We start from the raw sequence: 72,089 nt of genomic DNA on the forward strand, positions 1-72,089 counted from the left end.
CCAACTTACTAAAATATAAAAAATCATCATTAGATAAAATACTCTTGTGAACTCACTACAGTTGGATTTTGGTTTCTTTTTTTTTCTTATTTACTATCACAACTGTTTGAATACAATCACTAAACTTCTCTAATTCTAAAAATAACAGGGCTTCCCTGTTAGCGCAGTGGTTAAGCAGGGGACATGGGTTTGAGCCCTGCTCCAGGAAGATCCCACATGCCATGGAGCTAAGCCTGTGTGCCACAACTAATGAAGCCTGTGCCTAGAGCCCATGCTCCGCAACAAGAGAAGCCACCACAATGAGAAGCCCGTGCACCACAACGAAAAGTAGACCCCACTCACTGCCTCACTGCAACCAAAGAAAAGCCTGCGTGCAGCAACAAAGACCCAACGCAGCCAAAAATATATTAAATTAAAAATAACAATAAATTAGCCTATATTCCTCAACAGTACATCCATCAATTCATTCAACGTTAAATATGTGATTTTATTATTGTATGTCTGTTTTCCCAATGATGAAATTATTGTACCATCCCTACTTGAATCAATCCATCCATGCATCAATCCACTTAGCAGGCCACCCTGAAACCATCAATGATACCTCTATCCACTTATGCAATCAATCTATCTATATGCATTGATCCCTACATTCATCCATTATTCTAGCCAGACATTCTTGCATCTGACAATCTAAACACGCATATGATCCATGCATCTAACATTCCGTTCTGGAATCCACTCAAATTCTGATGTCTAGATATCTATCTACATCTTCACTGAATATTGAGTCCGTCAATCCATATACACAACTGTTTGTTTCCAAAATATTAACTGATTCTTGCATCCAGCCATCCACTCATATATATTGTAGTTTCCATTTGGTCTTACATTCAGCCAATTTTGCATTCATTCATGCATTACTGTACCCTAAATTCCATAAAGCATCCATCTCTCCCAGCCTTCTTTCTTTCCAAATATCCAACCTTGCATTATTTCACCCACTAATTCTTAAATCCATATAAGCTTGATTATGTAGAAAATCTCATTACATCCTTCCTTCCATCTATCCACTCCTACAACCAAGTTTTAAACCATCAATCCAACTCTCCATTCTATGCATTCATCCATCAATCCTTGAATTCTTGTCTGCATTTTATCCATCTATATTAGTCAAAGTCAAAGCAACTTCGAAGTCTCACTGGATTAACAAAACAATTACTTTTCATGCATGAAAAGACCTCTACTCCATGTTACTGCCTATTGTTCCAGGATATTCTCCTTTTGTGGCATATTCTCCTCTGCTTCAACACTTGATTCTATGATCAACACAGATTAAGAGATGAAGGAGAATCATATGCAACCTATTAAAGTCTTCTGCCCATGACACATTTCAGGCATGCTACATTTCTTTAAACAGTGAATTAGTTTTATTATGGTTGACTGGAAGAGATTCACAAGGCATTGTTGGGTGAGAAGAGCATGATGTAGCATGTGTGTAATATGAACTGATTCTTCTAACAAACAAGTACAGAAATGCTAGTACATATCCACAATTATAGTTGGAGGCTTCCACAGCCCACTCTGAGCAATTGATAGGCTATAATCCTGAAAATCAGCAAGGATATACAAAGCTGAACAACATAATCAACCAACAGGATCTAGCAGACATCCATAGTGTGCTCCATGAAACCGTGGCAGATGTTCCCAAGGAACATCTACCAAGACAGACCACAGCTCAAGCCACAAAACAAGCAAATCTAACCAAATTTAAAGTAACTGAAATCAGAGTATGTTCTCTGACAATGGATTCAAATGAGAAATCAAGGAAGACACAAGGAAAGTATCTAAACACTTGCAAAATAAACAACACTGGCATGTTACATTTTATTTATTTATTTTTTTATGCTACATTTTAGAGTGAGTTATACTTTCTCTCTCAGAGAAAGCTGTGCAGCAACCCTGGAGGGTATTTCTCACATTGCCTATCTTAGAAATAATTAAGCAGGATAACAGGAGTGGAACAATGTGTCAGAGGCCTAGTAGGGCCAGGAAGAACAAAGGACAAGTGAGTATCTCTCAAGACTTACTTAAATATTCTCCAACCCCAAGACCAAGGGTGCTCACAGTATCTTCCAAGTGCAATTTTTAAATTTCTAAGGAACAGTGATTACTATGTCTTACATTCAACACCTTACATTACGCAGTTTTTATTGCAGTTGCGTTGTCCTTGCTCTGTAACTATACACTTGGAAGTGAGTTACTGATAACTTTAAGTTCATGTATCTCTGGCACACATGGAGACCTCACATATCTGTCTGTATACAGGATCAGTGCAAATCATCTCCTTATCCCCATGAACAGTAAGACAGAACATGTTACTGTCTTCAACCTTCAAGCGAAAAAATGTCAAAAATAACACATTCACATATTCTTTGAAAGTTAAATATATATTTAAGACCATGTTAAAGTATATGAGCTAAATGAAGCAAAAACATTGTGCATCTTTCCAAAATGAGATAGTGAAAGTAAGTAAAGGTAACCAAATGGAAACATAACAAAACATTTTGTAAAATAGAGAAAGGAACACAAAAAGGTAAATAAAAAGCATTTAAAAGGTAAATAAAAACCAAGCATTATTTGCTATACATATATGAATAGAATAAAAATAAGTTTTATAAAGGCTGAGAAAAAATATCCTAACTACAAGCTGTACAAGTGAATTCCATAAATTGAATACGAATTTGAATAGTTAGAATTATCCTTTGTCTATATGTACACATGGGTTTCCTAACTGCCATACTAACATTATTATATTAGCAATACAACTGTTAAATACTCAAGTTTATGCAGTTCTGTCTTTAGACTATAGTACATGAATTTATATTAATCATCTTTGGAGACTGATAGGACATCAAATTCATTATCCTATAACTGATAATTAAATGGAAAGAATCAAGGATTCATCCTGTGTTTCCATTTGAATTAAGAATTTTAACAGTTGTAGAAAGTTCCTATTTAAATTAAGAAATTTCTTATCACTTATTTAGAGCAAATGTGTAACTATTAATGAAATAGTGAATAAAGGCCATGATTTTTAAGTGAAAAACTGATGCCAAAATTAAATACTGAGTGATTCTTGACATCGTAGAAAGATATACAAACATTATGATGTGATAATGTCCTTATAATGAATTATGATGTGATGCATTTGGAAACAGTCCTAAAATAAATGATTAAACAATGAATAAAACCAGTCTGATAAGGCATTTAAAATCTAAATACCATATAAAATTGAGGAAAATATCAAATACCACCATAGGTAGCATGCCATCTACCATGTCCAGAATATAGAAATGCAAGTTTTAAAAGGAAAATGGCCTGATTTCCTCCAAAGGGAAATGACATGAAAAAAATTAAAAACCAAGGGATGCTGCAGAACCATAGATTAACAAAGCAAAGGAGACGGAATGCGCAATTCTTCAACTGCTGAGTTGAACACTACAACTATTTTAAAAACACATACAGAAGTTTAAATGAGAATTTTTATCAAGAAATATTTCATAGGCGGGACTAGGTATCCTGCTGTGATATACTATATGGAATGATTACATTTTATATTTTTCAAGAGGCAGCATGATGGTATGTCTTAAAAGGACTGGTGTCCCCAAATCTTGAGGTAACAAAATACATTCAGAAGAAATAAAAGAAAACTAGATCTTAGTTGTTATTTCTTGAATGAGAAGATGGAAAAATGGAAGATGCATTATCAGATTCTATTTGGGACATATTTTAAGACATTCCATGAGCTAAGAGCTCATGGAAGATTGAAAGCATGATCAAATATTCTACATGAAATGAAACAAAAAGAAAATTAAGGTCAGGAAATCAATAGCAAGTCAATTTAGTAAGACTAAAATGATCTCTAATAGAATGATAGAGACACAGATCTCTAACAAGTTTACAGTTAACCATGGTAACAATCACTTATAGAACTCTACACTGGAGAATATGCATCTTTCCTAGCACCCCTAACACAGCTACAAATATGGGCTGTACTTCTGTTATGATCTATATGTGTATATATATATAATTTATAAAGGTATTTACATAGTCTATAAATATATACAAGTATATGTATGTGGGAAAGAGAATATGAGATAGAGACAGATAGAGAGAGAGAAAATCTCAAGGTAGAAATAACCTAAACCAATTAGCTCGCCAAAATGCATTCAATACACTAAAATATAGTGTATATAAGAATATAACAAACATGAAAATTAAATTCCTCCCAAATGAAATAAATTACAAAAGATCAAATCTTAAAAGTTTTTAACACACATATAAAAAAGCAAGGGAAATGTCATATCAAAATAATGAGGTTGAATATTGATAATAAATTAATAAATTTGCCAAAACTAAGATAAAAATGGCCTAGATAAAAATGTATGGTCCCAGCTTGGATTCAGATTTCTTTCAACTACCATAGATATCTGTGGAACAACTAACAAATTTACATAAGGATTTATTTTAAAATATATTAAGGGGTTCTAGTTAATAAAACTAGGGCTATAACATCGTAGTTATTTAAAAATGTGATCTGTACATATACAAATTCAGGACTGAAATATTACTGTATTTCTTAATTTTCAAAATATGGCAAAATATCTAGTTCCTACATACATGAAAGTTTACTATGCTCTCATTTGTCTTTGAAACTTTTCATAACAAAAACTAAGATAGTTCCTCAAAACGCTAAACATGGAATTGCCATCACTCCTAGCAATTTTACTCCTAAGTATATACCCAAAGGATATGAAAACAGAGACTCAGACATTTGTACACCAATGTTCATAGTGTCCCTCTTCAATGTGGATAGCCACTAGCCATATTATTCAAAGTCAAAAACTGGAAACACCCAAGTGTTCATCAACATATAAAATGTGGTATATACATAGAATAGAATATTATTCAGCCATAAAAGAAAACTGAACTTTTGATACATATCTTGCTTCCCAAATACTATTTCCCATAAGGAACCAGGGATCCTAGGAGAAATGGCTAGAGCAAGATAAGAACAAAATGAACCTGGACACTGTTACATGGCCAGAAAGTAAGTGCTCGAGAAAGGATAGGGACACGTTAAAAAGACATAGAGGCCAAATGTGGGATAACTTAAAATTTTTTTTAAAAAACTGAGTAATGTAGTGGATATCCATCTTTATCCATAGGATAAAGAAAATATCCATGAGTCTACATTGAAATGAATAACTGAAAAACTGAATGGAGAAGAATGGACAGTTCCAAATAATTGGACCACTCCAATTAATAAAATGTAGGATTGACAGAATTTTTTTTAAATCATGATTTGACAGGAAACCTCAATAAATGCTAAAATTAGCATATGCAAGTATGATAAGAAACAGTACTTGCAGTATCTTTCCCAAAGGATACTTATTAATTACAACACTAAGTAAGCAAAGTAACATTGCTAGTCATAAGGCACTATCAACATTATGTGATCCCTAGTGATGAACTGAGAACTACAACATTTCTGTAGTATTCTTGCCAAAAGTATATAACCTCAAAGAAAAAAATCAAACAAACCTATACTGAGAGACATTCATAGTTGAAATATTTGTAGATTCTTTGAGTGTCAAAATCATGAAAAGGAGACTTTGACAACTATATGTAATGTTGGATCTCACTTTGGATGTATAAAACAATCAGTTAATAGTAGTACATCAATAGAAGTCTCCTGTTTTAGATAATTGTATCCTGCATAGGTAATATGTTAATATAAGAAGCTGGGAAATATTAAAAACCCAAATGAACAACAACAAAAGAAACCTATGTACTACTTTTGCTACATTTTTGTAGGTATAAGGTTATATCAAAATAGAATTAAAAATGAAATAATGCTAGTATTTAATTGTTTTCAGTCTACTTCATGAAAAAAAGTCAAAACAGTTTTGATATACCCAATAAACCAAATATAAAATTCCAACAAAAACAGAACAAAATAAAGCTCTTTTTTTAGGATTATCTTTTCAGAAAGTGCAATTAAAATTATAATGACTATAATAGGGGAGAATGTAACAGAAAAACAAAATTTAGTTCACATATTCACTGGATAAAAAATGTTCATTTTTAGAAAAATTCAATTTTTAGCCTAATCAATAATTATAATGGCAAATATATCAACTGTAAAACACGAGACATTTTATTAAACCTGTTACCAAATCTGGTGAAAAATCCTTAATTAAAGAGAGGAAAATTCCTGAAATGACCCATAAGTACTTACAAATTGTGAAAAAAAACCATAATTTTGGAATTTCGATGAAACTGCATTTAAAAAGTATACAAATGGCTTTCCTATATCAATATGAAAATAAGCTAGGTGTACAATCCCCATCATTACATTAAGAAAACTATGAAATGTTTGGGAATGAACTTAAAAAAACTAAACTAGCAGTATCCCAACATAACAATTTGATAAAAAAATAGAAAGACATACCTTGCTGTTTGATAGGAAGACTCAATTTTAAAGAGATCTATTCTCTCCTAATTAATCTATTAAATTTGTTGCAAATGAAATAAAAACTGCATTATTTTTTCCAACTTGCAAAGTAATTTTAAGCGTCAATTGAGAGAAAAAAATGCAAGTACAGACAGGGAATATTCTGAAAGAGAAGAGAAATGAGATAGAACTCAATGGAATAGATAAGACTCAACAGTAATTTTAAAGTATCAATAGAAGGTAAGGCAAACCAATAAATAGAAATGCAGTCAATTATATGTCGGAAGTTCTATATGATTATGGTAGAATTAAAAATAAGTAGTAACTACTTAGGTTAAGGTGAGTAATTTGTATATGTAATGCTTTAAAACTACAGTAATGATTAATAGAAAGAGAAATAACATGACAAAATATTTGATGCAAAAAAGAAAATACAGACCAAGAAATGATACTAATACAAACGTGTTTTTTTAAGAAAAACACAAAACTCAAAAGGCATAAAGTACATGATATTTTAATACACAGCCAAAATACAAAACACCATAGTAAATTGAAAGCAATAAAATATGGTACTTCATTTGCACTGCATGACAAATGGTTAACATCCTTAATAAAAAATGAGTTCTTAGAAACCAGTAACAAAGACATTTATATATCAATGGAAAAAAAAAACAGAAGAAAATGAAATAACACAAATGACTAGTAAGGATTAAGCATATATGAAGATGACAGAGCTGAACAGTAACAGAAGAAAAGCAATTTCTTTGTAATACCATATTACTGAAGATTAAAAATGTAACATTTGTACAGTTTTAGGAAATATACCCACATAAACACTGGGGAACAAGATTGATGAGGTCCTGTCTGTATAGTAGGGAAAACTAGTTTGGACTCAAAACTATAAATTTTGGATACCCTTAGTCCAAGCAATTCCAATTCACTGGTATTATTTCAACAAATTAGTTGGATAAATTTACAATTTATATATAAACCATGTTTACTGTGTAGAAAATCTGTAGCTAGTATATAGATCACCCAAAAAATAACTTGCATATTAATTTATCAATACACCCAAAAGGATGTGCACAAAATTTCATTAATAGTAGATAACACAGACAGAGGTGGCAGAATTAGAAGAGGAAAAAAGGCATTTAAGAAGTAAAATATTATACTTCACAAATTTCCATGTCCTTTGAAATCTTGAAAAAGATGATTTTTTATGAGTCAATTTTCAATTTCCCTGTGATAAATTAAAATTTTAAAAATGTGCACCTAATACTTATGGGAGCACTGTAATGAAGCCTTGAAATTATACCATCCTGAGCTTCTCTGTGTAATAATGCCTCCATCATTCAAGCTCCTGAGATTTAGTCCAATGGCAACAATGAAAACAGTCAACATGCCTGGTTACAGTTCTCTCCAATATCACCCTTTAGGTCACTTTGAAACTTCAGCCTTCTCAGACTGTTTTTGTGATCTACAGGGAGTGTCCATTGCAACACATCAATGAGGAATCTCTATACATTATGAAGACTGTCTTTGGTTTTACTGAAGATGGTGGCAGAAGCAATGGCATCAATTTTTCCTATTCAGTCATCACCTGAGAGGACACATTGGGGAAAAAAATGGGAAAAGTTTAGTAGCATACTTCATGATGCAACAGCTATTCTATTATGAAGAAATAACAGGTGGATCAAAATGCATTTTGGAATTTTCTAACAATGAGAAAGCCGGATATTGGGAGTTCTTCTTACATCTTGCTAAATGGACTGATCCTTCAAACTTTCTCTTCATGTTGTCTGTATTTCTTTTTTACTATGTGTGGTTTCTTCTATCTCCAGATCACTCATTCATGATATCATGCAATCTACATACATTTCTGTACAAGAAATATAACAATGCTTAAATACTGCAATGAAAATAACCAAGGAGCTTAGTCCATTTGACAAGAAAAACAGTAACTATATTAAAGATATAGAGACTAAAACGGAACTTAGGAAAAGATTTGGCTCCTGACCCATTCATTATTCCAGGGTCCATCAAAATTCCTGAGTAGGTACCTCCCAAAAAACCATTAATCTTCTATTTAGCTATGATTTATCCTGAGGGAAAAATAAACATTTTATGATTAAAACTTCCACTTTCAAGGTTATCCCATGGACAGGAGGTAGGCAATGAGGGTCTCTGAGAAAGAATGTCTAAGGAATTTGTCAGCATTCACTCTTCACAGCACATCCCATGAATTATTAACCTTCCTGTGGGGTATAGTAAAAAATGAAGGGAAAAACTCCTGGTGTGTTAAGAGCAGGGATTCAGTATGTGTTACAACATTACTGATTTCATCAACAATTGTCCCCACTCATTCTTTTTTTAACAGTTCCATAGCTTTTGTAGTTCTAAGATTGTACCTTTCGGTATCAACATATTGCACCCTGGGCCTTTTCCCTTTTGCATTCCCCAAACTGACTTAATCCAAAAACCATGCACTTTTAACTTATCTTTTGCCTAATTTACTCCCCAAATCACAAAACAATTCAGTAAGACTTTATTTTATGCCAGGCAATGAATAAGACATTTGTTGGAAATTATCTGCAAGGGATTCTGAGTGTGAGAGAAGTGAAATTCTGAAAATCAAGGACCACCCCCCCCAAAAGAAAACAAAACAAAAACTACTGAAGCACCACATTTGTAGCTCTTACCTACTGTGCCTTCTTTCATCTGGTTTTACAAGCTGTCTGGGTCTGCAGTCACCTTGGCACTATCCCACCATGCTATGGAACTTTGGTTGGCCATATGGCACCATTAGCCAACAGAATATGGCATAAAAGATGCTACATGACTTCTGAAACTAGTTCAGAAAGGCCATGCCACTTTCACAAGGCTCTCTTCTTACACTTATTTTTATGATTCATATGGGAACCTGGCTGTGCGAAGGTACTCTAGTTTAAAGCCTCAGCTAAGCCCAACCTTCCAAGTCATCTAAAACCAGTGCCAGACGTGAGTGAAAAAGTATCCAGAAGACTCCAGTGGTCTGAATCACTCTCAATTATTCGATTGGACCTTCCCAATTGATCCCACAGACATTCTAGCACTGTCAGAAATTTTCACTCACAGTATCCATGGAAATAACACAATAACGTATTATCCATAACTAAGTTTTAGGATAATTTGTTACTCATACGTTACCCTGAACAATATCCACTAGCTGCCACCAAAAATCCATCAAGCTTAAGAAAAGCAGAATAATCAATTCCTGTCTAACCAAAGTGTCCCTCCCTAAATCAAATGAGCACTCAAAGTGTCCTTACACAATCATCGCCAAGGGGTTCTCCTGGGCCCAGGGATGGATGGGAGTGATGAACGCTTGAAAAGAGGAATACTGCAACAGGTCTCATGGTACCAATTATTGAGATTAAAAACAAAGATGGCAAAAGTGTCTTTTCTTGGAACTATCATCTCCCTATAGGGAAAAACAAGAGACATTATAAGGTAAAATACATAGCATTCTGACCAAACACTGAAGTAGCAGGTAAATGGGGGCTCATGTTGAACTTTGTTACAATTTCAGTTAAGGCTTAGTAACAGTTCCTCATTAATCAATCCTATAGCTGATTCAACTCTCCAACTTCAACATGACTTTATTACTACTACTCTTCTATATCAGTATCTTTTTTAGGTTGCCATGAACTTCTCTTTTTCACACCACAAAACTACACATGCAAAAATAGTTGGTCTATTCTCTAATTTATAATTATTAAAATATTGATCATTTCCTTTATAATATTAGTCATCTTTCGTCATAAGTAAATTAACTGAAGGAAGGCATAAGTACCTACATTATTCATGGATTCCATCTTTATAAAACTGTACTTTAAAATAACTGGTTTATTTATTCTCAGGAATGTTTGTAACTCACAGGTACTCAAGAACAAAGTCTGCCCCCAGTGTTATTTTCTTGAACCTAGCCAAAATCTCATCCTAATACAGCATTTCTTGATCCAGAACCTTCTTACCTGTGGTTTACAGTTCAGATTTATAAATTAAGGAACTTCACAGGAAGAATGTTCCTGATGATGTCAGACATCCTCAGGTTATCTGCATGTTATGTCTTTCTTTCATCATGTTCACCTGAGAAGCAAATATACAATATTTGACTTTAGAACTGACAGGAATAGTGAATGGAAATAATTAAACTAGCAAATATGACTGCCCAAAGAGACTTGTTTTTTTTACTTTTTCACCTTTTCAGAGTACCTTTAGCACAAACATTGAGACTACTGAAACATTTTTCATGCCAATTCTGAACAATCTAAAAAGCCATAAAGACCTGTTTGAAATCCTTCTGAGAGACTCAACTACCATAAAAGAAAACAATCCGTTCTCCAATTATGCCCATTACTAAGAGTAATTCGAGTTTATCCCAAGAGATTCCTTCCCCTTACAATATGCCACAAATATGGCACTGCCTTATAAAATTACCCTTTGTGTTTGTCAACCCAAATATAATTGTTTTTGTTTTTTGCTGTACACGGGCTCTCACTGTTGTGGCCTCTCCCGTTGTGGAGCACAGGCTCCGGACGCACAGGCTCAGCGGCCATGGCTCACGGGCCTAGCCGCTCCGCGGCATGTGGGATCTTCCCGGACCGGGCCATGAACCCGTGTCCCCTGCATCGGCAGGCGGACTCTCAACCACTGCACCACCAGGGAAGCCCCCAAATATAATTGTTTAGCACCTACCTCAAATGCCATCTTCTCCCTTCTTTCCGTGGATAGTCCAATACTCTGTTTCACTGTGTAAAACTCCTTGCCGCACTAGCACTAGTATCTAAGTCACACGCTCTTCACGATCACTCAAAAACTATTCATAACAGTCACTGGGAATACAAAGCTGGATACAACAGCCCAACACTCCCGAGATGTCAATAGGTAACGATGAAGACAGGCACAAATTGGTTGTATCTTTAAAATTTCCTCTGCTGTTTAAATGTTGCTTCTGAAATACCTTTAAAGTTTTAAAGGCAGAAAGTGGCAGCAGTCCCTTCTTTTCTGATCTTTTTACACAGTAATGTTAAAATTTTGCCATGTTTTTCCAGACAACTTTCTATTCAATAATTCACATTTGTATTTTAGATTTTCATGTAGCAATACACAAATATATAAACAATGTTTTAGTATTTAACTTACACATGTACAAAAAGTTCAAAAAGAATGCTAAAATAATCACTATTGTAGTAACACTAATGAGTAAGCATTACTTAACTCCATTATCATGTCTGAATAATCCCATTCCCAAGGAACAGTAACCATTAATATTTCAAATAGAAAAACCGGAGGCATATGGACACACCTCAGCACACACACTTAGTTGATACTTGTACAAAAATGACAATTTAAAAAATCAACTTAAAACACCCTTCAATATCAGAATACTTTTCCAATGTTTGAATAATAACCATATGAATTAGCTATCATTAGAATCGTTAATGATGTGTATTTCATACATTCAAATTATTTGTTATACTTGATCTATAACATACTTTCTTCTTTATGGATTTGAGTAGGAATATATAAAATTCCGTCAACAGATTATATCATTTCAACAATTTTACACACTCAAATTTCGATTGTCATTGCCAAACTGTTGTTCAAAAACGTGTACTGATTACACTTTGATAATAATGGATAGGATTCTAAGAAATTTCCGTTATTTACATTATAGGCAACTGAGAATACTTTTGACATTGGTTACTGATTATAACATACAAATTAACTGCTCTCCAGAAAATTTTCAAAAGCTCTCAGAAAAATAAAATATTCATAACCATGGAAATTCTGTTCTCATACAGATGTATATATGTAAACATTAAAAAAAACATATCCACAGTATTTTATATAAAATGCTTAAACATTTTTAAGCATTATATAAAATGCTTAAACATTTTATATAAAAATTAACATTCATTTAGATATAACATGAAGTGGGCTTCTACACGTTTAAGCTTACAATTGAAATACTATTTCCATTAAAAAAAAAGTAAAGCTATAATCTAGTAAATGAGAAAGAACACTATCATATCTATACCCCTAAAACTAATTTTACATATGTACATGTATATACATTTATAATATGCATGCATATACATATATAAATTTGCAAACAGTAGGTTTACATAGCATAGCAAAATAACCATTACTTCAGCAATGTTATATAACTATGAATATACCTGCAGTTTAAAACGACAATTCCCTTCTCATGTTTTCCTTTTTCTTCCTAAAGATGAAAATAAATCCCATGGGCATTTTTCTTTGCTTGTTAAAAGTATACAATCTAATCTTTTCTTATAACATGAGAACCTAAAAATCTGAAGATATGGAGACAATCTGTGTACCCCTATCCCCCAAAACCCACTACATAAACACCAAAATGTTACAAAGCCCTAAAAGGCCAATTACTAGTTACCTATTACACTGCTAAAACATTTATAGAAGCCACCTCATGATACTTTACAATGAGATATTTACAAATTTGTACTTCGTGAAATTCCATGCATCTAGAAAAACTAATTTTTAAATGATAAATTTACTGTTATTTACAAGGTTGTCTTGAATGTTGTCATGCAGTCCAATTAAACACAAAACTGTATAATTCAAAGAGAATAAAATCTCCTGATTAAAATATGTAATGCTCTATCAGCAACACAACTACAAATTATGACTTGGCTTTTTTAATGTATAAAAATCCAAGCACTAAACAATGATTAAAATGTAAAATTTTCTTTTAGATGAGAATGCAAAAGTTAAAAAATACCCTTTTAACTTTTGCTTTCCCATAACTCAATAGATCCCAAAATATGTATATAGCTCAAGAAATCCACAGTTCCATCAATTTCACTGCTGAGACATAAGAAAACAATGAAACTTTACAGTGAATTATTTACAAAATTATACTTTGTGAGACTCTATACATCTAGAAATTCTAGATGATAAAAATTAAAAACTGGTATCTGCCTATTTACAAAGTTGTCTTGAATATTGTCATGCAACCAAGGGAACACATACAGAACTGTGTATAGTTCCAGGAGGTAGTATAAAATCTGACCAAGTCATTTATTAATTTGAATATAAAGGGAAAAAAAAAGAAAACAAAGTAAAAAAAAGAAATACAAGGGAAGGGATAAGTAGTTGGAGCAAAGAGGATTTCTAGGGCCATTAAAATATGATGACAATGAATACATGTCATTATATGCTTGCCTAAACCCACAGAATGTACACCACCACGAGTTAACCATAATATAAACTACTGACATTGGGTGACTTATGATGTGTCGATATGGGCTCATGAATTATAACAAATGTACCACTCTGATGGGGGAATGTGATAATAGGGGTGGATTATACACGTGCTGGGTTGATAATGGGGGAGGGATTATGCACGTGTCGGGGCAGGGGACATATGGGAAATCTCTGTGCCTTCCCCTCAATTTTTCTATGACCTTAAAACTGCCCTTAATAAAAAGTCTTAATAAAAAATAATAATATAAATGAACTATATCAGGAATCTCGGTACATCCAGAAATACCAAGTGAATTTACATGGTGTAAGTTTTAAATATACATACTTGATACAATGGCAAATTCTTCTTCTATATGAGAACAGGGTAAATGCATAATCTTGTCAACATTTCCTCTTAACAACCGAACTAATATGATAAATTTTGCATAGCTCCAAGAGCCTGTTTGTCAACTTCATTGCCATGTTGATTTTAAAAGACAACAGTATCAATACTAACACATTTACAATGAAAGTTTTTACAAAATTATACTTTTTGAGACTCTCAGTACATCTAGAAATACCAGATGTTTAAAACTAAATTATTTCTCTTGTCCCTTACTTACAAAATTGTCTTGGTTATTGCCATGTAACAAATGAACACAGAAAGATTTCTATAAAATGTTCTTTAGAAAAGTGAATTTCATCATGAACCTCAGCACATCTGGGAAAATAAGTTATACCTACATGTCCCACAAAGAGGTAAAATTATATGTATATCAGAAATGTCTATATCTAGAAAGAACATGTGTTTGTAATGTAATTACATACACAGAAGTCTAAATGTCACTCAGCTAAGTACCATTTCATTCTACAAGAATAAAAAAGCTTATGTGCTATTAATTTTAGGTAAATATACATTCAAAACTATGACAGAAATTTCTGCACATCTATTGAATTATACGGTATAAAAAACAAACATCTGATCACATGCACACAACTACCTAATAATTCCCCCCCTCCCATACAGACCAAGTATAAACACATAGGGGTCATGTAACACTTCTATTGGTAATAGATAGTTTTCACCATTAGTTCAAAATTAAAATATTATTAATTATTAATATATTGTGTGTATGTGTGTGTATGGAGACAGAGTTCTAAATACCTAGGAAGTTGTTATAGAAGAGCTTGTCTGTTCAACACACAGCAGTCAAATGCTTCCCTGCTCTGTCCCAACATTTAAAACTCAAAAATTTGATTGGAGTAAGAAAAACTGTACAAGTTTACGTATTTAAAAATATGAATGGCAATGATTTCTACACTTTAAACAAAGAATGTCTAATTACAAAACCTCAAGAACATAAAAACAAAAAACCCTCAAAAGTCAAGCCTAATTCATGAAGATGCTCACTCTATCTATGATCAATGATTATAACTTTAACATTTAAGTGAAAAGGTATTTCCAAAATTGACAGATATTATATATCCAAAATTATTTCATGAAATAACATGTATCTTCAATACAGAAAAGAAAGTAATAATACAATCCGGAGCAACCAAATATATCCCAAATAGACATGGTTTAGCAATTCAATTTACCAAAACAGTGTTTTCACCTTTGTCTATCAGTTTGGTACTCACAAAATATATGCCTACTCAGCAAATCCTAGGCAGATGTTATTTAAAAAAAAACAAAACCAACATTTGTTTACCACATATCTAGCAGCCTCACAGTATCCTCCAGCAACTAAATAAAGTTTATAAACTAAAACTTCCTATATCATCTGCCCTCAAGGCCAAATGGTAATTGTTTAGGCCAAAAAATAATTCCATTCTATGACTTTTAATATCACTAGTTTTATAAAACACATATGTGCATGTATTCACGTGTGTATATGTATACATATGTATATGTTAAGAAATCCCTATAAATCAAGAACTAAAAGTTTAAAGCAAAACTATTATACATTCTAACTATTTTATTAACAACCATCTATAAAAACACCCCTTTAGCTGCCCAATTATTTGCTAAGATAAGCTGACAATTAGCAAAAATTTTCACTCTATATAGTTAATATTTTACAAAATATGCAAAAATTATAGCTAATATGCCTAAAAAACATGCAATAATGGTGTCTATTATATTCACATAATACAAAAACATTCCTTTGGTCAGCCCACTATTTAATGAACTCAGGTGTGATATACCATCACTAACATCATCCATAAAAATTTACAAATTGCCTATACAACTAGAAATAAGTACTTTAAAACAACAATTCACTATTTTCATTAAAAGTCAAATTCTACTCACAAATGAAAACATTTTTAACCTATGCTCCCACATGTGGAGCTTTCTTTAAGATATACAAAGAGCTGTGTTCTATTTGTACACAAATATATCTGAAAACTATCAAGGCAGTCCAGTGACGTTTTCACCATGATGAATCCTGTCATAAAACAATGATATATGTATATTAAATACTACACAATGTATTTCTCACAACCTAAAAATTGAGTCTAGTGATCCAATGAACACAATGAGAGGCTAAATGGAACATTTTTTTTTTGGCAAACAAAAATATTTCTATCCTATTAGGTTGGTATGTATTTACAATGATGTTTATACATGTAGAAAATTAGAGGTTAAACAAGAAAACATTATAACACTGTTTATAACAAACTGTTTAACAATTTCTACCAGAAATGAATACTGATAGGCAATTCCACTGGCAAAACGAAAAAAATTCTACCTGTGTTTAATATTAGAATATTCATAAAATATATGTAGATGCCCAACATATCTGAGCATGGAGTAAAGCCTGGATGCTGTTTAAGAACTGTCTCTGTGCATATGCATATAAACACACAACCCTCCAAAAACCCCCAATTCTCTATCTCCTAAATTCAGCTTTTATTTACCTAATACAAAGCCGTCTAGAAATTCCTCAGTAACCAACATTATATTCTAGTAACTGAAGTGCCCAAAATGTCACCCACCTCTATGCCTGATAGGATGGTACAGCACAGTAGTCTTTCTATTATATACAAAGCAATAAAAAACACCCACTGAACCCTGATCATACAAGTGTTCATAGAGGCTCTTCTCCTGTGCAAAAATTCCATCATGATAAGGCAATCTCATACCATACAAATTGTAACATAAAAATCATTTACAGGGTAACATCTACAACCAGATAGAGCACCCTTAATAAAAGTTCTTAGGTAACAACTGTATACAGAACAATCCCCCTCCCCAAAAAAACCCACCACAATAATCCAATCAAATGATTTCAAACGTACATCATTCAGAGTTATTCTAACAATCCTTATTTCTATAATCATGTATTAAAAATAATTCTTCTACATATATTAGCAAACTCTTTGTTAGCATTTGCAATACATTAAGAAATATCACAAAGCAATTATATTTGGTTATTTCATACACAGTATTCTCAAAATGCATATAAATAGTAATTAGTGCCTTCCTTTGCTTTTATGATTGATGTATTAAACATTCCCATGTCCTTCTCTTTTCTGCTATCCATAAATAATACAGAATTGTGTATAACTTACAAAATGTCCTCAGAATCCCTTTCTTAAGTCTTTTCCAGAAGACAATTTTACCAAACATGTTTTTAGAAACTTCCTTAGGAAACAAGCTGTATTATTACAACATTCATCTTAAAAAGTATCTAAAAATAATAGATTTGTTTATAAATGTAGGCCTCTGTACTTGAGTATTAGATTCCAAAAGATTAAGCAAAGAAAGAATAAAATACAATAAACTATTACATGTTGAATTTCATTCTCTTCATCTCCTAACATTCAATGAACAGTTCACACATATTCATCATTCACTGAGTATTTTAATTTCAATACCATTACCCACACACAATTTTTCTAAGTATTTAAATAAATTCATAAGGTACATATATCTAGTTAATTAGTTAATGGGATTAGATTTCAAGTTGTTTTAAAATGCCGTGGGGGAAAATAAGGTTTATCACGTATGCATACAAATGCCACATATATAGGGCTTTTTACTGGTAACTTTCGAAGGCAAGCTGATATTCCATGGCAAGGAAAATATTCCACCCCACCAATCCAAAGACTGCCAATGAAATGCAAATATACAAGAGCCAAGATGAAGTACAGGCCAGTATAAATTTCTATTTTGTCTGTAATTTTAGAGCTGGTGAAGCTTCCAGCTAAACTCAAGATCTGTTGTCCTTCCCTTCCTATCCACATATTCTTACAGGGTTAGCTTATGTTCACTTGAGTTTGTACAGCCTAGCCAATACTTCAAGTTTTACCCAGCTGAAATATTTTCAATTCAGTAGATACCCTTCACACACTTGAATCTTGGGGAGAAACCTGGAATGAGAGATGCTGTCCTGATGCTGTTGGATCAGGCAAATCAATACAGATTAAAAGATCTAGAAAATGTCTCTACAGGAGAGCCCTGGCCAAAAACCCCTTAAAATGGTATGAGGTGTAGACTTCCGTAGCAGTCCATAAGTACAATTGCTCAGGATACTCCAGAAAAATCTGTTCATCTATGTTAACAGAAAAACAGTTTGCAAAACTACCCTAAAATCATCCTGGGTTGCAATCACATTGTATCTTGCTATGCAAATTTCTTGAGATTCTTATGGACCAAAGGGTAAGAGGAAAGGAGTGTCTGAATTTTATGAATCCAAATGTTCAGCCACTAGAACTGGAAAATTTCCAGTTTTGACAGTGGCAAAAGATGCTCTAAATATTATCAGTTTATATAATCTTTGTCCTCTTCTCTGATTATTGCTTATTTCTAACACTTTTAAAACATGTCAACTGCAGATTTATGAAGGACATGATGTGGTTTCGTCATCTTTCCCAAAGACTGCTATGGCAGACAGATCAATTAGAGAATCTGAAGCTAGAAGCAAGGGGGCCAGTTAGAAGTTTCAATATGAAAGGTAGCTCCAAAACAGCCATATATATTGGAGTATCTATTGTGCAAAAAAGATTCTAAGTTTCTGGATGAAATCCTTTGTCCATCTTTCTTAGGCTCCATTCATGTCCATGAATGATAGCCAATCACCTTCTAGTTGACATCATGTTTCAAATCTCTGTAAAATTGATAGTGAAATATATATTACACGATGATTTTAAAAGGATTTATGAATTAATTTGAGATATTTCCCATTTATTTGCCATTACTTTCTTTGAATTATCTGTACATGTGTTTGTCATTTCAAAAACAAGTATTCAGTCTTTTCTTTTACAATGAATTGTAGTACAATGTTTAAGGTGCGTTATAAAAACCAAGAGAATAAATAATCAATATATTTTGCCAACCTAAATAATACCACAGATGAATTTTCACATACTTTTATGTGGTCAAGTACTCTGTTAGCCACTAATAAGTAAACTCTGTTGTATATGCCTCAACAACTATGCCCTCTTGATTTCTAAGAGGTATGCTCTAGAAATAAATTCAAATAAAGACATGCCTTTTGTTTCTGTACATGAAGATTTATTCTCCAGTGAGCTAGACTAAACAGGGAAAGGTGTCTTGTAAGAAGAGGCAACAATTTCTCTTTCCAGCAAAGCCCCAAATCAAAATTTGGCACTCTCACATAAGTGAGTTGAAGGCAGTACCATCCAGGGAATTCCCTGGCGGCCCAGTGATTAGGACTCCACACTTTCACTACTGAGGGCCTGGTTTCAATCCCTGGTCTGGGAACTAAGATCCCATAAGCCACACAGTGCAGGCAGTGGGGCGGGGGAGAAAGTACCACCCAATTCCCTGCTTCCAGGCTGTGGCACAATAAACTTCCTTGTTTCTTGACTCAACCCTTACAAAAAAAAAAAAAAAAAAATCAGAAAATAAAGGTTAAACGGGAAGCCAAATTTTGCCTGTAAGGCAAATTTCTTGTACCTTTTGTTCATTCACATGTTGATTCTACCAGTAATTAAGACAACAATGTAACAAAACTTACTATCCATCAAAAACCTACTAGATGCCAACTTTTATGACAGGCCTTGGAAAAAGAACAGTCATAATGACACCAACTCCTCTAGTGAACCATTAATGTTTCATTCTCCTATCTATGCACATTCTTGTAATCATTTTTCCAAAACTTGTCATGTTATAATCTTAGACAAACAAAAATATTATTCAGTAACTCAAGGCTTTTATAAAAGTTTCTTCTTCATTGTGACTTAAGCGATTTTGGGAGGTGGAATATTTGTATTGTTACTTTGACATCACTTAGGGCCATAATTCACTCTTTTAGTCGAGAAAACACCCTGTCTAAAATTCAAATCCACTGTCTAGCCAAGTTCTCTAGAGAGGGTTACACATTATGCAAAAGATAATTAGAAAAATATAATGCCTGAATTTTCTGCCATCCTACAAAAGAAAAATTGGTATCACTGCAATAACTTATTCTCATAGCAATCATATCACAATTTTTAAAAATCCTCTGTGATTTCTTATTTTATTCAGTCCAAGCCATGGAAATGAAGTCTCCTTGTTTCAAGTCTGGGTTCATTCTTCAGTTGCTATAGCATGGGGAGTGACTCTGTTTTGACTCATATTTTATATTCTTTACCACTTACAAACCTAGAGGAATCCCAAATAAAGTGACTAATTTTCAGATTTCATAAGTAAAGTGGACAGTTCATTATAACACTAACACTACAGAGAACCATCATTAGAAAACAGTACTAGATTCCAATAACCAATATGGCCAGAGTATTTATTTACTGCTAAGCTATAACATATTTGATGAAATTTCCCCAGAAAACAGGACATGTGGAAATCTATTGGTATTGCCAGTTTATGGTCCACTTAAAATGACCCAGAAGTGGATGCTTAAAATAAAATACATATGCCTAAATGCAAAGTAATTCAAGTTATGCATAGTTCAGTGACTAAAACAGAATATAAACTGGATAAACCTTACCCTAAAAGTATAAGTAATAGGTAGAAGTTACCACATCTAGGAAATCAACACACTATTCACTGAGATCATATCTACTCTTAGAAATATTTGTTAAAACATCTACGGCTTCCTAGAAATTTTTGTTTATTGGTCATTTTTATGACTGAAGGGCAGAAGTCATAGAAACAAGGTTTCTTCATCTACCATTTGCGAAGCTGAATGAAGAATCCTGTAGCAAAAACCCAGGAGCTCCCCTGTACTAACTGCTCCTATTCACTGCTGGCAAAGATGGACTGGCCATGTGAACACCTGAAGCTGTATATTAACATTCACATCTAGAACAAACATAACTGGATTTCAAATACTGCTCTTCTAGTAGGCCTTCACCATGTAACTAAACTGAAACAGCACTTTATTTCCACTTTCCAACAAAAGTGACTAAAATGTATCCCTATAAATACATTGTAAACTTCATGACAAAGTATTTAGCTTTTCTGAAACACATCCTGGTAATACACTAAATAGCTATTCCCAGATAAGGGTCAAACTGCCTACTGAGACTACGGAGTATTAAGAGTATGAAATTAGATATCAGACAGCCCTAGATTCTAATTTCAGATATTTCACTAAAAGAAGTAACTGTAAAGTATCTAATAACATTTAAAAAAATCAGTAATGTCATATTTTTTAAATATTTACCCTGTGATAGGCTCTGAACGCACTGACCAACTGCAAGCAACTGAAGAAAAAAAAAAAATTCCTTAAACACCAACATCCCTGTAAGGGCACTTACCACATTCATTGCGTTTCATATGTGTTCCATAAATATTCTTTCTGGACAACGCTTAGACACCTAGAACTCTGTCATTCAATGTCTGATCCAAGAGGTGGCAGCTTCCTTTTTATATGTCTTTGTTTCCATCTCGCCACCTGTGTGCCTTCTGAGATCCAAGGGTGAGCTCCCATTTTTGCTTTGAACAGTGTGTGTGGGCACACACACACACACACACACACATATATGTATATATAAAAAAAAGAAAAAAGAGAAAATAATTAGCTCAGAAAAATCTATGAAAAGAAAATAAGGGATGTTTGAAAAACTGGCGAAGTGTACGACTACACCTGCCATTTCTAGCTATTCAGTTTTCACATGTCAAGCCAACATTTTCTGCCAAGAATAATGTCCTCTGAAAAGTCTATTGAGGCACATTGACTGGATTTCAGAGTGTCCTTTTAAGCTCAAATTTTGAAATCATCATGTTCAGACAAGGTCCTGTGTCATCATAAACCTAGTCAAGGCCTCTGCAATACACTCCTACTTTTTTCTTTAAACAAGGTTATTTTACCTTGTGGTTTGGTCCACAAAAGGAGTGGTTTGTTTCTGTCCTAAAGGCAGCTAATACGACTTTTAGCCTTGTTGCAACACTACTGGGTAGGATCCACAATGACATTTCAGAAAATTCAGTGACCAGATTCTCTCTTCCTTTGGCACTGCATATGACTGAAAAAGTTTCAAGACCAAAAAAAAAAAAAAAAAAAAGATAACATGCATTGCTTTATTTTAAGAAAATACAAATACTGAAAATTATTATATTTATGGCCAGTCCCAAGGGAATTAGAATGCAAAGATGAGTACAACAGAATCTGGCAATGTATTATAAACTGAAAACCATGTATCTGAAAATTTCATGATACAGCAGAGGCTTATAACAGACTATGTGCTGTAATCAGTAAAAGTTTTATTTGAAATTAATACAATAAAGTGTTTCTGATCTTTGTAAGATTTTGAAAATGCTAGACAAGTACTACCATTTTCACATAATTCCATAAATTACCTCTACCAGTAAAGACCTATAAAACAAAACATCAGTTTTGTTTACAAAAATTAAAGACTTCTGATCTCACTTATAATGTGGAATCTAAAAAAATCTGAAGAACAGAATGGTGATTGCTTCCAGGGGCTTAGGGGGTGGGGGAAATAGGGAGATGCTGATCAAAGGCAATAAACTTTCAATTATAAGATGAATAAGTTCTAGGGACCTAATGAACAGCATGTTGACTAGTTAACAATATTACATTGTATACTAAAAATCTGCTAAGATGGTAGATCTTAAATATTCTCACACACACAAAAAAAGAAATGGTAACTATGTAAGGTAACAGACGTGCTAACTAAACTTACTGCGGTAATCTTCTCACTATATATACACATTACAAGACATCATGCTGCGTACCTTAAAATTATACAATGTTATTTATCACTTAGATATCAATGAAGTTGGAAAAAATTACAGGATTTTAAAATTTGACAGGATTACATGATTAACAATGAGTCTATGAAGGCAGGGAACTATGTCACATCTGACATGCTTTTACACCAAGTCCAGTTTACCTATCACATAAGCACAGAATACCACAAATAACTCAGAAACATGAAGGTTATTTAAGGTAGTATAACTATTATATCCCAGAATTCTTACTTCAGTTTTAAAACGTCCCAGAATTCTAATTGAAACTGTAAACCACACTGAAAATATGTATTGCTATGCAATGTGTATATATTTATGGAGTCGGTTAATAAATGTGAACAGGAAATCAGTAAGTTGTTGTCCAACCATGTTTTAGATGAAACATGTATTCATTTAAATGCAGGAATGCAGGAAAAATTCTTAGGGACATCACGTATTTACTTCCATGAATGTTTGCAAACTGAGTATACTGGTACATGACCCCAACGGAACTCTGCAGAAGCTTTGAATTAGCAATCCATAACAAAATACCCACACTTACCTTATACCCAACATGCAATTACATGCATATCTGTGTCCCAAGTTTTCTTAGTATATTTTCCACAATTAAGATCTCTTAAAAAAAAATTCAAGGAAGCTCTAGGCAGAGAAGACTATTATCACCAAACAAAAACAGCCATTAGAAATAAGCATCTTGCAGAATATAGAGCTCTCATCACTCACCTCTCACTTGCAAAAGAGGCCATCTTTAGTTAAGAATATTAGAGAACACGTCTTCTTCAAATATGCCGTGTGACCCATGTCAAAATCTAAAGGCCATGCATGCCAGCAGATGTATACAAGGATGAATGTCTTCCCTCCAAAAACAGAAAAAGAGTACCACAAATTATTTGAAGTTGATCCAGTGAGGAGACCGCTCAGAAAATAAGGCTCTTTACATACTCTTGCTCTAAAAACTGAAGGTTTTATCTGTCATATATATCAGGGTCAATTTTATCCTAAGAGAATGGTTGGTTTTGTCTACAGTGATCCAGATGCCTGGGGCTCTGATAACCACAGTTCCTTTGTAACATTCACAAACTCTGAAAAAAGTATCACATATGTATTATAAAAATCTCCTAAATGAAGGAAGGCTTGGCTTCTTTTGTTCCTTACCTCATAGTGGCCATTGATCTTAAAAACTACTTTGGGATAGACCACATAAAGTTGGTGCCAGCAACTGTAGTCATCTTGAAGGCCCCTTTTCTTCCAGAGACTATTACTTGAAAGGTTATGATTTAAAAGCTAGAAAAGGAAACACAAATACAACCACTGCTGATAAACATCGAAGGAGAAGACACAATCAGTCAACCAGTCTTAAATTATTAAGGAGTTACTACCAATATCTAACTGTGCTATTTTACAAGCTAATTCCTACAATCAATAAGGACTCATTTATTGTCTAGTTGAAACCTTAGCCGTAGAGCTTAAAACCTCCTACCTCTTCCTTTTAAAAGTGATTTCATTGTTCCCTAACCAATTCTAACTGTATCTAGATATCTGGCCATTCCTTAACTATAACTGGAAGATAATGTCTACTTCTCTGAACACTTCCCGTACATCACTAACTGATGCAGCTGGATATAATCATAATTTGTACTTAGGAGTGTCAACTGTCCCTGGCGGTCCAGTGGTTAAGACTCCATGCTTTCAATGCAGGGGGCGCTGGTTCAATCCCTGGTCAGGGAACTAAGATCCTACATGCTGCGTGGCACGGCCAAAAAGTAAAATTAAAAAGAAAAAAGTGTCAACTGTATTTCAGAGTGTAAGTTATCTTTAAGTAACACAACTTGTCTCAAATATGCAGTCTCCCCAGCTCCCAAGACCCACGCTCTGCCATTCATTTAAAAATTTGTAAGTAAATACTCACTAGTAGGGAATGATGATTACTCCAGGATAGTGTCATCTCTCTGACCGCACAGGCACAGGGCACAGTAAAAAGCTCATCAACTGAGGTAAACTTGCAAGCAAAAGGAGTACCCTCCTATTCCAAATGCTTTGATTGAATGAACAAAGTCTAATTCAACACCACAGTTTCCTTCTATAGATGGCCTTACAAGGCCTTTCATCACATCCCTACTTTCCTTCAAGTATGTATGGCATAGTAAAGCAGAGAGGGCTATGTGTGAATCTTACATGAACCACTTAACCCCCTGGATCCTTACGTATAAAGGTTATTACCTGACACCAGTCAGTGCACAAAGTCAAAGTTATGAAGCTGAAAAAAGTATCACGACCATTTTATCATAAGAATTAAAGAGAAAATTATTTAAATGAGTTGGTTAACAGGATTTACCTAATCCAAAATAACTTCAAGACCAGAAAAATCCCAGTCTTCACCCTGACCTCAAAAATAAAAACAAAAGGCAAAAAAATGTACAACAGTTGCTCACAGTTTAATTTATGCATTTATTAGCTAATATTAATGCAGCAGAGAAGACAAAAGCTCACAAACACTCCACACATTTCACAAGACACATTGCAGGAAAAAAAAGTGACTAAGAAGGATCAATAGTATCCTAGGGTCTTGGTGGACGCATTCCTGGGGGAGGTGGACCTTGAAAAGAAAAAGCAAAATTCCATGAGATCATAAAATAATAGAAAAACATATAAATATTCAGGGGCCTGGATAGCACCACTGAGAATATGAATACCCACTAACCTCTTATTCCTGGTGGAGGGGGTCTCATTCCTGGAGGGGGCATGCCTATTGGCGTCCCTCGAGTAGGAGGAAGCCCAATTGGTGGGCCCATGGGTGGTCTCATACCAGGTGGAGGAGCCATAATTCCTAGAATGAAAAATGGCAGAAATAAAGGCCTCATAAATCAGCTAAGATGGGAGCATTAAACACAAGATAATATTTAAAGAAATAAGCCTGGTACTAAGTAGAGTTGAACAATTTCTCCTTGACCACTGCCATGCTGGCCATCCCAACTCAAAAGAGTCCATAGCCTTTCATTTAAAATCAGTGTCCAAAAGTGGAAAACATATTCCAAGTTCCTAGTTAGGTAGTTAGGCTGGGCCTTAATTCAGTATCTTCTTATTTTTCATCATCACTCCTCAAGATGATACAATTTTTTCACAGATCCACACCTATATCTAAGAATCAAATTCTTTTAGTTCTTGTCCATCAATTCCTTACCTGGAGGTGGAGTTGCTCGACCAACAGGTGTAGGTGCAGTCCCACGCCCTGGTGGATACTGAGTTGGGGCTCCAGCAATGCTCGCAGTAGCAGCAACTGCAGCAGCTGCGACAGTGCCTCTTCCCTGTGGGGTCATTACCTGAGAAGGAATGGTTAGAAAGACAGTAAAGGTAAGGCACTTCCTTGCATCATTCAAATACAGAAAATAAGCAGTTGATCACGGACTATTAAACAAAAAATTAAGGCAATTCTGCACTTCTCTTATTCTCATTTAAAAAAATCTTGGCACACTATCACATTCTCCTTTAAACTGAACATGCCCCCTTTTAACCTAATCAGTCCTTTTGCATTTTCTCAACTCCGGTTTATCCACCCATATTCCTCTTCACTCACCCACAGTGGTGAGTTACTGTTATCATGGTGGCTTTAATCTACTGCCTTCCTAATGTACATCTGTACCTTTCTTCCTTCTACAGTATACGCTGCTTACATAGTATAGTATGTACGCTCAGATTTTTCAATCTCCTCAGCCTCAGGTTCTAGGCACTTTCTCCCAATAATATAAAAACTTGTGGTTCCTCACCTGTTGGGATGGCCCCCCAACCCCTCGGACAGGGCCTGCTAATCCAGCAGGAGCCTGGGGAATTGGAACACCAGCTGGAACACCTCTGCCGGCTGCCCTACCAACCCCAGGGCCTCCTGCAGCTCCAGCAAGTGGTACCCGAGCAATGCCAGTCTGAAACAAAAAAATTATAGCTTGAAATCAAATGATTTATGAAAGTTATCAATAATCTTATTCCTAAAAAACTACCCCTTTCCCACCATTTTCCCATTATTACCTATCTCATATTAGTTCTGTATTCAAAATAGCATCACGGAAGGCATCCTACAGATTAAACTGTACATTTGTCAAATTGTGAGTCCATATATTTTCATGACCCTACCAAGAGGAACTAAATCACCAACTCCTACCCTTGCCTAGGTTGCAGCCAGCAGGCAGACTAACCCATCAGAAAACCCTTAATCTCCCAGAATAGACAAGCAAGAACTTACATCAAGTGCCAGGCACGTGTTACTTGACAAAGGCACACTATACTGTGCCTCTGCTGTACCCTGATTTAGCAAATATTTCAAATAACGTGATGTCCTTCCACATTAATGTTCTGTCCTGTCCTACATCTTCCTTACATCTTTGGGGGGTGGTCCCTCCACAGTCATGGAAACCAAGTTCTCCCCACGCAGCAACACCAGGCCCAAAACCCGCTTTTCTTCACGCTCTGGCTGCTTAGCATTCTTTGGCCTGTAAATCAGAAGAAAATTTTAGTATGATAAGTTATGGGTCACTCACTAACATTTTTATAGATAAGTATCAATGAAGACAGTTAATGAGTTATGACAAACAAAACTAGACTCAACTGATGTATAAGGGTGAATGGCTCTTTTCCTATCATACTTCAATCTTCCAGAGTGTTCCCTCAATGTTATACTACAGCAAAACTAATTTCTTCTTTGTGAAACACAGATGCAAGTAACGCAGCTAGGACTGTTTTTTTAATAGTACTGATTGCAAAACTTGGAATTTTACTTTTTTCTTTCAGTTTTACTGAAATATAATTGATATACAGCACTGTGTAACTTTAAGGTGTACAGCATAATGACTTACATACATCATGAAATGATTACCACAATACGTTTAGTGGACATCCAACACGTCTTATAGATAAAAAAGAAAAAATGTTCTTCCCTGTGATGAAAACTCTTAGGATTTACTCTCATAACAACTTTCATATATAACATACAACAGTGTTAATCATACTCATCATGTTGTACATTACATCCCTTGTACCTCATTATCTTAAAACTGGAAGTTTGTACCTTTTGACCACTTTCATCCAACTCACCCTCCCCCATCCCCTACTCTGGTAGCCACAAATCTGATCTCTTTTTCTATGAGTTTGTTCTTGAAGTATATTTGACCTACAACACTATGTTAGTTTCTGATGCACAACACAGTAATTCAATATTTCTATACATTATAAAATGATCGCCACTGGCTAAGACTTTAAAGACAGGCAAAACTGAAACCTCAAGTTTTCATGTTAAGATGGGATTGAAATCATTTTTTAACTAAATTAGTAAATATTGATGACAGACAACTGAAATAAGAGATGGGAACAGCAAGAGGCAATGACAGCATACCAAAAAGTTTTTAATAACAGACACCTGTTTATTCCTGGACTTACCACATACTATATAACCATGGGAAATTTTTTTGAAAACTTTCTTCTAACCTCTGTGATTCTAATTTCTTCATCTGTCAGCAGCAAAAATCATACATGCATGAGGCTTATACCATATACTACAGGTAATGCATTATTTAGGTGAGATTATCCCTGTAACTTACTGAAGGGTAAAACAGAAATTAAGAATACACCTAAAGCATTCATCAAATGTCTGTAGTATTCATCAACACTGTATTTTTAAAAATTCTTTTCAGTGAAAAGGCAGATTATTTAAACAAAAAATTAACATTGAAGCATTCACCATCCTAAAATTTCTGAAATGATCCAACTTTGTATGCAGGAAGACGACTAAGAATGAATAAAAAGGGAAGGACAGGAATATGTTACTAATTCTATTCAGATTTGAGAAGAACAGACTTATAGCAGTCAGGCAAAGGTCATCATCACCTTTCTCTTCATATCTGAAATCCCTAAATGAAGCAGTCAAATTAAATTTTTGGACAGTATATCGTTAACTGTGGAAACAGAAGAAATAAAGCCAATGGTCAAGGGTGATGCCTTGTAAATTCTGCCAAGAGCGTGAAACAAAGCCATCTTGAACATCTGGAGATATTACAAGCACTGCCCCAAATACTCTGAATGAAAAGTCAACTGAATGGAAGTAGAATGTCCCTGGGATCTAGCAAGTGGCATGCTCTTATTGTTAAAGGAAGCTCCCCAATCACAGGTGCAAAGAGGGTGACCTCCTATGGTAAGGCACAAACATACAGACATTATTTCTGAAGAAACAGCATGGGCAAATCACAAAGATAAATAAGCAAGGGGATTAGGGATTGAGACCAAATCAACACTGACCATGAGGATTCAGACAAAACAAGGGGCATGCAAAGAGGCTGGCCAAACAATTGCTAGACACAGCCTGAATTATTCTATTCACATCTCAACTCCTCAACCATGAAGAGTAATTGTTATTCTTAAGATTCCCTCAATCTGAAGGAATGTTGCAGATTAATGTTACTGATCATTTCTCAATTTTCTAAATAAATATAACTTGTTATTTTGATCATACCATACAGTCTTATTCTCAGTTTAGTTCATAATTGTATTTCCAAAATTAAAACAGTAGTGTGGATACAGCTGACTCTTAATACTGGGAGATTCATCCAATTCATAGATGAGGCCAGGACATTAGACAAGAGACCAGTCCTGCCTTTACCCTACCTCCTTCATTTACCCTCCCTACTGTTCAGCTTCTCCCTCAGTATCCCACTGCCCAAACCCAAATGGCCTTACTTGATCTTCCTGAACTCATCACAATCACAGAGGATCAAGTTCATATGTTTGTCAAAGGCCTTAAAGGTGCCAATGAAGATCCGGCCATCTTGCAAGATACATCTCATCCTATAGTCAATGTGCTGCAGCATCTTGCTGCTCTTTCCCACAGTCTGGAAGGAGTAAGAGAAGAGTTAGTCATCAGCTTGTCTGCAGCTACTTTCTAACCCTTTCCTGTTTCTTCCCCACTCCTATACCAATCCAAACCTGGCTTTCTTAACAAAAATATCATGCCTCCATTTCTTTTCTCCATACCTTTAAGATACTAGACCAAATTTGGACGCAGGACCATTTATACTCCCCTATGGAACGCTCTGCTTCTCAGAATCCCTCCCTATGCAGTTTTCCAGTACCCTAAATATATTTCCTCCCCAATAGAGACTCCCAAACCCAGCTCTCCCTTCTAGTATTCCATCATTTTAATCCCTGTCCTTTCCCCAATTCTAATCCCAAGCTCCACCCTCATACAGAATACTTTACGCTGTTAGCTATTTCTTTTCCTCTAGACACCTAGCGAAATGGTGGGAAACTCCTATCTCCATCACATCTTTGCAACTCCCATCGACCCACTGCAAATACGATGTATCATTTTTCAGTTCCCTTTTAAAGATCTCTGTCCTAGTTCCACCACACCCCACATCCCATATAATTCAGAACTTTGATCAGTGTTCCTCAAACTCTTTTTCTTTCATTTTTGTCCCGCTAAGGCACCTTTTTAAAAGATTATCATCCTTATTGCCCACTCCAATGAAACTTTAATATGCAGAAATACTGTATCTACATACTGTGGCCCTTTTGAAGACCACAAACCACGGTCAAATCTAACATTCTTCCCATTCCTCAAAACCTAATTTTCAGTCCCTTTGGATATCTTTCCAGTTAAGAATATATGTTCTTGATTAGCTAAACTTAAACAGAAACACAAAATGGATTAGGATGCTGTATTTCTCTCTACAGACAGCCTTCCTTTGTACCAAGCAAGCCTCAAAGCCCCAAACCCCTCCATTTTTCTTTCCCTGCTGATTCTGCCAAGGCCTTTCCCCTGGCTGTGGTTTTGTTGGACCCTTCATTTTTAAAGTAGTCTTGTTATCTATTGAAATCTGACCTCAGAGTCCCCCATCTGCAGGACAGTCCCTTACCACTGTAATTATGACCAAAAACTCTCTTTTGTATTTCCTCACAATGCAAGATTCCTCTTAAGATGTTTCCCAAACCATTATACCACTGTAACAGGACAACAGACATAGGTCTTCACCAGTTGTTATTCCATGAAATGAAGCGTCATCTCTATAGATTAATTCCATATTAAGAACCCCCAAACACCCCACACTCTGGAAATCTATTATATTGGGCATTTACATTAGCTTCTCACCCCTCTGCCCTAATATACATCTTACCATGATTGCTGTTCCACCAAATCCAATGTCCACAGGCAAGTTTCAGGATCCTTAAGACCTAAGGGAAGGCTACAGATAAAGGTATGACGCACGTTCTCCTACAAACAATGCAAGCTGGGGCGGAAGCTTCGAATAGTAGATGGAGCCTGCAGAGGAAAGCATGATCTAGCTGCACTGCAATCTACCATGTTTTAAAACAGGTAGACAATTTTGTATGAAAAGCACTATAAAAGACATTCAAAAGCATCCCCTCATACTCTCATACCCACCAAGTAAACACCAAATTTCACTATTCCATCACCTTAACTTCCACACTGTACACACCCAGAGTTAACAGGTGGTTAAATTTAATTTTACACAGAAATTTTTAAACGTTTCAAAAATAAGCTTCATTTTCCATTCCCAAAATGCATTATTTTCTCTTTCCATCCTTATTTAAGGTAATGTTTCATTCTCTGGTCACAAATTAACACCAAGTCATCTCAACTTCAACATTTTGGTATCTTTAAGTTTCTCGATCTGAGTTAGTCCAAACTTTTGCTCCTTCACTGAACTACCTAAATGTTTTCTACCTCAGTGTTCCCTTTCCCCAAGCCAAAGTCCCTTCAAAATAAGCTAGGAAATCTCCCTTCACCAAGAAGCTAATATATTATCATATACCTGCTTAAGGTGTCCTTTGTTAAAAGGGGACGTAAAACTACTAAATGTTTACACGGATATACGGTCAACTTTCTTAGTAATCAAAGAAACAGGCATTGGAACAATACTCTCATTTCCCCCCAATATACTTAAGAAAATGCTTTGAATAAGTATGAGAACCAAACCTAGCCAAAACTGGTAAAGGGTCTCAAACTGCTAATTATACTCATTTAAAAGGAAACACACAAATTGTTGTCTCCACTATGTCTCTATATTCAATAGAGAAAATTTGCAAACAGTAAACTGCTTAAGTACATTTAAAATCTATTTTAGGATGTGAAAATGAAATCATTTAAATAATGGTTATGAACTATGGCAACATCAAAACAAGTAAAAGAATGGTGAGGATACCATTATACATGTGGAAATATAACACTAGATTAGAAGAGATCATAATGATATAAAATAAATAATTCAGTAAGGATGGTAAAATGTAGAGGGGATGTTTCGCTATAATTACCAAAATTTGATGGCAGTTCAATACATTTTTATGAGAACTTGGAGGGTATCAGGTTTTCTAATAAAATAAACTGATCATTACTCAGAATATCTCCCAAGCTTTGTTCTCCACATGTAAACCACCATGCATCCTTTGTGCAGCTTTTCCTGAAAGTCAATCCTCCCCCCAATAAATGTAGTTTCTAATCCAAATTCACATGAGAAGTTTAAGGCCTATAATTCAGATGTTCTGAATTCTGACAGGATTCTCTATAAAGCAGACTATAAATTCAGGAATACTTCGTATATGTTTGAATCACTAGCAACTTCCACTTTTATGATAGCATATCTAAGATTTAAGATCTTCATCAACCTATGGAGACAGGAAGTAAATCAAGTGGTTATCTGAACTAGGGGTGGAAATGGGGAATGAATTAAATGGGCACGAGGGGATTTTACTTGGGTAATGGAAAATACTAAGAGTATATGTGGCAGTGACTGCAAAATTCTGTAAATTTATTAAAAAGCACTTGTTTATAACTGGATAAATTCTATGGTATAGGAACTATACACCAAGAAAGCTGTTTTTAAAAAGTAAACTGTCTGGACTTTCAAATAATGGTCAAAGTTCATAGTAAGATTACTTTTTACACTGCCATTGGTGCCCTCAAAGAAAAATACAGCTAAACGTTGAACAAGACACTACTACTGGAGCTCACTCCCTTACCAACAATGGAGACATGCTACCAGACAATGAGCCACAAGACAGTGATTATTAGGGGAAAAAAAAGATGTAGCTGGATGTAGCTTTTCAAAACTTCATTTAAAGGAAAGAAATGTAATCACAAAAAAGTTTCAGATGTAAAGATTAATATAATGGAAACCAGTATCAAATGTGCATTTAAGGTGGGAATTTGTAGTCACCTCTCCAATAAAAGTTTAAAATTCAGAGACAGGGCTTTTACCTTCAAGTGCCAAACAGATTTTAGAGTTGAGATTTCCCAATCCGACCTGTTTCAAATGTTTTATCCCGCTTGGCCTTTCAGTAAACACATACGTCATCAGCCCTAGTTCATAGAGTTTAGCTATTAAGAGATGAACAAATGCAAACAAGATTTCCTGGTATACTGGATCAGAACAAAAAAGGAAGGCCAGTCAGGCATGTGTCTGTCCATCTAACCTGTTTGAGGTTCCAAACCCCTCCCATACCCACTATCTTGTTACCTAGTTATCAAGTATAAAAATGCATCTGGTGATTTGAGTCATGGACTAAAGAACTGGAGACCTCAGAACTGGGGATGTAATATGTATAAAATAATTTGCATAATAGGATATACATTTCACTCAGAATAGGGGTTGACTGACTAGGGAGGTTAAGAACGGCTTCCCTTAATAAGAGGGACTTGAAATTTAGGAACACTTATCTCTCGTCCCTAAATTTAGCACACCATAATCATGAACCCTTGTAAGGGAAAGGAGATATATCACTTTGTAGAATGATCAAATGTATCTCTACAGTAAAGGAGAACAAAATGCTTTATGAGGAAGAAGATAAGAGCAGCAATATCACACTGCATTAAGGAATTAGCAGTTACGGTAAATCTCCTGATGAAAGTGCACATAAGCAAATAAATGGCCCAGAGAGCCTGACCAAAAATATCCTGGGATTCCTCAGAGGAGGAAGTTCTCAAACTTTTGAAAAGTGTGGAGTTTGAAATGATTAAACTACGTAAATATGTAAAGCTTCCTTAAATCAAAGGATATGATGGTCAGACTTGGCCAAGCAACATGTAAGAAATGAGAAGTCACAGAATAATGGTAATGTATTAGTGTTCATTCTCTTGGTTAAATAACAGACCCTTCACAGAAAAAAAAATGCAAAATGTCTAACATGAGAAAACACAAATAAGTGGAAACTATTAATCCACAAAGCAATGCCATTTAAACCAGAGGAAAATAATGTTTCCCTTTTTGAAACTGTTTATTTATCAAAGGGAAAAAAAAAAGACAACTAAGGTGGTACTGAGAAATTATCACTCTAGTAAGTATTCTTGATGGCAAATCAACACTGCTTATGATGCTGTTAGAAAGCAACATAACAAAACATTTAAGAATCATACTAGTAATTATACCCTAAGCCCAAAATTGGATCCTTACCCTAATAAATTAAAAATACCAAATATATCTTAAAAATATAGCACTAATATTTATAACAGCATAGCAAACTAGGGAAAAAAACACAGGTACAAAGGAAAAGTAAATCATGAATGGACCATCATTTATTCATTACAAATGATAACTGTGAGGACTATGTAATAAAATGAAGGAACATTAATGATATACATATAAGCGGAATAGTTTAAAAGCATGATTACAATTAACTACATTTTCAAAAGAAAAGCAAAAGGGCAAAATGAAAGAAAATTCAACCTCATGCTGCTGTGGTTGAAACATGGGTATTTAAAGTCTGTGGTTTACTTTCCCTTTTTTCTTGGCTATCACTCACATGATTGAGATTTTTATAACGAACAAGAAAACATATCAATTGTTAAAATGCCTTTACCCATTTACAAGTATAGTAGACTTTAGCACTAGTCTTAGACCTGACCCTTATCCCAGAAATTCATCTGGTTCTCTACCCTGGGATATTTACTTCATATACTCTCCTTCTACAACCCCTTTCCCTTCACCACACTGTATATTATCACCACTTCCCTACTGGCCCCATCTTAGTGTTTTCATCTTTGAAAGTGGTTCTCTGAGAGAGATTAGCCAACTTTTTCTTTTAAAAGGAAAGATAATAAATATTGTAGGCTTTGCCTGCCATTCAATGTGTCACAAATACTCCCATCTGCCACTGTACTGCCAATAACAGCCACAGGCCATACGTAAATAAATAGACATGGCTGTGTGTCAATAAATTTACAAAAACAGGCAATAAATGGGCCAGATACTTTACCAACTCCTGCTCTATAACAATCCTAGTACCTAGTACTGTTTAGATAAAACGAGCACTTGAAACTCAGAAAACTGGATGGCCCTACTTACAGATCATAATGTATAATTTAAATAATACTTTACTCAGGAACTTACAAGAGTATGTAAACTGCACTGAGAAGCCAAAAAATTCTTGGTTAAAAATAGACAATTATGCACACTTACTTATTCAAAAACGCCCTTACTCTGGGGAACAGCTGAGGACAATCATCAGATTCTACCCCGCCCCCTGAAATCAATTCCACTGTCTTGCAATCAAATCCAATCAATTACTGGAGAATGCTGGGTAAAGGATTCAGCTGGGGAGGGTTTTCCCTTTGCTTTAAAATTTGAAATGATGGCCATAAACAGGCCTAATTAATTTGAGTTGAGGGGTTATATTTCAAAATAGAAATAAAGAAAATCTAGAAGAAAACTCATCTATAAACCCCTTTTCTCTAGTAGTTTCTAAAAAGTATATATTAAACCCTTTGGATTGAGATTTTAATTTTTTAAAAGTCGGGAAGGAAAAATAAAGTATTAAATCAAAATTAATAGCGTTTTCCTAAAAATCTAAGCAACCAACACAAGACACACTGTAAATAAACCTACGTAACATTGAAAAATCATAGATTAATAGCTTTATTACATTGTCAGCTGATTCAAACACATTGGTAAAAAAAGGTAAGAAAAAGATAAAACAAAAAAATTAGTAAATAAGCATGGGAAATACTTAGCTTCTCATTTGCTAATGGATGTGATATGTATTTATAATTCAATAGAAACAAATTATATATAATTAACATAAACAATGAAGATGAAAGTGTAACTGGCACTATATTTTTTCATGACAACAGACTAATGTAATAATTCATAATACAATTCAGAAAATGTACCTTAATTTCAAATTCCTTGACTCAATTTATTTTTACATCTGCATATCCAAGGAAATGATCCTATCTAAAGTTTTATGCAAAGCAATTCACTGAAGCTTTATTTCAAACTACCAGCAGAAAAAAAATGAAGTCTCTCACAAAAAGAAATTATAAAACATATTAGCAGGATATTCAGCAGCTATTTATAATGAAACATTTTTCATATGTTAAGGTGAAAATCAGTACAAGTTAAATATGAATAAAACTACCTAGGGCTTCCCTGGTGGCGCAGTGGTTGAGAGCCCATCTGGCGATGCAGGGGACATGGGTTCGTGCCCCGGTCCGGGAAGACCCCACACGCCGCAGAGCAGCTAGGCCCGTGAGCCATGGCCGCTGAGAGGCCCACGTACCACAAAAAAAAAAAAAAAAAAAAAAAAGAACTACCTAAAAAAGCAAGGACTATACAATGTCTGAAAAGTAATACATGACAAGTATCAGGGTAAAAGCATTAAGACCCTGCTTTTACTTTTTTAAACTTTCTGCTATGTGTTTATTTGTATGAAGCCTTTAAGAAAAAAAACTTCTTTGGACATATCCCAAATAATTAAATGACCTCCAAACACCCTACCCTTTAATTAGTTCTTTATTCTTGATCATAACTGCATCAGCTCTAACCTGTTTTGTTTTGTTTTCTCTCTTGGAATCAGCTACCTGGGTGTTCCAATACTTCTTTAACCACCTCTTGGTGTCTCAGCTAAGAATGCCTGTCTCAGTTCCGCCTGGAAATCCACCACAGGTACTTGCTGCTGCTGCTGAGATCGCCTTGGATACAGGTGACACCTATGACAAGAACACAATACATATAAATGAAAAGACATTTTCGTATATAGATAACAATGTGAAAGAAAACACAGAGACCCTTACATTTAAGGAGATCCTCATTTAGGGTCACAGCATGCCATTACCTTATGAAGAAAGTATAAAACTGGAGACTCCACACAGAGTTACTGGGACTGAGGGATACTTACCCTCTTGGGGGATACTAGCAAGGAACTTAAAAAAAAAAAAAAAAGCTCTTTTTGTTTAAAATGCCCTGTGAAAGTACCATCAGTATAATATCCATCACTTACTTTCCAATCTGGAAACAATTCTTTAACCCCCAAGGAGGGAGGTGGGCATTTGTTAAGGCATTTCCAGTGAGACATTAAGGCTGTCATTCATGCTGACAAGAAGTCATTACCTGAAACAAAGAACTTCCAGGGCCCAGGCTATTTAAGCTCTTAAACTATGTAAACAACCATCTATTAGTCATCAGAGAATTCTGGAAAAAACGCTCAATATATTCCTACCTATCAGTCATCTGGCTGTGAATCTGATCCTGAGGATAAGAGATGCAGGAGGTTACACAGTTGCTGGCTAATAATACAAGCACGAAAAAAAAAAAATCACCAGCCATTTCTGCCCTTGTTGATAAGTATATATATATGAAAATATTCAAAAGCAGCTGGATTTGAAAATGGGACTATGATAAAAGGTTTTCCGCTATTTTCTGTAGTTTTTAAATAACATTTTTAACATTCTGTTATATAATAAAGAATTAGGCTGGAGGTAACCTCTAATCCTTTGAGTTTAACAAGTGATAGCAGTATCTTTGTTATTCATGGTGGGCCTCTGGGATCACACCAAAGTTAATGCTAACTAGATGACTCAGGATTAAAGCTGGGCTTAGAGAATATCAATACTGTTTACCTGTTCCTATAATCCACTCACAAAGTGGATAAAGGTAGCTGGGGAAATTATACTATTTTCCTAACTCAAAACTCCCCTCAGATTCTTTCCCTAGTGCAGCACCCTCTAGTATTTTTACATAATATACATAACAGACATCAGGAAAATGAAGTTATTTCTTCTTCAAAAGCAACAAAATATTTCCATAGATATTGACAAACTAATGACACCTAAAGCAGTCTTTTACAAGATTAGGATATGATAATCTGTTATACTGGTCCACATTGATGCTGCACTGGATAAAGGCTCTAATAAAATATAACAAATATGATCGAACCTTCACCCACTAACAAAGATCCTCCCCCAAGAAATCCCCTCCACCCATACCTCCACCAATCTCTAAACTACCTCAAGATATTTCTAGAGACGCTGGGGAGGAAAAAATGGCACTTTTAAAAACTCTGAAGTTACAAGAGACTGAAGGGGAAAAATTACATTACTATATAAAAGAAAATAGGCAAATGCCTATTATAAAGGACAAACTATAAACTATTCACTCTTAAATGTTCCTTTTCAAAGTAATTTCCAAAACGAAAATGTAACAAAGAATAATGAACTATGAAGAATAAGTAAAATAAACATGGGAAAATGGAGAAATCTTTCGCCTCACCAATAATTTTAAACGTGCAAATATACTGAAGTTTTTCCACATATAAAATGAACAAATAACAAAAATAAGACGCAAAATGTTATCTACTTTTTACAACAATTTCTGTAAAAAGCTTTACAATTGAAGTGAAATAAAATACAAATAAATATTAATAACTACAGCTGACCCTTGAACATGGGTTTGAATTGCGTGGGTCTACTTATATGTTGAGTTTTTTTCCAATAAATATATTGGAAAAGTTTTTGGAGATTTGTGACAATTTGAAAAAACTTGCAGACAAACCACAGAGGATAAAAATATCGAAAAAAGAAAAAGGTATGTCATGAATGCATAAAATATATGTAGATATACATTTAACATAAAAATATGTGTTAATCAACTCTTTATGTTATCAGTAAGGCTTCTGGTCAACAGCAGGCTATTAGCAGTTAAATTCGGGGGAACTCAAAAGATATATGGGGATTTTTGCCTATGTGGGGGGTTGCGCCCCAACTCCCTTGTTATTCAAGGGACAACTGCAATATTAATTTTCAGATTGACTGCTCTTACCTTCATTGTAATAACTAAGAAAAGCAAGCAACCTAAATATCCATCAGTAAGCTAATGATAAATATAACTATGTTATTACAACACCCATACTCTGCAATTTGTAAAATAAGGTAGATTTATATGCACTGACATGGAAAGATCCCCAAGGCACATTGTTACAGAATAAATCTCATGTATGTAAACAAACAAATCACAAAGATGCCTCCCCTCACCCCATGTGTGTACGCATGAATGCATAGGAAAAAGTTTGAAACAATAGAGATCGAAGTACCTGAGGATTATATCTGGAGAGAGAAGGGGAATGGAGTAGTGGTATACTGAAGGAGGCACTCACTTTTTATCTCAAAATTATGTGTTTTAAGAAGAGATTATATTCATATATTACTAATACTTATAATTTTGAAAAATAACAGCTTTAGGAAAGAAAAATGATGTTACCCACAGATACTGTCAAGATTTGTGGTAATGACAAAATGCACATAACTGTAGACTCAATATATACCATGTCATTAGAAATGTTAATATATTTTTAATTGAAATGTCCCTTCTAGAAATACGTATGCATATCCTAAATAAAGGGAAAAAATGTATACAAGTTTTTAACTGGGTAAATGTACTAAAAATAAAATTCTAAATATTGCAGAGAAAGCATGAATACATAAATTAACATCTCTTCAAAGCACAGAACATTTTGCAAGCACAGAAAAAGTGACTTAGTAACAATATAAATACAGCAGAAATAATTTTAATATAAATATGTTGAAGGATGTAGAATTTTATCAAGATACCACTCACCCACACATATATGGAAAAAAGGGAAATACTTATTGCTAAAATTTTAACAAAAGTTGAGTTAAGTTAGGATGGCATGGTTAAGGATGATTTAACTGCTTTTTTGCTATATCGATATAACATGCGCAAGCTTCTTTCATTAATTAAATTCATTTCAAGCCCCTGATCACAGGATACTTTGTTCCAATTTGAAAATGCCCTAAATTGGTTCTCAACGCTGACTGTACTCACTCCTGGTTGCTCAGTGAGGCTGTTCTTCTCCGTTTGACTTGTACTTCTACCTCTGGTACGTGCTGTTCTGTGGTCCGTCTCAGGTGTAAACGGTCCCTGAAGCAGAAAGAGGATTTGTTTTATCCACTTCATCAATTTTTGAAATAACCATTTCTTTAAAGATTATAGGGACTTCCCTGGTGGTCCAGTGGTTAAGAATTTGCCTTCCAATGGAGGGGACATGGGTTCAATCCCTGGTCGGGGAACTAAGATCCCACATGCCACAGGGCAACTAAGCCCGTTCACCACAACTACTGAGCCCACGCCACAACTAGAGAGCCTGCGTGCTGTGACAAAAGACGCCACATGCCACAATGAAGATCCCATGTGCCGCAACTAAGACCCAAGGCAGCCAAATAAATAAGTAAAGATTATAGTTAGAACTATATTTAGTATGATGGAGTTTTTAAACTCCATCTAATTAACCTAATTAAATCTAATTAAAACACGGTAGAGTGATGTATGTCAATTATATCTCAGTAAAACTGAAAAGAAAAAAAAGTAAAATTGAAATCTTAGAATATCTTTATCCACCAATAGTCAAAATCTATCCTAAAACCACTTTCTCCCTTTATATAGATATAAAACTATACACTTACAGAGATACATTTATATACAGGCATACTACCCATACCTACATATCCCTGAAAAATAACGTTGATTCTAAAAATGGTTTGAAAAATATTTTACTATGATAGATCATTTTGTATAGTGGAATAAAGAATAAAATTTAAATTTCAAAATGTCTAAGCAACCTCTTGTGCAAATGCTTCTTAGGATTTGCAAAATAAGAAATTTTAAAACTGTATAAAAAAAAGAAACAGCCACTGACATTATAATCTTCAGAACAGTGCACAAAATGTCTGCTCAAAGGATCTGAACATGAAATCTACTTGGGTCAACCAGATTAGAAACTACAGGAACCACTCATGAAATTGAAATTCTAAAATGTCAAATCAGAAAGGAGAGAAAGGCATTTTACACAAGTCATGCAATGTAATATATCAAAGGCAGAATTCAAAGGACACATACCAAAAGATAATTCCCTAAACCTGTGCTTTTAGAATTCACGTTTAGATTATGCAAAGTAACCAAAATAGCTTACCAATAACCCCAAATTGTTTTCTTGCTTCAAAAACTTCAATGTTCTAATCAGGCAGTAGAAAAGACCATTTTTTAAGAAATCACATATCAGATTTTTAAATGGTAAAAGTACTGAATATACTTTGCTAATCTCCTTGACCGTTGATTAGACAATGTGACAACACCTAAAGTACCTAATGAGAAAGAAATCCATAAATAGGATTTCATCAAAAGTGAACATTTCAGAAAATTAGCACTTAAGGAAATAAAATGTTATATGTACATAATGTTAATTTTTTGCTCCAAAATCACTTTCATTAAAAAAATACTAATCTGGAAATGCACTGAAAAGAAAATGTGATGAGATCACACAATATTTTTCCTAACGGCCTAATATTCTATCAAATATTTAGGATGCCTTACACCTCTCCCCTCAAAAAAAACTCAATTATAAACACAATGACTAGGACCTCAAGAATGAGAAATAAAAAAACACAAAGATAATGTGAGGTAATCCCAGTCTGTGATCTTCCAACAAACGTAAGACGATCAGGGCCTCCAAAAAAAACGCTATAGAATCATCAAGAATTCTGAGCCACCCAGCATTCAGGAACCAGAAAATAAACTTCTCTGCCAAACCTTTATTAGTGAAGGATGCGGCCTTAACCATCAACAACTCTTGCTCAACGTACCTTGCTTTAGAAAACACCACAGAGTCCTTCGACTAAGTGTCCTTGCTCTAAACTTCAGAAAGCGTTCGCACTCCCTCCCCATTCTCAAAAAGACATGGTACTATACCAAATATTCACAAGGCAGGAGAGGGACCTTCAAACTTCACCTCTTTCCACAGGGTCCGCCATATTGAGGTCCTGAGCCCGAGGGCAAGACTACAAAATGGCGGACCAGGAATGATGCAAACTCATCTTGCAAAGGGCCAAATGATCAGAAGTTCATATTTGAAGCACTATCTTCCTACAAGCAGAAAAAAATAGGTGCAAATCATATAAGTATCGCAAAATACCAGACTCCTGCTATTTTTCAAACTACTGGAAAATAATTCCAGAACAAAGCTTCCCAGGCTTCTGAATTTGTATTTTCCTTAATTACATTCTAACTCAGCACACAACCAGGCGTACTGTTTATGATGCACGAGAAAAAAAAGAAAAAAGGCAAGCATATCAAAATCCTGCAAAGAAAGTCCTTAAAAATATCCCCCCAAAAGTCAAAGTAGTGGAATACATAATACAGGAATAGTTACTTTGTTAATTATCCTTTCTCAGCAAATATTCACAGCCGCTCCAACTTCAAAAATGATGGAACGAAACCATTAATTTAAAAATTCGATTAAGGGCAAGAATTCACTAATCCCACATACACCCACATTCTACTTTTCTCTCTCCAGTTCTCCTTGAACAAGCACAACTCAGCCCTCAGTTCCTAGGAGCTCTGGAGGAGCTGCGACCCCCTGATTTAAGGAAAGTATCTATAAAGATGACATCACCAATGGAATATCCAGCGATTAAGAAATACGACAGACACTTAAAAGAGATGCAGTTGTGGAATTATATAACCTGGAAAGTTGAAATCAGAGGTTATAGAAACGGGAATTGTCTAAAGGGATACTGAAGCCACCTGAATGTGGCGAACAATTAACACTGTTCACAATACAACCTAGGGAGAATCTACAAAAATGGAAAAGCTCCTGCACCGGTGATGGAGGCTGTCTTAAGTAGCACAGTAAATCCCGGAATGCCCTCACCTCTCTTGGCCTCCAGGCCCTTAAGCGTAACAGAAAACCAGGGGCACAGTGCGGCTGCCCTGCCATTCCAGGCAGGCAAAGAATGTACAAATTGCCCCCTGTATAAATCTCTGATCTCCCCACCTTCCTCACTCCGCTGCGGCACTGCAAGGAAATGGTGGAACGCCAGGCAGTGGCTGAGCAAACCTGTCTCCTTCCTCCCCTCCCCCTACCCCCACTGCAGCACAGTAGGGAAGAAAACAGGGATTGGGCACACAGGTGAAGAAGGTGGCTGGCCACCCCACACAGCAAAGACTGCGCAAACCCCTTCCCCCGAAGCATGCCCCACCGCAGGGGGGAAGTGGTGTCGTCACTGCTGCGCCTGCGCACCCTAAACCCACACCTTCCCTACTGCGGCATTAGGACGCGGCAACCGCCCACCCAGGCCCGCCTCCTCTACCTAGGACGTCGCTTTGCAGAGGGTGCGGCTGACACCCCTGTCAGGCAGAAGTGGCACAGCTGCCCCTCCCACACTGCGGCACTGGGGGGAGGGGCAGCACCCCCCCCACACACATACCCCTCGCGCCTGCGCAGACCCATACAGCTGCGGCAGCAGCCATCTTCGCGGAGCTGCACAATGGCAGTGACGCGACACCGACCCCCGCACACTCCCGGGCCGGCCTTAGAAATTCTCATTCCAAACGCAGGGAAAACCTATACGAACGAGAGACACCCCTACGTGTCACATCCCAGAACCTGGCAGGTCCCCCGCAAGATGCACTAAACAGGCTGTGGACATCATATCCCTCATCTTACACCAAACCCACAAATGTGAGAAATATAAAGGACTTAAGTATATAAGGACCGGACATTTCTGCAGCCACCCCTTCAGCTGAGGCGCAGGGTAGGAGTTTCGCCACAGTATTCAAATTCTAAGAGCACCACTAGTCACAGAAAATTGAACGTTTTCTTTTCTTCAAACGAATGGCCTCCTCCAACTGCCCGCCCCCGCCCCTGCCCCTCCCCCTCAACCGCCTCTACCACTGCCCAGAGAGCGACTCCGCGAGATCCCCAGCCCTGTCACGGCCCCACCGCCACCCTGCGGCCCCCGTCATCGCTGTCATCCCGCCGTCCCCACACACCGTGGCAACACAGGCCACCCCGCCACACTCCTGCCACCCCCTCCAATCACCCCCGCCACAGGCACCGCGGTCACCCCGCCGCCTCCTCCAATCATCCCCGCCACAGCCACTGCGGTCACCCCGCCGCCCCCTTCATATCAGTGCCACGGGAACCACCCCAACCACCCCCTCCCACTACTGCCACACACCAGTGCCTCCGCGGACACAGCACCTGCTGCCCCCTGGCCAGTACTGCGGCCCCACTGACCCCACCCTTTGTACCCTCCCCCACTTAACACACCGCAGTGGCCACCGCGATGTACCCTCGCCACCCGCGGTCATGGCCTTGGACCTCAAGGACAAAGGGCCACCCTAGAGAGGGTCTGAGGGGACGCGACAGGATGGTGTAGACACGCCAAGACCTGACAAGACGCGGAGAGAATACCCCCGAGGAGGGTCAGCCCAGCCCCAAATCTCCAGAAGGTGCCCTATCCGGCCTCCGGACAAAGAACTTGAGGGCCCAGATCCCCAGTAAATACTGAAATACTTCTAGTTCTGGAAGCCTGGGATATCATGCAAACAAAAATGTTTCCCATGCTGCCTCTGAGGGAAGACACCACACGGCTGACCTGGCCCGCTCCATCGCGCCTCTGGCCGCTCCTCAGAACACAACGTTAGGCATCTCCGGCAGCAGCTCTACTGTACGCGGCCTTTGCCGGGGCGGCACCAAGAAATACGCCGGCTTTGCCTGCGCGTGCGCGGCAACCCCCTCACCACCGGGCCTTGGGCACGCATGCGCGTCTGTTTGCCGCAGTAGCGGTGCCGCAGCCCTGCAGGTGCCCCGGTGCCCTACCTGACAGGAAAAACTGGGGGATGGTATCTTCCGGACCCCAGGTGATCAAAGCACGGGGGCCTTAGGGGTGGGGGGAATCCAGGAGCCACCACCAGCCTGCAGTTAATGGCTCTCAGAGTCGCACTAAATGTTACAGTGGTACTTCCACCCAGGGGAGTGGGAATTGAGTATTTATTTTTTGTGAACATTATAAAGTCCGTACCTTTTTCAGATTTCCTTAGGTTTTTCCCCAGTGTCCTTTTCCTGTTGAAAGGTAACATAAATATTATGTTCAGTAGTCATGTTTCTTTAAAACTCCTCTTGGTTGTGACAGTTTAGATTTTTTTTTGGTTTTGTTTTTTAACTTTCACCATGTTTATATTTTTACAGTGATCATTAATTACTTTCACAATTAAAAATTATTATTAAGGTAAAACAAAATTAAACTTCACTCTAAGATCTAATGTACTTGACTGTCAGTTTCCTGACTCTTCTTCACCCTTTTCTAGCCTGCTCTTTCTGACAAGTCTGACTACTCTATTAATTTCTTGACTGCTCTATAGTATTCAGAAGCTGCCTTTGGATGCCGGGGAAGGCATGATAGGATCCCTGACCTTACAGACGATCTAGAGACAGCAGCCATTTTGGCTCACTCATTTATTGAAAGCGGATATTTTAAATCAGTTTATAGGCCTGGTGAGCATATCCTGCAATTTGGTAATGAATATACAGAAAAGGAAACTTCCCAGCAAGCTATAAGGACTGTGCAGCTAGAACCTGATGTCTCCCAACCATTCCTTTTTGTAAAAAAAAAAAAAAAGTCGAGACATCCCAGTTCAAACACTCAAAGATATGAGCTTAAAGAACATAAAATCTGGACTAAAACTATTCTGTATACAACTGAAGCTGAAGTCTGCAAAAACCAATCTGAACTACATTACACCGTATTCAAAAATTAACTCAAAATGGATCAAAGACTTAAATGTAAGAGTAAAATGTAAATCTCTTAGAGGAAACATAAATGTACATTTGTGTGACCTCGACTTAAGCAATGCTTTCTTAGATATGACATCAAATTTACAAGCAACCACACAAAAAAAAGATAAATTGGACTTCATCCCAAGTACATTAAAGTTTTTGCTTCAAAAATCACTATTAAGAAAATGAAAAGACAACCAGCATAATAGTAAAACAAATATTTGCAAATCATATACTAGCTGATAAAAGAAGACTTACAATTCAACACTAAAAAGACAAAACAAAATTTTAATGGGCAAAGGATTTGAATTAGATAATTCACCCAAAACTGGCAAACAAATAGCCAATCAGCACATGAAAAGATGCTCAGCATCATCAGTCTTTAGCGAAATGCAAATGAATAGCTCGTTGAGATACTACTTCACACTCACTAGGAGGGCTATAATCAAAAAGACAATAACACATGTTAAGGAGGATATGGAGAAATTGGAACCTTCTAACACTGCTCATAGGAATGTAAAGTAGTGTAGTTCGGGAAAAGAGTTTGGGAGTACCTAAAAATTTAACCATAAAGTTACCCTATGACCCCCCACAGTTCTACTCCTAAGTATATAACACAAAATAAATGCATACATCTGTGCAAAAACTTGTAAATGAATTTTCATAGCAACCATGCTATAACAGTCAAAAGTGGAAACAACTGAAATGTCTATCAACTGATGAATGGATAAACAAAATATGTGGTATGGCATAAATGTACAATGGAATAGCATTTGTCCATTAAAAGGAATGAAGTATTGATTCACGCTACAAAATGGATGAACCCTGAATATGCTAAGTGAAAGGCCATATTTTTTATGAGCCCATTAAATGAATTGTTCAAAATAGGCAAATCCATAGAGTCAGAAAGCTGATTAGCGATTGTCAGGAAATGCGAGAAGGGCAAATGGAGATTGACTGCTAATGCTTACAATGTTTCTTTACAGAATGATGAAATGTTCTGGAATTAGATAGTAGGGATGGTTGTAAAACATTGGGAATATATTAAAAGCACTGAATTGTGCAATTTTTAAAAAGTAGGTTTTCTGGTATGTGCATTATAAATCAATTTTTTTTTAATCCCAATTGAGGGACATTCTACAAAATACCTGACTAGTAATCCCCATAACTGTCAAGGGCATCAAAAACAAAGGCTGAGAAACTTTCTGAGTCTTGTCACAACCAAGAAGAGCCTTGAGACAGAAGTACTAAATGTATTATCCTGAATGAGATCCTGGACATTATGGAGAAACTGAGGACATGAATAAAGTATGAACTTCTGTTAATAATAATGTACCAATATTGGTTCATTATTGTAACAAATGTACGATACTAATGTAAGAAAGACATTGATAATAGGGGAATATATGTATGAGGTACAGGGGAACTCTCTGTACTACCTTCAAAATAATTATGTAAATATAAAACTACTCTGAAATTAACATTGATTAAGGTAATAAAACTGATCAGAAAATGATACACAAAAATATCCTAACATGGCCGCCTATAAAGGAGAAGAAGGCGCACAGACAAGAGTAGAAGGGAGACATCCCACTGAAAAATTCTCTAATTCTAATTTAAAAGATTTTTTTCTGTAATTCAAATTTATGAACTGTATGAAATAAAAAGTAAAGGGTACAGAAAAAGTTGTTCAAGGAAACTTGTCTGGCAAAAGACACAATAAACAAAGTTAAAAGAAAAAAAGACAAGAGAACTCATTTGCTATATACTTAGATAATGATTTAATTATCTACCCACTACATTAACTTATAGAAATCAATAAGGAAAAGAGAACCTCAAAGAAAAAAAGTGCAAGGATGCCCAGTCATTATGAAGTACTTTAACACTAGTCCAAATAACAACCATATAAGTTATTTCCAATCTCCAACCCTTTTACAGATTAGGAAGCAGACCCAGAGCAGTGAAGAACCACACTCAAAAGTCACACAGTTCACAGGTGGTTGAACCCAGAGTCAAGCCCAGCACCCTGGTTCCTGTGCCTCTGCTCTTAACCACTACTGTATGCTGTAATGACTGTCTCGTAGGGGTAATGGCTCTCTTCCCTATAATTTTTATTCCACAGAGGATGTGACAAATCCACATATATGAACCTCAAGCCCAAGCAGAGAGCTGGGCGAAAAAAGAAAACAGCACAAAAGCCCAAAAACTGCCCCCTTAGGCTCCTTGCTTAAGGCACTGGGTGGCAGTCTTTCACTACATGCACAATTGGTTCACAAGAAAGCTGAATAGGAGAGAGAAATCTTTGCTGCAGGATCCCTCCCTGACCCTGGGAACTGCAGGAGGAAGATTATCCTATTAGCAGCCTTCTTGCAAAGTTCCAGAACCAACTCAGGAAGAGGCTGAACAGAGGAAGAAAGTACCTACTCCTCTAGAAAATGGTCAAACAGGACACAGGCAATAAAAAGACACTCTTCCACCCACAGATTTTGCACACATTCTCACTGTGTCTCCAGGCTTTGGGACAAGAATTCTCCAGACTGTCAGATAACTACATCAAACCCCACCTACAGCCTACGCATTTTTTAAACAGTTGGGAGGGAATCAAAAGAAAGACTATTTTGTGACACATGAAAATTATATGAAGTTCAAATTTCAGTATCCAGGAATAAAGTGCATGCAGAACATGCCTGAATAGAAAAACCCAGGCATGGGATTCCCTGGTGGCACAGTGGTTAAGAACTGCCTGGCAAAAAAAAAAAAAAAAAAAAAAAAAAATCGCCTGGCAATGCAGGAGACATGGGTTCGAGCCCTGGTACAGGAAGATCCCACATGCCGCGGAGCAACTAAGCCCCTGTGCCACAGCTACCGAGCCTGCGCTCTAGAGCCCGCGAACCACAACTACTGAGCCCGTGTGCCACAACTACTGAAGCCCGCGCGCCTAGAGCCCGTGCTCCACAACAAGAGAAGCCACCACAATAAGTCTGCGCACCGCTAAGAAGAGTAGCCCCCGCTCGCCGCAACTAGAGAAAGCCCGCGCGCAGCAACAAAGACCAATGCAGCCAAAAATAAATAAATAAATAAATAAATTTATTTAAAAAAAGAAAAACCCAGGCTTTCCCTGAGTAGGGATAAATCCAGGTCCCTAACTCCTGTGTGTTTCTCCTTTAGCCTTACACAATTACCAGACTCACATACAATACTTCACTTCTGACACTTTTGTCACCAAACGTGTGTGGGGTTTTCTCTACAACAAGCAGTTATCCATTACGCCAGCTGGGTGTCTTACAATTTAGCTCAATTCTAACACTAACCACCTCGATATAGTGTGATCCCACAGGTCAGATCTCACAGTTCAGTCCCACAAGACTGCTCCCACCCCACATCAGATTCCAAATGCAAGGAACATGTCCCCAGGTTACCCATAACTTCTGTGGACAGAGAATGTAGACTGCCATATTAGTAAACAAAGGATGTTGCCACCATGAAGCCATCAGCCACAGCAGCCGCCCCCAACTGTGCACCCTGAGGGGATTCAGGATGGAGAAAAACAGGATGCCATCCCCTAGATGGTTAAGGTGCATATCAAAAGAATGATTTCAAAGAGCCCAGACTCTTGCATCTTCCCAAAGAAAAGTGTTAAATTCATTAACTTGAGATAGCTGTTTTTTCTTTAATTAACAGTAATCTTTTAATGTTCCCACTACCTAGTTTTGGGGGAGTTTTTGTTTGTTTGTTTTTTGCAAAAATTTCTATATATCCTGGCTCCTCCTTTACCTCTGGGGAACAGTCCTTCAGAACTATCTGAGGGGCTGTCTTCTGGGCTTAAGTCCTCAGAAAATCTGCTGAATAAAACATAATTCTCAACTTTTAGGTTGTGCTTTTTTTTTTTTTTTTTCAGTTGACGCTTCTGTCTGGCTTGGCTACAAATTGGAGGTTCCTATAACCTCCTCCCACTTCAGGTTCAATTAATTTGCTAGAGCAACTCACAGAACTTAGGGAAAATTTTACTTACATTTCATGGTTTATTAGAGGATATGATAAATGATACAGCTGAATAGCCTGATGAAGAGATACTTACGGTGAGGTCTGGGAGGGTCCCAAGCATAGGAGGTTTTGTCCCATGAACCTGGGGTGCATTACCCTCCCAGTACATTGATATGCTCACCAACCTAGAAGCTCTTGGAACACTGTACTTTGGGGATTTTTATGGTAGCTTCCTCACGTAGGCATGGTCAATTATTAAGGAGAGGTGCAGGGTGGGTCTGAACAATTCCAAGCTTCTAAGCATGGCTTTGTCTTTCTGGTGACCAGGAGCCACCCAGGAGCCCACCCAGAGTCACCTCATTAGAATAGAAGATGCTCCAAGTGTTCTTATCATGTAGGAACTTACAAGAGATTTAGGAGCCCTGTGACAAGGATGAGGTCGAAGACCAAATATTAGAAAAAGAGATGCTCCTAGTGTTCTTATTACTTAGGAAATTTAAAAGGTTTTAGGAGGCCTATGCCAGGAACTGGGAGCAGAGACTGATATATATTTTTTTCTATTATCCCCCAGCAGCTTTGTACATTTGTTTGCATATTAGCTATGGCTACAGCTGCACAGTTGAGTAGTTACAACCGATGGGGTTAAGGGCATACCTACCCCAACATACGGCACCTTGGCATATTGAATATTTTAAGCTCAAGGTGTTTGAGAAAATGGCAGAAGCAGGAAGGTCACTTTGATCTCCCAACCCTCTTCCTCTGAGACAAGTCATAAAAGCCTCATGTGAGATGTGCCTTCCCTATACCCTGGGGGAAGGATCATCCTTATTTCCAAAGACAAAAGGATGCCAAGAAGAATCAGAACAAACAGGTTTTAATAAATTTTCCCCAGTTTTCTACACTAACCTCATCCTCTCTGACTTATATTTCTATACAACTGCCTATTCCTCATCAAACCTAGCATAAAAATACTCAAGGTCTGTTTCTACAGGTATTAATTTCCTTAGAAATGAAGGCTCCCGTGTCACACAAAACTCACATTAAATAAATTTGCATGGGGAATTCCCTAGCAGTCCAGTAGTTAGGACTCCATGCTTTCACCGCCAAGGATCCGGGGTTCCATCCCGGGTCAGGGCACTAGGATCCTGCAAGCCCCGCAGTGCTGCCAAAAAAATTTTTTTAAGTCATAAATAAATTTGCATGCCTTTTTCAGTTTAATTTTCAGACCTAGCCAGGGGGAAGACTGAGGAAAGCTTTTTCCTCCCCTACACAGCAGAAACTATTTTGTCCACAAAGCCAAAAATATTTACTATCTGACTGTGTGGGTAATTTTATGTGTCAAATTGACTAGGACACAGTACCCAGATATTTGGTCAAACACTACCTGTATACATACACTACCTGTATGTTGCTGTGAAAATATTCTTCAGATGGGATTAACATTTAAATCAGTAGACTTAGAGTAAAGCTGATTATTCTCCATAATGTAGATAAGTCTCATTAAATCAGCTGAAGGTCTTAAGCAAAAGCAGACTGAGGTACCCTAAGAAAGACAGAATTCTGCCAGCAGATGGCCTTTGGACTCAAGCTGTAACATCAACCCTTCCCTGGGTCTCCAACCTGCTAGTTTACCCTGCAGATTTTGGATTTGCCAGCCTCCACAATCACATGAGTCAATTTCTTAAAATAAATCTCTGTCTCTCCAATAAATTGGCCCTTTAGAGAAAAAGTTTGCTGATCTCTGTTAGTCACCTGACTTACATCACAAAAGTTGTCAGGGATTCCTAGTCAGAATAGTGTAATTAACAATCTTCCTTTCAGGGACTTCTCTGGTGGTCCAGTAGTTAACACTCCATGCTCCCAATGCAGAGGGTCCAGGTTCATCCCTGATCAGGGAGCTAGATCCCGCATGCCGCAACTAAGATCCCACATGCTGCAACAAATATCCCGCATGCTGCAACTAAGACCCAGAACAGCCAAATAAATAAATAAATATTTTTTTAAATCTTCGTTTCACAATATATGTAAATGAAACCATCGTGCTATAACATCTTAAACTTATAAAGAGATGTCTGGCAATTATTTCTGAATAAAACTTGAAAAAATCTTTCCCGCTGTATTTATTCCTATATGCTGTACTAGGAATGCTGATTTTGAAATGTAAAGCCAAAAAAATATTTTTAAAGAAGAATGCAAACCATATAGACCAATGGAATAGAGAGCCAAGAAATAAACCTTTGCATATAGGTCAAATTATTTCAACAAGGGTGTAAAGTCCATTCAATAGGAAAAGGACAGTCTTTTCAACACATGGTGCAGGGAAAATTGGAAATCCACATGCAAAAACAAAAAAAATGAATTTGGGCCCTTACCTTACATCATACACAAAAATTAACTCATTATGGATCAAAGACCTAAACTTAGAAGCTAAAACTATAAATCTCTTAGAAAGCATTGAGAAATGCTTTGTAATATTAGATTTGACAACAATTTCTTGAATATGACACCAAAAGCACAGGAAACAAAAGAAAAATAAATTAACTTGAGTATATCAAAATTAAAAACTTCTGTGTGCCAAATCAACAGAGTGAAAAAAGCAACCTACAGAAGAAAATATTTGCAATCTTATAAACTGATATCCAAAATATATAAAGAACTCCTACAACTCAACAAAGCAACCTGATTAAGAAATGGGGAAATAACTTGAACAGACATTTCTCCAAAGAAGATATACCAATCAGTAAAAATCAGTATACAACAAGATACCACTTTACACCCATTAGGATAACTATTGTATTAAAAATAATAATAATAAAAATGGGCTTCCCTGGTGGCACAGTGGTTGGGAGTCAGCCTGCCGATGCAGGGGACGCGGGTTCGTGCCCCGGTCCGGGAAGATCCCACATGCCACAGAGTGGCTGGGCCCGTGAGCCGTGGCCACTGAGCCTGCGCGTCCGGAGCCTGTGCTCCGCAACGGGAGAGGCCGCAGCAGTGAGAGGCCCGCGTACCGCAAAAAAAAAAAAAAAAAAAAAAAAAGTGTTGGCAAGGATGTAGAGAAACTGGAACTCTTGTGCCTTGCCCTTGGGAAGGTAAAATGGTGCATCTGTTATGGATTCATCTCTATGTTATTTCTGGGGGAAAAAAACAAAAGAAAACAGAAATACCATATGTGGTATGTACATGTGGTATGTACATACCAGGGAATATTATTCAACCTTGGAAAGGAAGAAAATTCTGACACATAGCTACAACATGGATGAAATGTCAGGCCATTATGTGAGTGAAATATGCCAGACAGCAAAGAACAAATATTGTGTGATTCTACTTATATGAGATACCTAGAGTAGTCAGATTCATAGAGACAGAAAGCAGGATGGTCATTGCTAGGGGCTGGGAATAGGGAGTAATGGGGAATTGTGTTTAGTGGGTACCATTTCAGTTTTGCAAGAGTTCTGGAGATGTATGGTTGATGATTGCAGAACAAGGTGACACACAATGCCACTGAGCTGTACATTTAAATGGTAAATTTTATGTAACATGAATTTTACCACAATAAAAAATAATAGTGCCTAGCATTATGATGAGTAAGCAAATTATTAGATTCATGAAAAGCAAGACCAGATGCAAATTTTTTAAAAACACAAAAAAAGTCAGTATTATACCTTTAGAGGGAAATTGTTTCGGTTCTATCAATTGCTTTATAAGTTATTGGTAAAATATATTTAATTAACATTTGTATCAACAATAAATTCTGTTGATAATTTAAAATAAGTAAAATATTTCTTTGGTCCCCACTACCCTGGCCCCAACCATCATTAGTCCGTTGGTCCAAACGTGCACTATGATCAAAATCCGTCTCCCCTCCACTGAGACTCTGATTCCCAACACCTTCACATTTCAGTACCACCCTTCTTACCAGATATCAGGAATCTGGGTTCCCTGAAAGTTTATAAGACACCAAACTTGGCCTCCCAGATCTTGATGCCAAAGGGCATGTTAAGCTGTCCCTGACTCTTAAAGACAAGTTTTACACAAAATCATGGAATATAAGTAAGTGTATATTTCAGCAAGAGGTTCATTAATTACAGAATTCAGAGGCCACTCATGGGAATCTTCAGTGGGAAGGAGCAGGAAGAGTGCAAAAAGGAGAAAGAATATAAGCCACACAATTTATAATACTTCTCTGCCATAGTCCCAAAGAGTGAATGCCCAAAGTTCACTTTTCTCAAAAGCAGGAAGAGCTTTCTAATACCTAACCTTATTTGAGGGCAACTTTTCAGATACCATTGCACTGAAAGCTCTCCTGTTTAGAACCTCCCTTGATTGTGTTTACTCCAAATAGGTCACGCATGCTAGAAATGACATGTTTAGAGCAAAGCGATCTCCAATCTAGAGGACATGGCATGGATCATTCTCCTTGGGATCCTTCAATGTCTCCTCTCCCTTCCCTACCCTGTTCCAAAAATGCTTTCCACTTCACAAACAAGACAAGAAATATTACCAAGGCTGTTGCCCAAGAATCATACCCCTGCCACTCTCTCAAATGGAAACCAATTACACTTAATCTAAGTTTCAGGAGGAAGCTGCATAGACAAAAAATGACAAGAACTGGTTGGAACCAACTAGGCCCAAGATGGCAGAAGATTCAACCTCCAGTAGACCTTGAGCCTCATAATACACTCACAGTAACACATTAGCTAAATGACACACCCACCAGCGCCAGAACAGCTGATGATTGCCACGACAACAACCAGAAAATTCCACACAAGGACTAAAAAGGAGAGTTGCATCAGTTTTGGGTCCAAACCACTCATCTGTCTCAGAAAACTCATGAATATCCCTCCCACTCCTTCCAAAACCCTCCCTTTTATTTCGACTCTCCTATATATTTGGTGTCTCTGCCTGAATTGGGTTGAGAAGTTGAGTTGTGAACTAGGTTCCTGCTTCTCCATTCTTTGGCCACTGTTGTTCCAGTCTCAGCATCTCATTACTGACTGCATGGATCCAATCAGAAAAAGAACCTCCCTGGCTGAGACAAGGGGTCTCAGCCAGGCTAGGACCCCAGCATGGGTTCAGTCGACGAACCTGGTAACAGAAACACTCCCCATTCCTCCATGGTCCTTTCACATCCGAATTTCAGCTCAGACTCTTGCCTCTGGCCTCTAACCTCTCTCCATCCTTGTCTCAGTTTGGACAGCATTACCTTCAGGAAGTCTCTCAGGAGGTTTTCAGAGGCAGAGATGCCATAACATAATTCACATTCCATATGCCAGTATTTCTATCTAGATTTCAAATAAACCCACCTATTAAGTAAAATTTAACTTCCACCAAAATGGAAGCTCTAAAATGAAAGGGGTCTTGTATTCTTAACTTGTGATCCCCTACAACATATACATGAATAACTGATAGCCTGCCTTGACATGGGCATTCAACAAAAATAGTTTAATTCTGTAAATTACAGGTTAGTAATCCTTTTCTGTAAAGAGCTGTAAATATTTTAAGCCTTAAGAGATATAGGTCTCTGTAGCAACTACTCAACTTTGCTGTTGTAGTGTGAAAGCAGCCATAGACAATGTGTAAACAAATTTGCACGACTGTATTCCAATAAAACTTTACTATGGACACTGAAATTTGAAGAAATAGTACTCTGATTTTTCTCAACTACTTAAAAATATAAAATCCAATTTTATTTCACAAGCCTTATACATACAAGGCAGAGGTCTGGATTTGACTACGGGTTGTACTTTGCTGACCCTCAGTATAAATGAATACAGTTTGAATCAGTCCCAAATGTATCTCTATGATCCCATTCTTTCTGTTTCTCCAATTATCCTGTAGACTTATCCATATCTCACCAGAGAACAACACTGATAAAAATCCTTCAATGAATGCCATGTTCCCTCTGCTCTGTGGGGCCCATATACATGTTAAATCCCAAACTTTTGCTCTCCTTTCTCTCTCCATATGTTTGTGAGGCAGGTCTTTTGCTTTTTGGCAATGCCTCTGATGTGTTCAGTTTCCTTGTCTGTGAACTTCCATCAAATCCCTCTATTTCCAAACCATGTGCTTACCCCTGAGCCCCAACCCAATTATTGACTTTCCTAAGAATCTCTTCCTGATCACCCTCCACTAGGCTCCTAAACACCAGGCACTTAGCTCATTGTCCTCTTGTAGACAGCAAGTTGTCTGATTGTTTGCCCTGTCTCTTTTCCAAACTAGCTCCCCACAAGAGTCATAGCTGTTTTGTCAACAATTCCACAAATGGGCTGACAAATAGTAAACATTCAATCAACATTACGGAATCAATGACTCTCACTGCTGGGAGGCACAGTATAATTAACAAAGAAGACTGAAATAAGCTAGAAACCATTTAGTATATCTGGCATCATTGCTAGTATAAACAGGGGCTTAGTAGAGGAGGGCCAACAGGCAAAACTAAAAAACAGAAGCAGTGGCTCTGTGGTGGTAAGTGATGGGCTGAGGAGAGTGCCATAATGGTTGCAACTTGCCACTGGGGCTGCCTGGCATTTCACAGGATATGGAGCCCCAGCCCTGAAGGAGAGACCCCTTACTGCTGGTAAGATAGGAAGGGGGCAAGGTACAACCTTTAAAAGAATGATAGCCATTGGGGACATGACATAAACTGGTTAGAACCAACTAGGTCAAAGATGGTGGATGATTGACTTCCACTAGACCTTGAGTCTCAGTATATGCTCATTGTAATATATCAGCTAAAGGACACACCCACAGGCACCAAGACAGTTCTGAGGCCAATGACTATAAAAGGCCAAAACGCAGGTGGTAGCCCAATTCCTAGAAATCCCCGCCCCTTCCCCAAAATAGTTGGAATAATCCTCCCATTCATTAGCCTATGAAATTACCCACCCCTGTAAAAACTGACAACCCTGTATCCTAGTGCCCCTCCCCTTCTGAGATGGCCCACACTCTATGGAGTATGTATCTCCCTAAATAAACCTTCTTTCACCTTACTATGGCTCGCTCTTGAATTCTTTCCTGTGTGAAGCCAAGAACCCACACTTGGTGGCTATCCCGGGGACTTGGATGTGACCTGGGATGTTACCATTCTCTCTGGCCCCACTTTCTTTCCTGCAACACTTGGGAGCTGGATACCTGTGATACTGCAACTTAGAATAAGAAATATATATTTGGTCCCCCTTTCTGGCACAGAGCTCCTAAAACCCTTGGAATTTCTGGTGCTGAGATTGAAAAATGTATCTTTTGTTATGTTAATACGGTGACTTTGGAAGGTCGGAAAGGGTGAGGGCTGGCTTGGTTGCCAAGATAACCAATTGATAAGAGAGCTGGAACTTTCAGTCCCATCCCCAGACCTCTGAGGAGGGGAGAGGGGCTGAAATTAAAATCAATCTCCAGTGGCCAATGATTTAATCAACCATGCCTATATAATGAAGACTCCATAAAAAAACAAAAGGATGGGGTTTCTAAAACTTCTAGGTTTGTGAACTAGAACACTTCCATTCGCCACAGTGCTGGACCCAAACTCCACGGGGACAGAAGTTCCTTTGTTCAGGACCTTACTCTAGGTATCTGTTCCTATCGCTGCTGATTCCTAACTTTTAATATCGTTTGTAATAAACTGAAAATCTAGTGAGTAAATAGGTTTTCTAAGTCTTGTGAGCCATTCTAGCAAATTAATTGAACCCAAGGAGGGGATCGTAGGAACCTCTGATTTTTAGCCAGTTGATCAGAGACACAGGTGACAACCTAAACTTGTGATTGATATCTGAAGCAGAACGGGGCAGTCTTGTGGGACTGAGTCCTTAACCTGTGGAATCTGATGCTATCACTGGATAGATAATGTCAGAATTGAGTTGAATTGCAGGACACCTAGAGAATTGCTTGGTGGTGTGGGGGAAAACTTCCCACGTGCTGGAATTGGGAATTGCCCAAAGTCCAGCCAGGCCTCAAGTGCCACTCTTATCTAGCTCCTGCACCAATGACAGCTCCAAAAACCCACCTGTTAGGAGGGAAAGACAAAGTGGTAGGGAACTGAGGAACTGATTAACTTGAGGGCTTCCCTTCAAGTACTCCTTTATTCTCTAGCACATTCTCTGAATAGAGTGATAAGGAAACTCATGCACAGATAGTATAAGGCAGGGGTCCCCAATCCCTGGGCTGTGGACTGGTACCGGTCCGCGGCGTGTTCGGAACTGGGCCACACAGCAGGACGAGAGTGGCGGGTGAGCCAGCAAAGCTTCATCTGCTGCTCCCCATCTCTCACATTACCGCCTGAACCATCCTCCCCACCACCCTGGTCTGTGGAAAAACTGTCTTCCATGAAACCAGTCCCTGGTGCCAAAATGTTGGGGACCACTGGTTTAAGGGATTGCCTAAGGTCCCAAAACTTTTTAAATTATCATAAGGCTAAGAAAATTATAAGCGCGAGTCACTGAATCAGCAAGATACAGAGTGTACTACAGATGTGGAAGACACTAGAGATGCTGAAGAAGAACTTACCAAAGAAGGTGAAGAAATATGAAATGATGTGGAAGAATGTCAGAATAAAACATTGCTTGCTGGAACGGAGACATTCACTGATTCAAATGCTCAGTTATCATTAATTACGTCAGTGAAATGTTTAACCACCACTGGAATTAGTCAATGGCAGAAAGAAACTCCTAAATTAATCCCACTGAATGAAGATGTTCTGGTAACATTAGGAAAAGAAGAGTTCCAAAAATTAAGACATGATCTACAAATGGTACTGTCTAGAATGGTAATGTCAAAGAATGAAAAGATAAAGAAAAAATAGTGGCTGGATGAACAGCAACAGATACTGGAATCTCTTAATATAGTAAACAATGAAACATCACATAGTGACATTTTTTTCTGAATTGAGAACCTTTAATAAGCTGAAAACAAAAATGCTTAATATAAAAGAATTAAGGGTGTGGAGAAAAGGGAACCCTCTCGCACTGTTTGTTGGAATGTAAATTGATAGAGCCACTACGGAGAACAGTATGCAGGTTCCTTAAAAAACTAAAAATAGAACTATCATATGACCCAGCAATCCCACTACTGGGCATATACCCTGAGAAAACCATAATTCAAAATGAGTCATGTATCACAATGTTCACTGCAGTTCTATTTACAGTAGCCAGGACATGGAAGCAACCTAAGTGTCCATCGACAGATGAATGGGTAAAGAAGATGTGGCACATATATACAATGGAATATTACTCAGCCATAAAAAGAAACGAAACTGAGATATTTGTAGTGAGGAGGATGGACCTAGAGTCTGTCATACAGAGTGAAGTAAGTCAGAAAGAGAAAAAAGATACCATATGCTAACACATATATATAGAATCTTTAAAAAAAAAAAAAGGTTCTGATGAACCTAGGGGCAGGACAGGAATAAAGATGCAGACGTAGAGAATGGACTTGAGGACATGGGGAGGGGGAACGGTAAGCTGGGATGAAGTGAGAGAGTAGCACTGACATATATACACTACCAAATGTAAAATAGATAGCTAGTGGGAAGCAGCCGCATAGCACAGGGAGATCAGCTCAGTGCTTTGTGACCACTTAGAGGGGTGGGATAGGAAGGGTGGGAGGGAGACACAAGAGGGAGGGGATATGGGGATATATGTATATATATAGCTGATTCACTTTATTATACAGCAGAAACTAACACAACATTGTAAAGCAATTATACTTCAATAAAGATGTTTAAAAAAAAAGAATTTAAGGAGAAACTCTTGATTACCTTGGGTGAGTTTTGAGAAGACCATTTTCCTGTAACTGATAGAAAATTGAAAAAGAAAAACATTGTCTATTCTTGCCTCCTTAGTTGTAGATTAATTGAGCATAAGCACCTGGGTTTAGTTCTGGGCTTTCTATTCTGTTCCATTGACCTGTGTGTCTGTTTTTATGCCAGTACCATACCGTTTTGATTACCGTAGCTTTGTGTATAGCCTGAAGTCAGGGAGCCTGATTCTTCCAAAAGTGTCCTTTCTCAAGATTGTTTTGGCTATTTGGGGCCTTTTGCATTTCCATATAAATTTTAAAATTATTTGTTCTAGTTCTGTGAAAATTATCCATGGCATTTTTTTTTTTTTTTTTTTTTTTTTTTTTGCGGTACATGGGCCTCTCACTGTGTGGCCTCTCCCATTGTGGAGCACAGGCTCTGGATGCTCAGGCTCAGCAGCCATGGCTCACAGGCACAGCTGCTCCGTGGCATGTGGGATCTTCCTGGACAGGGACACAAACCCATGTCCCCTGCATCAGCAGGTGGACTCTCAACCACTGCGCCACCAGGGAAGCCCCCATGGCATTTAAAAAAATATATTTATTAATTTATTTATTTGGCTATGCCAGGCCTTAGTTGCAGCAGGAAGAATCTTCACTGTGGCGTGCTGGATTCTTAGTTGTGGCATGCAGGATCATTTTAGTTGCAGCATGCAGGCCCTTAATTGTGGCATGTGGGATCTAGTTCCCTGACCAGGGATCGAACCTGGGCCCCCTGCATTGAAAGCATGGAGTCTTAACTGCTGGACCACCAGGGAAGTCCCACCCATGGTATTTTGATAGAGATTTCATTGAATCTGTAGATTTCCTTGGGTAATATGGTCATTTTAACAATATTGATTCTTCCACTCCAGTCACACAGTATATCTTTCCATCTGTTTGTGTTGTCTTCAATTTCTTTCAGCAGAGTCTTATAGTTTTCCAAGTACAGGTATTTTGATCCCTTAGGTAGGCTTATTTTTAGGTATTTTATTCTTTTTGATGTGATGGTAAATGGGATTGCTTCCTTAATTTCTCCTTCTGATTAAAAAATGGGCAGAAGACCTGAATAGACATTTTTCCAAAGAGGACATACAGATGGCCAACAGGCACGTGAAGAGACATGGCTAATCATTAGGGAACATGGCTAATCATTAGGGAAATGCAAGTCAAAAGTACAATGAGGTATCACCTCATATCTGTCAGAATGGCTGTCATCAAAAATAGCACAAATAAGGGAGTTCCCTGGTGGCCTAGTGGATAGGATTTGGCACTTTCACTGCAGAGGTCTGGGTTCAATCCCTTGTTGGGGAACCATCCTGCATGCCGTGTGGTGCAGCCAAAATACAAAAAAAAAAAAAAAAAAAAAAAAACCCACAAATAATAAATGTTAGCCAGGACTTGAAAAAGAGAACCCTCATACAATGCCAGTATGAATGTAAATTGGTACAGCCACTGTGAAAAACAGTTTGGAGGTTTCTCAAAAAAAACTAAAAATAGTGCTAACATATGTCCCAGCAATTTCACTCCAGGGTATATATCCATAAAAAACAAAAACACTAATTAAAAAAGATACATGCACTGCAATGTTCATAGCAGCATTACTTAAAACAGTCAAGATATAGAAGCAACCTAAGTGTCCATCAACAAATGAATGGATAAAGAGGCTGAGTAACATTCCATTGTATGTATATATGGAACATATATTTTGCTCCATATATACATGGACAAGAACAAAAATTTGCCATTTGCAGCAACATGGATAGACTTGGAAGGTATTATGATAAGTGAAACTAGTCAGAGAAAGACAAATACTGTATGATATCACTTATATGTGGAACCTAAAAATACAATAAGTTAGTGAATATAACAACAACAAAAAAAAGCAGCAGACTCACAGCTATAGAGAACAAACTAGTGGTTACCAGTGGGGATAATGAAGGGCAGAGGGGCAATATAGGGGTATCAGATTAAGAGGCACAAACTATTATTGATAAAATAAGCTACAAGGATATATTGCACAACACAGGGAATATAGCCAATATTTTATAACCATAAATAAGGCATAACATTTAAAAACTGTGAATCACTATATTGTACACCTGTAACATACAGTTTTATACAGCAAATATACTTCAAAAATTTTTTTGAAAATAAATTAATTAAAAAGAAATTTTAAAATGATAACAAAAATATAGAGGAAAAAAGAAAAACATTAAAAAATCAACTGCATAACTGATAGCATTACATGAAATGTTAGAGATTCATATAAATAGATTTTTTGATGTCCCACATGATCCATATGTCAAAATTAGTGATTACTTTTGGCCACCTTATAATGAACTGCTATTACTTAAAGGAATTGCCTTGAGACATCTAGAAGATTCAATCCAAATAAGATTAGAATTCTTCTATGAGTAAAAAGGTGGTCTTTTTTTCCCCACACAGTACTTAAAGAATCCTTTTTGTTATTCAAAGATAACAGAAACACTGAAGACTACTTGAACGGAGAACATAAAATCAAAGCACTTAGTCCATCTTTCTTTTATTCTTAAAATGGCATATGCTGCAATCTTATTCATTTTAATATAGTCCTCTTTCATTCAAGTCAGTGCTTTAGTGTTTTAAACTATATGAACAAGAATGCAAGTAAAAAATATTCTAGGCCTAATCATTACAAAACATTTAATGTACCTTACTTCATGCAATACTCTTTAAAAATTCTTTGTTAATTTATGATATTGCTAATGCAATATTTTCCATTAAAATTTTATGACAGTTTCTTCTACGTATTTTGATGTCCATTTGATGCTTAACTCATTCATTTAGGAATTATAATGGACAGACTATTTTATTTGAAGATGGTTCTAAAATTAAAGTAGTATCTGATACAGAAGATAGCAAGATTTTAAAATATTTATCAAATCTGTTTCATGTATGCTGCCTTAGTTTTAGATTTGTTTAAAAAAAGGAATATAAAATACTAATGGATAGAGTTAGCATGAAAACTAATGGATAAACTTATAAACTTTCATAAAACAAAAACTATTTTAATGTGTATTATATACCAAATGATATTATATATTAAACTACTCTTGATTCTGTTAATTATTACCAACAAAATTGTGTTCATAAAATTGTATTAATCCTTTTCTGGACTTTTCTGTAATCCTTTTCTGTGACTTTTCTGTAAATAAAACACTTTAATTTAAAAACAAAAGCAGGGAATTCCCTGGCAGTCCAGTGGTTAGGACTCAGTGCTTTCACCACAGGGGCCTGGGTTCAATCCCCAGTCGGGGAACTAAGATCCCACAAGCCACGTGGCACAGCCAATAGATAGACAGATAAATTAATTAATTAATTTAAAAACTAAGCAAAAAAGTGGAAGCAAAACTAATTGTGAAGTTCCTGGTAATCAAAGACTATGCAATTGTAATTAAAATAACTAAAAATAAATTTAAAAAAATTAGCTTGTAGCAATGTACTTTCAATTACAAAACAGCTTTTAAAATTGTTAAAACTCAGTTCCAATAATGTATAGCTATAACAGGACATAGATTCATAGATTTATGAAGATAGTAATCTATCTTCTAAGAATTTAAACTAAGGACATGGGCAGAATAAAAGAAAAATATTTATGCATAAAATATCCTTCCCTCTCTTTCATAAAGCAATATAATTGTCCATTCCACCAAGGAAACTTTAAAAACCAATAAATCACCTACTCAACATTTACTCAGAGACCTCCTTACTCAGAACCCCAAAGTTCAATCTTAAAGAAGTAGGTTTTTCATTCTCTTCTTTAGGCAAACTTGAAATTTGTTTGCTTAACTTTACTTGAAAAATATGATTTTTCTCCTGTTGCAGAGTCTGATACTGACAGAAGAATCACTGCTTGAACCCAGACCTCGTGTTCACTATCCAACAGAAAAAGAAATGTTGGACATAGCTTGGAAGAAAATGTCAATATGACTTTCATAGGAAACTGTGTGGCAGCATCAAGGAAGGTTGGCTGGGACTCAGCCCAGGGTCTGAAGCTTCTTCTGCCACGCAAGGCTCAGACAAATACAAGGGTGGTACAGGGTCCCTGCAGCTGCCCCTGAGCCAAGGTCACTTGAGGCTCTGAGTGCCTACAATTAGTCCTCTTCCTCTTGGATCAAGCCCTTCTCACTTTCCAGAAGCCTGTTTTCATTTTCTGTGACATTTTCTAAAGTTTGATATTAAATCTTTGATGCCTGCATTGTGCTCCTCCAGCCTGACAACCAATGGGAGGGAAGGGGAATGGAGAAGAGGGAAGGGGAATGGAGAAGAGGAAAGGAAGGGGAGAAAGAGGAGGAGAGAAGACAACATTGGGGGAGAGGGTTGTCAACGTGGAAGGAAGTGATACAAATAGGGAATGGAAGAAGGCAAGGAAAAATCCTGTGTGACTGAATTGGGATTGAACACATCATAAATACTTGAAAAAAATACACAACCCCATACAGAGTTTTATATGTCTATATATACTTATATACAACTACATATAGTTATATATACTATATATAGTTATAGTTATATACATAGCTATGTATATATATCTGAAAGGACCTAAAAGCAATAATCTATTAGTAGCACTGAGACTTTAGCTTCTAAATACCTTTCCACATTGTAAGAAATGAGTGGGGGGCAAGATGGGAGGATGGGGGAGAAAAGTCCTTTCTTATAGAATGTCAACTACAAAATACTGAAGGAATGATGTAGTTATAAAACATCATTTTGGACTATGATAGTAAAAAATTGTTTCTTGCAAACCAAAAAGGCATCATGATTGCAACCTAAATAAAGCTTGGCAACTTTTTTTTTTTTAATCATTACAAGGCAAAAATTTAATGAAAATTAGTCAGTGGGTATGTAATAATCCAAAGGGCTAAACAGTTACATGGAACTGTATTCGAAATTTAAAATAGAAGTAAATGAAGTAACTGTTACATGTTATCATCATCTGATTCATCTCTTCCTTCAAAGATTCCTTGGCATATTTCTCTGCTAAGATGACACAGTCTTGAAGACATTTCAGACAGACCTACACAGAGGGCATTCTATAAAATACCTGGCTTGTATGCTTCAAAAATAATAACCACATGAAAATCAAAGAAGGCTAAGGAACCATTCCAGATTAAAAATAATCTTAAAAAGCCATGGCAGCTTGATTGGATCTATAGTCCTGAACTAGATTTGTAACAGAAAAAAAAAATGCTATAAAGAAAATTATTGGGATAGCTGAAGAAACTGGAATATAGACTGTAGATTAAAGAATTGCATAAATGTTAAAGTTCCTGAATTAATAACTGTACTGTGGGTATCTAAGTGTACATCCCTGTTCTTAGGAAGTATATATGCATACGTGGCACGATGTCTGCAACAGTCTCTCAAATTGGCCAGAACAAACAAAAAAGTTTACACATAGTGGGAAAGGGGGACATGACAAACAAAATGTGGCAAAATATTTAAAATTAGTGAATCTGGGTAAAGGGTAAATTAGAGTTCTTAATAATATTCTTGTAATTTCTATAATTTTAAGGTTGTTTCCAAATAAAAGTAAAATAAAAATAGTACGGTTAGAGTATACCCATGTATCTAACACATGTGTTGCCCAAGTGAACACCGACACCCATTTGTTTAAAAAATTTAAAATACATAGAATATGTATGTATTAGTTATGTAAGTATAAAAGTATTTGTATTGTATAAAAAGTTTTTCTATTTTGAGAAAATGTTAGGTTCTGAAACAAGTATAGATATTTAGATTTATACTTTTTGAGTACTCATAGAACAGATCTACCTAATTTTCTTAACTCTAAAGATATTCCAATAATTCGGTCAGTTCCTGATGCTTATTATTTTTATGAATATTTAAGTGGGTCCTTATCTAATTATGTTATTTTTATGTATTTGAATAGCTAATATGTTCACATAGTTTAAAAAGATCAAATGTGAGACTTCCCTGGTGGTCCAGTGGGTAAGACTCCATGCTCCCAATGCAGGGGGCCCAGGTTCAATCCCTGGTTGGGGAACTAGATCCCTCATGCATGAGCAACTAAGAAGTCTGCATGCCTACAACAAGACCCATTGCAGCCAAAGTAAATAAATTTTTTTTTAAAAAATCAAATGCACAAAACGACATACAGTGATAAGTCTGCTTTTAACCTCTGTTGACCATATATCTCTATCTGCCTCGTAAAGGCTCAGTTCACAACCGTTTTCCTGGAATGATTATGAATAGCCCCTTCTTTCAGAAGTATGTTAGTTTGAATGATACTTAGATCCCTGTTCCCTTATCAGACTGCCACACCAACTTACATCAACACCTGTGTTAACAGTGTCTGTGTATACTCCTGGAGGAATTTTACTCATATATAAGTTTACATAAATTTTATCTTTTAAAATTTTAAACAAATGGGTATACCCATGCTATTATTTAACTTTCATTTTGAAACAATCTTAAACACATGGAAATTGCAAGAATATTAAAAAGAATTCTCATTTACTCTTTACCCAGATTCACTAATTTTAAATATTTTGCCACATTTGGTTTATCATGCTGAGGCACCATTACTTTCACATGGATTACAGTTTCTAGCCCCACTCCTCTCTCAAATGTCCTTCTAAATGATTTGGAAAAATTAATACAGAAAGGAAGACTCCAAGAGTACAATATTGAAAGCTTCATAGAGTACATTTGCAGAAATGGTAGCAGAGGAAAGGGGGTGTGCAGCCAGTAGAGCGTGGAAGGTACACAAGGGGAGCTAGCAATGCTAATTTTGAGAATCGAAGAATTACAAAATCTGTAGGCATACAGATACTTCTTCTGTGATTTACATAAAACACTGGAAACTGTCTTTCCCCCAAGAGCCCTTTATAGACAAATAACATGTGTACCATATGCTTGGAGGCATAGATGAAAAGAAAAAAGAGGTTGAAATTTTAGCTTTTCCTGCCTCAATCCTGAATAACTTCAGTATTTCACACACACAATCCTGTTTAAGTCAACAAAGAAAATAATCATATGGATTTTGCCATTATTGTTTTCACAGTCTAATAAAGAGATAGATGGAACTAATGGAATTTGTATTTAAGTAGCCAGAAAATCACCATAACTAAACCAGAGGCCTCAATCCTCACCAAAACCTCCTGCTGGACATATAGGTATCTATTAACAATCATCATTTGTCAGTTTTCACATTGCTAAGTGAACGTGTCTGGTCTACTCTTACATTTAAGTGCTAGGGTCTAAGGATACACATACTTAGATATTCATGGCAGCAGCGTTGGTGAAAACTGCAGACTTCATATGACCTAAACAATAGTCAGGTATAGAAGGGGCACATCTACTGTGGGATATAGATATAATGGTATCATTCATACATATATACATATATTTAACATTACTATGTACACACAAATATTCATAAGTATATATGTATATATACACATCTATACATATATAGTGGTATGAGATATAGATATAGAGGTGATAAATACAGATGGATAATGATAGAATACTATCTGGAGATGAAAACGAACAACTCTAGTTACAAGTAAATGGATGAATACTGAAAACATAATATTAAGTGAAAAAAGACAAAATATATACAGTTAAGAGCAGGCAAAACTATATCGACTGTATTCCTATAGCTTAAATATGTAATCACAAGGGATAAAATTATAAAGAACAGCATGGAGGATTTATCTCTGTTGGAAGAGGAGGTCAAGATTGGGAAGGGATACCCAGTAGTTTTAGGAGAGCCATGCATCTTCTATTTCTTCAGTTGCGTGTAGGCCTGAATAAGGCACTTAGCCTCTTTGTATGACTTTTTTTTTTTCTTTTTTGGCCGCACTGGGCGGCTTGTGGGATCTTAGTTCCCCAACCAGGGATTGAACCCAGGCCCCCTGCAGTGGAAGCATGGAGTCCCAACCACTGGACCGCCAGGGAATTCCCTGTATGACATTTTTATCATCTGTAAAATGGAATATTCCATGGAGAGCAAGAAGAAGTGACCAATATAGAGCAAGTACTCAATAGATGTTGGCTGGTACTGGTTCCATTCACATCCTCTGTTGTACTCAAACCCCAATAATCCTAGGTTCTGCTCAAAAGTACAACGGTTTTACTGTGCCAAGGAGGACCACTGTGAGTTGGTCTGGATGGCTGTGCCCACCTTCTTATCAGCCTTGGTCGCTTGACCAGAAAATGGAAGCAGGTTCTGAGTTCTGACATGATCACAGGCCCAGGGCTGAACATACATGTCTTTTACCAAGCCCTGGGCTACTCACTTCCCTAGGAGTTCAGCTCATCTCTCTGGCTGGAGCCCCTTAACTACAGGATGACTTGGAAAAACTGATCCTGCACGTCATCTGTATTACAATTAAACCCCATGCTTTAGGATTCTGCATCACTGTTGCTTACCTGAATAATCAGTCGGGCTCTCCTTAGACTAATAGAAGGAAGTCTCTTCTTGAGTGCAAACAGAAAATGATTCCCAGCTTATTCTGCAGCAACATTCTCCGGGAGGGTCTACAACTCCTTCAGGACATGTGTTTTTCAAGCATATTAAAGCATGCACCTGTTTCCTTACTGATTCCTGAGTAAGCCTCAGGTCAAACTCGGTTCACCTGCTTGATGTCAATTTTCTTAAACCTGGGTGCTTCAGAATCCTTCACAAATACAACTTGCAGTGCTAGTTCCGGTTCCATCGGCTTTGGGTCAGATCCAGTCATGCATGAAGGTGATCCTGTCAGAAGAGCCTTGCACAGTTGGGATATCGTAACCGTCTTTGGATTTACACCACTCCCAGAATTTGTGAGTGTCCCCACCAGGCGAATCATGGGATGTCTCTGCCCTGTCAGTTGGAAGGTGTCCTGAGGTAGAAAGAGAAGATACTATACCTCTAGGGCTTTACATCCCTGTCTATTTGAAAGGGTCCCACACCTGGGTAACTCTCCAAACCAAATCTTAAACAGCAGCTGACTTAGAACATAACTACAAAGCATTAGCCATCCAAATGCTCTCTGGGCTTAACTCTGCTTCTGGGACTTGAGATTTGGGAGGCAGTTTAAGTCTGGTGAGCATAGGATTCACCAGAGAGCTTGTTACCCTGTGAGTTGTGATTCAGTAAGCCTGGGGTGGGAGCTGAGATCTGCATTCCTAACAAGATCCCAGGTGATGCCAATGCTGTTGGTTCACAAACCTCACTTTGAGTAACAAAGGTCTAGCATATTGCTTAAGGGCTTACTTGCCAGGGAGACAGATTAGATAGACTCCTAATTTTAACTAAACTGCCGGGGGATCTTGAACAACTCCTTTGCCTCCAGAGTTGAGTTTATGACTAAAACCCCTCCCCCCTTTGCCTTAAGAAAGTTTGAGTATGTAAAGCATACTCATTTTTTTTCAATAGAAATGCCATAATTTATTCTTTTGTTTAAAAAAGGCATCCTTATGTAAAAAAATGTCTTCTATGAAGAAATATATTATTTCAGGTCATAAATACTCAGCAAACATACAACTGCTGACAACAACAACAAAAACTGACACTGGTGTTTTCCATTAGTGCTGAAAACAAACCTGCTTAGGATATATTTACAGGATATTACACTACTCAACCACAAAAATTGAGATATTTGGGTCTTCTAGGGGTAGACACTGATATTTGTAAAGGCAGAACACCTATACAAAAATAAAAAATAAAGTATATTTTCACACATGTGTTGTCGTAACAGTAATACTGGGAGGTATGTTAAGCACAAAGTTTCTTCAAAATACAAGGACAAGCAAAAAGAAACTGGCTTACGTGCTGAGTCCAATACTAAACTGGGCTTCAGCTCTGCACTCTCAGACTTGGTGCACTTTAGTGATTTTTCTCCACCCCGTTAGTGAACCCCAGTCCCACTGTTTGAACTATTCTCTCAAATTGTGGGCCTCAGATCAACCCTGGCACTTGTTAGAAATATGAATCCTCAGGCCCCAAACCAGACCAAGTGAATTAGAAAAACCTGGGTGGGGGTTTGCACTCTGTTTTAACAAGCTCTCAGTTGATGCTGATGCACACTCAAGTGGGGAAATCACTGCCTTGCCAGAGATACAGAAGACTCAAGCAGAACCACAGGGAAAAAAAAAAAAAAAAGCAAATATCTAAAAATGAGGAAAGGGCTAAACTGTGTGATTAAATTTTAAGTGAAATGATGATTGCTTTAGCAATATGAAAAATGTTTCTAAGATTAAGAAAAGTTTTCTAAGCATCCATAACAAACAGAGGAGGTGGTGGACTAGACAGGGTGTGCATGCAAGTGGAGGGTAATCAGTGAGAGGCTAGAGATACGTAAGATTTCTACTTACATAAGAGAAAGTACCACCCATGACTGGAAAAAGGGGCAGCAAAACATCCAGAGGAAATTCAGCTTAATTTTACTGAAGTTGAGAATTACAAAGAGAAAATCTATCAGTTCATTCAAAATACAAGTGTATAAATCTGAAATTATGTAAAAATGTGCTTTGTGTTCATTGGAAAGGGGAGATACAGATAGGAGGAAACTATAGAAGTTCAATTTCCTCCATTCTCTCTCTCTCTCTCTCTGTCACACACACACACACACACACAGGAAAGTGAAACAAACTATATACTGATCTGCAAAATCTGTATGAGCTTTAAAGGTAAAGCAAATGATACTGTGGCAATTTTCTTTAAGAAGCCCTTGTCTCTGCTGTATGTATGCAGGAATACTACCTTAGAAAAGTGACTGGTAGAATCAGAAGAAAACTCTGAATACTTCTTTTTCTTTTAAATAAAAGGAGTCTCATTAAAATAAAAAAACAAAAGAATGAACTCAACCATCAAGTTTACCGAAATACATTTAAAACATTTTTTCATATATTAAAAACAGCACAAAATATTTTAAAAGGAAGGCACACATATTTGCCCACAGATGATTTCTATAGCCATAGAATCAATGCAAAATATTTTCATATCGTTCTGTATAAAATCCAAAGCTCTCTTTAAACCACATTTTGTAATGTCAAAACTAAAGGAAGAAAATAAGAGATAAAAAGGGGAAATGAGGTCTTTTAAAATCTGTATTATATAGGGTACATTTTTTTTTTTTTTTTTTTTTTTTGCGGTACGCGGGCCTCTCACTGCTGTGGCCTCTCCCGCTGCGGAGCACAGGCTCCGGACAGGGCCAGCCGCTCCGCGGCATGTGGCATCTTCCCGGACCGGGGCACGAACCTGTGTCCCCTGAATCGGCAGGCGGACTCTCAACCACTGCGCCACCAGGGAAGCCCTAGGGTACATTTCTAAGTGTGTAGGTGCGAGTCCATGTTTTAAAAAACTAAATCCTGAACATAATAACGAAGGAACAAAAAACCCAATTATGAAACGTGTTGGTTTCCCTGGGCAGTGGAAATGAAGACAGAGAAGTGCAGCGACACCTACTGCAGCGACATCCCGCGCCACACCGTGCAGACACAGACAAGACACACCCCCGCGGTCACCCCTCACTCCATTAGATACGTCACCTTCCCAGAGTGCCCCGCGGGCAAGCCAGCCGCGCCGGGTAATAACGTATTTCCTCTGGGCTGCGGTGCTGGTTGGTCTTGCTGGTAAAGACTGGCACGGGAAGGGCTTAGTAAGCGCGTATCTTCAAGTGAAACATTTCTAATGGTTTTAGTTTTCTAAGCAGGCTACATTGGCCAGAAAAATGTTTTTTTCAGAATTACTAATTACTTAAGTTCATCAAGTAATGAGTAATTTCCCCTCAGAAGGGTCCAAAAATACAAGTTTTAAAGAATTAATACAGCATAACACCACTGTAAAACATATGCCCCTTTAAGAAATGTTTGATTCAGAAGGAATTGAATCATTGACACACCCCCAACAAAAAAAGGCAACATATAAGGAAATTTTCCTCTCTTTAGTTATATTACAAACTTGGCATATTCCTGAACAAATACATTCTGCTACCAGCTAATTTAACACTGTTGCCACTGAATGAACTGTATAATACACATGTATACAATGAAGCATACATAGAAACATTCAATGAGGGCATCTCTTAAATGTAGATCTGAGCAGAAGGAAACAAAAATTCAGATGCTGCAAGGTTTACCTGTACAACTTAGAAGGCTGAGGTGGACTTTCATTTCCTAATTTTTGAATTGGTTATTCTTTCAATTTGTGACATTAGCACTCCTTAAAATAAAGTCTACATGGTGAAAAAAATACATACATACAGCCAACATGTCTCTGATTATTAAAAAAAAAAAAAAGACTGGAAATATTTGAAGATCATTCCTAACTATGACACTAGTAGTTTTACTGCGTTGGAATTTTTCCTTGCTTCCCCCTTAATTTTCCAGTAGTCCTAATGTTTTCAATCATTACTTAAAAAAATTTTAAGGTCAACCTCCAAATAATTAACATTAAGGAAATAAGGA

At 36.9% G+C, this 72,089-nt stretch overlaps 2 protein-coding genes, 1 long non-coding RNA gene, 1 other non-coding gene and 1 pseudogene across 5 annotated transcripts; 1 reads left to right on the forward strand and 4 right to left on the reverse strand.

Annotated features, from left to right (window-relative positions):
• Nucleotides 1-7,015: 7,015 nt before the first annotated feature.
• Nucleotides 7,016-9,819, reverse strand: LOC149750150 (uncharacterized). Its single transcript, XR_016392026.1, has 2 exons — nucleotides 8,272-9,819; nucleotides 7,016-8,117 (listed from the first exon to the last, which is right to left on the reverse strand). It is a non-coding gene; the product is annotated as an uncharacterized LOC149750150 (long non-coding RNA).
• A 12,121-nt stretch (nucleotides 9,820-21,940) lies between these two features.
• Nucleotides 21,941-22,014, reverse strand: LOC115803935 (small nucleolar RNA SNORD107). The gene has a single exon (XR_004024743.1). It is a non-coding gene; the product is annotated as a small nucleolar RNA SNORD107 (small nucleolar RNA).
• A 3,387-nt stretch (nucleotides 22,015-25,401) lies between these two features.
• Nucleotides 25,402-36,808, reverse strand: SNRPN (small nuclear ribonucleoprotein polypeptide N). Its single transcript, XM_022566360.1, has 8 exons — nucleotides 36,790-36,808; nucleotides 31,127-31,184; nucleotides 29,691-29,842; nucleotides 27,343-27,454; nucleotides 26,738-26,890; nucleotides 26,155-26,293; nucleotides 25,675-25,800; nucleotides 25,402-25,569 (listed from the first exon to the last, which is right to left on the reverse strand). Exons 2-8 carry the CDS (start codon nucleotides 31,127-31,129, stop codon nucleotides 25,532-25,534), a joined length of 723 nt encoding a protein of 240 aa, XP_022422068.1. The 5' UTR covers nucleotides 31,130-31,184; nucleotides 36,790-36,808; the 3' UTR covers nucleotides 25,402-25,531.
• Nucleotides 31,128-44,805, reverse strand: SNURF (SNRPN upstream open reading frame). Of its 2 annotated transcripts, none has more exons than XM_022566364.2 (4): nucleotides 44,695-44,805; nucleotides 40,085-40,180; nucleotides 36,826-36,954; nucleotides 31,128-31,272 (listed from the first exon to the last, which is right to left on the reverse strand). In XM_022566364.2, the coding sequence occupies exons 1-3, from the start codon at nucleotides 44,706-44,708 to the stop codon at nucleotides 36,846-36,848; spliced, it is 219 nt and encodes a 72-aa protein (XP_022422072.1). In that variant the 5' UTR covers nucleotides 44,709-44,805; the 3' UTR covers nucleotides 31,128-31,272; nucleotides 36,826-36,845. The 2 variants fall into 2 exon arrangements, 1 of the variants encoding a protein (XP_022422072.1); XR_016392025.1 differs by lacking the exon at nucleotides 31,128-31,272 and adding an exon at nucleotides 34,525-35,896 and having other exon boundaries at nucleotides 36,790-36,954.
• Nucleotides 44,806-53,111: 8,306 nt separating this feature from the next.
• Nucleotides 53,112-59,018, forward strand: LOC111170806 (centromere protein K pseudogene; annotated as a pseudogene).
• Nucleotides 59,019-72,089: the final 13,071 nt, after the last annotated feature.

The sequence above is a fragment of the Delphinapterus leucas genome, chromosome 2 (assembly GCF_059928025.1).
Source record: "Delphinapterus leucas isolate spDelLeu-1000000601 "Yukka" chromosome 2, BTC_Dleu_Yukka2, whole genome shotgun sequence".
In the NCBI taxonomy this organism is placed as follows: Eukaryota; Metazoa; Chordata; class Mammalia; order Artiodactyla; family Monodontidae; genus Delphinapterus; species Delphinapterus leucas.

What these genes read in the sequence shown, in the direction of transcription:
- SNRPN (XM_022566360.1), bottom strand. An exon ending in AGGGACCACCCCCCAAAGAT is followed by an intron (nt 26,891 to 27,342) that starts GTAAGGAAGATG and finishes TTTTTGTTTCAG; the next exon opens with ACTGGCATTGCTCGGGTACC. An exon ending in TCGAGCAACTCCACCTCCAG is followed by an intron (nt 25,801 to 26,154) that starts GTAAGGAATTGA and finishes TTTTCATTCTAG; the next exon opens with GAATTATGGCTCCTCCACCT.
- SNURF (XM_022566364.2), bottom strand. An exon ending in GCCTCACTGAGCAACCAGGA is followed by an intron (nt 36,955 to 40,084) that starts GTGAGTACAGTC and finishes TTCTTGTCATAG; the next exon opens with GTGTCACCTGTATCCAAGGC.